Below are 68,457 nucleotides of genomic sequence, written 5' to 3'. Positions count from 1 at the left end.
ATTGATTCAAGGCCCATTTTAATTCCGAAAAATGTTTTAAAAATCATTTTAAATACCAGAAAGCCTATTTATGACCCGAAACGTCTTTACAAATGTTATGTCATTGATTATGTGACGTATTATGTGTTATATGTGACTTGTTGGTGATTGTCGGTCTATATATCGATGTTTACCGTTTATTGCGTAACTTTCAATCCGTTAATCGGATTTGGGTGAAACGAAGGGTAGATAGAAGTATGGTTAAATAGAATCATATGAGTTGAATATTGATAGATGGTTATGATATGTGAGAAGAAGAGGCAAGACGTAGTAAAGGAAATGGGTAGTTGAGGAGTAAGACGATTGAGATTGGAAGCGAGTGCAGTGTAGTAAGCTAATACCAGGCAAGTGTTCTGAACTTTCTCGAGATATTGTGTGATTGATATTCCTGTTTTATATTGCAAGTGTTGGGAAGCACTGAACTCTAAACCTTGGTTCCAGTTATGGATCTTGAGCTGTAAACCTGATTTTTTAGACCATCGATTGTTGTATACCCAAATATGAACCTCAACTATACGATACTATTCCACAAATACATACAAACTAAATATCAAACACTGAACCAGATTGTTTACACATTCAAACCATTGTATTTTATACTTTAAAAGACCATATCCTTGAAACCTGAAACATTGATTCATTCTTATCTAATTTTTCATTACTAGCATCCAAACTTTGAAAATGCTCTTTTGATCCTTATGTAGATTAAAACCATTTCATTATGGAACATCAAATGTGTTAATGATTCTGGTTATTGTTTATTATTGCTTATTTGTATTATGTTAGAATTGGACGTTTTTATAAAATTGTGGACCAGATTCGTGGTCAGACCATATAATGGTCAAGCTAGGCCAATGTGTGCCTTGAATCCAGTAGTTAGAGCAGTGTTGTGTGCTTTGCTCGGGGTTAGTGCGTGACTGATCAGTAGCCTAACCTTGGTTTTTAACATTAAAATATAATATCCAATTCTAATCATAAGCCTTGTTCACTTGATTCATAACCATTTTCACCCTGAATGATCATTATTCTCAGTTTTGTCATTGGTGACTTTCTAGTTCGTAGTTTAGCTCAGTTGTGCGATATTTTATTCTGTTCTTTTCAGTTTAAGAAGTAACCGGTTGGTACCGAGGATCCCCATTCCAGCGTGAGAGCTAGGGGTTCAGTGATTGAGCTGAGCTAGTAGGCTTCTTTTGGGATAATTTTAAGCTTGTTAAAAGTTCGTAATAATGTTTAATATTCATTTCTGAGTTTGGGATAGTTGGGATTTGAACGGTTTTTTATTATAATAGTATGTTGGCTTGTGTGCATACTTTAACCTGTTGCGGTCCATGGTGTTGATAAGTAGGGTCCTGCATATATTATTATGTTTATTATTGTTATAAGCAGGTTATAAATAGGTGTGTGTGTGTGAACCCCAAACTTCTGACCCGGTTTGGAGGTCGCCACATGCTCTAGATTGGACGAATCGATATTATTTTAGTTATACTTTATGATAATATTTCATGTGATCCCCCCTCCGAATGTTGATGGATTTATTTGTGTATATGAGTAGATTTTTATTGTGATTGGCAATTGGTGCAATAGTGTTTATCTACAATTGACGTAGAGGACTAGTGGCCATTTCTTGTTTTCCACCGTTAAGGACGATCTATGGAAGTTTTTTAGAAATTTTAGTAATTGCCTAAACTACTGCACGATATAGTTGTTTGTTTACATAAAATTTTACTTTATAATTGTTATTTGAATTTTTAGTATTCTTCAATTTTAATTTTCGACCATAGTAACTCTTTCCCTCTCTCAAAAAAATATTAATAAATTCACATCTCTCGACATACTAGGCGCTTCTTGGTTGTATTTCATATGTAAACTTTACCAAGATTATTTATTTTAGTTAATATTATTCGTTCACGCCATGATGACGCCGTAAAAACCAATGTAAACCAACATAATCATATATTTTAGAATTATGAAGACCATAAGTTAAAAGTTTTTTGCATAAATTAACACATAGATATACATATATATATTATAGATACATATTTATATATGTGTGTGTGTCTATATATATATGAAAGTCCTGAATTTAATTTTTTTTGTGTTAATATAAGAATATATATATATGTATATATATATTATATATACATATATATGTGTGTGTGTGTCTATATATATATGAAAAGTCTTGAATTTAATTTTTTTGTGTAAATATAAGAATATATCTATATATATAATATATTATATATATATGTGTATGTCTATATATATATATATGAAAGTCCTGAATTTATTGTTTTTGTGTAAATATAAGAATATAACACTTAAAGTATGACATGATTAAATATAAATATTTATTCAGTTAGAGGTATAAATGGTTGCGATGCACGTAATCATATTTAATATATAAGTTTCTTTTATTGATTTATTTTTAATATTTAATTCATAAATATTTATAGTAGACTATAATGTGATAAATATGGTATATGTCAGTACTGTGTGATTAAAGGTGGGTGTGAAGAGGGAGAGGATGAATGTCATAATTGGGGTGCGAAGTGAATGAGCGCTGTGCTGTTTTTTGGCCGGAGGGGGGCGAAGAGAGACGAAGTATTCTTTACTCATGTTTGACCAATTAATATAAATAAATAAATTTTATTTTAATAGTAAGATTTTATACGATTTTTGCATATCTTTTTATCTATATATATTTTTTTTGTCATTAAGATTAACGATGAATAATAATATTTTGTACAAATAAATTTTATATAATTTAAATGTACTACCACTTTTTTTTATAAATAACATGATTTTGTACTCAAGTTTCTCATGTATTAATATTGTTTATTTTTTTATAATAATATTATTAATTATTATTATTATTATTATTATTATTATTATTACTATAATAATAATAATTATTATTATTATTTTCTGAATTTTTAATATATATAATTTATAGACCTGCTACTCAAATTAATTTTTTTTATTTTTTAATGAAATTTAAAATTATTACTATTACTATTAATAATTATTTTACTTTATATTTAAAATTCACTTATTTATATTATTAATTTGATAATTAATAATTTATGTATTCTCGTCTTTAGAATTTAACTTACGTTAAAAATAAGTACAATTTTTATTTTTTGTAGACAAAAAAAATTGAATCATTAACTAAAAGAGAAATTTCATTTGAATATTAGGTTTTTAATTTTCGAAGCAAATAAAAAGGATAAGACATGACTGCCACATGCCAAATAGAAAAATAAATTCAGGGTAATATAATATTTTTATTATTTTGCTCTGATAATTTTGAACCTGCTCTGAAAATATAACATCTCTAACTAAATTGTTATATATATATACACATGTACGTACATACGTACATATGTTTGTATGGATATATGTATGTATGTATATATGGATACATGCATGCGTGCATGTATTATATAATAATTAGTTATAAATAAATATATATACATATATATATATATATATTAAGTATGCAATAATTAATCGATATTAGTAAGTCACTTATGGGATAGTTTATGTATTATATGATGCATGCATGTATCTCTATAATAATTAGTTATAAATAAATATATATACTAAGTATGCAACAACTAATCGATATTAGTAAGTCAATTATGTATTATATGAATTCTTATGCAAGGGTTATCATTTATATTTTTTATACTAATTTTTTTAATAGAGTATGTAATTTTATGAAGAAAATTATTTTTAATGACTTGCATATTAATGATGTTTTAATTGAGGTAATAAAATTACATGAATAAATCCGTATTAAATATATAATAATGAATGAGTTGCATATTAATGATGTTTTAATTGAGGTAAAAAAAATTACATGAATGAATCGGTATTAATTATATAATAATGAATGAACATTAATGGTTAAAAACAAATCATGTATGGATATTAATTACTGTATTTATGATTAAATTTACTCAGCGAACCCCCTGTTGCTGTATTAGATATATAATAGATGTTGTACAATATCTAACAGGGTGAAAAACTAAAATACCCACCATTTGGGGAGATTTGCCCAAAATACCCACCGGCGGGAAAATCGCCCAAAATACCCACTGAATACGCATTACCATCATGCGTATTCTATTTTAAAAAAAATACAAAGAATACGCATGTGAGACATGCGTATTCACTCAGAGAATACGCATGTCTCACATGCGTATTCTTTGTATTTTTTTAAAAAATAGAATACGCATCTGTAACATGCGTATTCAGTGGGTATTTTGGTCAGTTTTCAGGCCGGTGGGTATTTTAGGCACTTGAAGCTGGAAAATGGTGTATTTTGGGCATTCTTTCTATCTAACGTATATCAAATACAAGTTGATTGTTTATCCATGTGTATTATTTTCATATAAGACATTACTGAATTATACAACATTTCTATTATAGTTCTTTAAGCAATATATATATATATATACATATATATTCTTGTTTCCGTTGTATAATTTATATTTAATGAATCAATATAAACAGGGTAATCAGTGTACTTTTAATATATATATATATATATATATATTATTTTCATATAAGACATTACCGAATTACACAACATTTCTAATATAGTTCTTTAAGTAAAATATATATATATATATATTCTTGTTTCTGTTGTATAATTTGTATTTAATGAATCAATATAAACAGGGTAATCAGTGTACGTTTAAAATGAAACGATTAAACTTAATCTATAGAATGCCGTTAGTATGTTTACAAAAAAAAAACTAAAAATTAACATATATGTTGAATACAGAGTTGACCAAAAAATTTAAATTTTATTTAAATAAACTATATGTACTGGTCTATATTATTACTAAGCACTACTAACTTACAATTAATTTACTCAATTTAAAAAGATAAAAAAATGAATAACTGAAGTCAGAATGACTTGAAATTATAATATACAATAATGTAAAATTTACACCACTGTTAATATAAAAGTTGATTTTAATAAAAAAATGTTAGTTTTTGAAATTCAATGTAAGTATGTATGAAAATATGTTAGTTTTTTATTTACACTACTGTCAACAAATTAAGATTAAGTTGTATGTATGTGTGTGTTAGCATGTAAATTATCGTATGTTACATTTCTTAGTAAATTCTGATGGTTTCAATTATTTATATGCTAAATATCTGATTTATGTACATATTTAATTATTGTTAACATCTAGTGAGTTAATTGATTATTTAAATAACATGCATCTATAATTATTCAAAAATTAAAATTATGTAATAAACGAATTGTGATAATCTATATATGGGACTTACATTATCACTGACAAATAATTCATATCTATTTTTTACGCAATCGAGTATCAATCATGATTGTAACATAAAAATAAATTATATATTATAAAGACTTTTTATTGATATTCATGATTTTTTTTCAAGAATTCGAAGGAAAAATTGTAATTATATCATTATTTAAACCGCTTTTAAATTTCTTTCATTACGACTCTAATATTTCTTCATATAATAATTTAATAACATTGTATAATATTCTCCTAAAATCAAATATTTTTTCAATTCGATAAAGTTTTATAAATATCAGTTGAACTGGATAATTCCTTCAAATTATTGAACAATATATATATATATATATTATTTAAATAATATAAAATGCATTGAATCAAATTCTACAATATAGTATAGATATAACTTTTATTTGAATAATTCAAAATATTAAAATAATTCAAAATATTTGTACAATATTATCTTGATCAATGAATATTGCTTATCTAAAAGAATTCTTTTTAAAAGCTAGTTTTTTTTAAATGAAAAATGAAAAATAAATCGATTTAATATATCATCGTAGTTTTAACAAATCTCGTGAGATCTCATATCAAATTTCGAATTTTTTAAAATCAGGACAAGTCCCAAAAACAATAATGCACTACTAGTGAAGCTAATAATTTTAATACAAATAATCAATTGACTTGATCCTATAAAGATCTCAAACACATTAATTTATATTAACATAAGATATTAAAAAATTTCACATTATTGGTAAGATATTCTAGCCGAGTTTTTAATTTAAATTTACTAAATGTAGAATGTGACGATATTTTTTGAGTTTTTTTTAATAATGGATCAAGTTCTGATTTCAAATTCGAAATAAACTAAAATGAATTGACTCATTATAATTCGAACTTATCTAAATATGTAATACCAATATAGATTATTTACATATAAGCGATTCTATTTTCATATTTTCTTTAAAAATTATATATGTACATTTTAATTGTTTTTTATAATAAAAAATATGTTAAAAATATATGAGATATATTTTCAAACTAAAAAAATGATTAATAAATAAAATAATAACCCATTTATGTATTATGCCTAACTTTATATATAAAATTCAATTCTTTAAAATCAACTCTACAAATATTCAAGTAACTATATTTTTTTTGCGGAATTCAAGTAACTTTTTTTAAAGTTAAATAAATATTCATTTAGCACACTTACATATTATGTGTATGATAAAAAACACATATGACAATATGATGTGGTGGTATGAGGTTGTATAGGTGAATGAAATATCTGAAGTTCGATTCTCTCAAACCACAGGTTTTATACCAAGTACTCGGATTACTCGGGTAGTACTCGGAATAAGTACTAAGATTAAAAATCTGATGTGTTAAATATTTCTTTTTAAAAAAAAAATAATTATTAGTATATATATCATAAAGTAAATTACATAATATTTTAAAACCGAAATCAACAGGAAAAATACATATTACTCTCAATTTTATCAATATATATTTCCTAAATAATAAAAAGATAATTATTATTTAGTTCATATATCATGCTTGAAACCCGAGACTAGATAAACTTAAGACTCAAAATCGTCGTCAATTTTGTACACAATAAGTAACAAATAGACAATAGGTTGAGATAAACAAGTGAATTTTCAAAGGTTTTTAATTAAATAATTAGGATATTATGTTATTTCAATTTTTTATTTTGTTTTCATTTTTTTGGAATTTTAAATATCAAATCCGAGTTGGACCGCGTTTGAGGCAAGTTATGCCGAATTTGATCCGATTTAAACCCAAAACCGGGTAATTACTCGAGTAATAAAAAATCAGTACGTAAATGAGTCCGAGTACTCGCCCGAGTTATCGTCCGAGTCGGCTGATTTTTAGAATACTGCATATACATCATAGATCAGGACAATGATATATCGTCTTGACAATTTTTTTAGGAAATATAGCATTTAACTTAAATGCCTAACTGTTAAAATGATACTTTCCGGAATAGACAATCAAGAATTCAATGAAATAAGGGTGTTGTACAATTTTATTAGGTAACGTTTCAAACATCACATATTGAAACTAAAACACTTTTTAGAACACTAAAATGCAATTTAAAGGGGTATTTTTGAGAAATGCAAAATCGTTGTAGAATCTCTTCTCTCCACAAATTTTTTGATTCTAAAAGAAGACTACAAACACCTGTTTAATAGTGTTTACACAAAGTTATATTCGTATTATACAAGAAATGCGTCCCGAACATACATATTTATACAACATAAATTTAAATTGAGTTTATATTAATAACCACACATACAATTCATATATATTACGTGGGTCCATTCACGTGCTATGGTATCTATCCTTACACTCATAACACATTTCTATTAAATAATTATTATTTTAAAATTTAAAAGTTTTATGATTACATTTCAATCCGTTAATATCATTGCATTTATGTCTAGAACTAAAACCGAACACGCTCTGTGGTTTTAGAGTGCCATAAATGAAAATAATTTTGACCTTTTATATTTATTTGACTAGAGGTACCAAAATAACTCCCAAAATAGTTCCTAAAAAACACATGACATGTAATTCGTTGACTCATAATAATACACTTGGGGTCCTTTATATTTATGTGAAAACAACCAATCACAAACTCACACCACATGTTTTGGGAAATTTTTGGGGAAAAAAATTTGGGACATCTAGAATTACTCTATTTATTTTGTTTTATTATTTGAAAATTTTTCTTATGAAATAATGAGAAACCTTATATCAAGTACAAATTGAAATTTTTGATCCTAGGTGCTACAAGTTCTACAATACTCACATAATTTCGTTGCGAAATTTTGTAATATATGCTAACGAATGCGCATACAAGATATAGAATTATGACAAACATTACAAAGTTTTATCATTACTTGACTAGCGAGTGTATATATATCAATTTTTATTTTATTTCACACGTGAACGTACTAGACAATTAGTTATATATATATTAATTTATATTTTTTTATATAAACACGTATCAATTACATAATACATACAAGAACATGGTTTGTCATGTTTATATTAATCGACCTTGATTATTAATCAATTTATATTAGGTATTCTTATAATCAAAAAATATAATTACTTGTTGCACCAGAAAATAACATGTGTCTTTCACGGTTATTATTGTAGTATATAATAATCTACAAACATTATTATTTCAAAAGAATAAACAAAAAAATAACAATCCATGAACATTATTGATGCACAATTAGGGCAATAAAATTGAAATAATTAAAACCAAGATCACATAAGAAGCAAAATGACCCACCCTGTTAAGACCCGAATATAAACAGCACAAAACAGAACAAAACAACAAAACCCAAAGCAAAACGCGAACACACCTCTCTCCTTCTTCAATTCGTTGTTGTTATATGGAAGAACAACAACAATCCGAAGGCGAAGAAGAAGACGACGTCGCATCATCACTCCCTCCTCCCCCAATTCAATTTAACTATTAAATTGTGAATTGGGAGAGGGGAAAAAATAAACAAACACAATGAAAAAACCGAGTGTTTCTTCGTCTATTCGACGGATGATTATCCGTCGAAAGACGAAGAAACAACAACCTGATAGGACTCCCTTAATTGCGGAATTAACGGAGTCCAATCAGGTAACTATTACTAATAGTAATAGTAATAGTAATAGTATTAATAATAATACGCTGGCGGAGATGGTTGTTGCCGGTGCGAGTGGGGCTAAGAGTAAGAAGAAAGGGAGTGGATCGAGGCTGTGGATGCGGATGGATAAGATAGGGCGATCGGAGGTTATTGAGTGTGATAAGAGCACGATTATTAAGCGTGTAGGTGTTCCTACTAGAGATTTGCGAGTTTTGCTTGGTCCTGTGTTCTCTCATTCCTCGAATATTCTCGGTAATTGAACGAAAATCTCGGTTTATGTTTTGTGGTTTATATGCGTTGTTTATGCTTATATGTGTGTTTTGGTGTAGAGAATTGTATGGAAATGTATTTAATTATGGGGTCTGATTTTAGTGTGGTTGAGTTAGTTAAGTATGAATGTATGATTGTAGTAGTATAGCTGGAATTATGTTATTGAGGTTTGTGCGCCTTCAAGTGGATGTTAGTGTCGAGGTTTTATAAGAAACGTTTTCGTTTATATGTTTTTTAATTGGTTTTATAAGAAATGTTTTTGTTTATATGTTTATGTGGATGTTAGGTGTTTTCTAATATTAGTTTATGGTTTATTATATAAATTGCGGTATCAGATTACAAGTACATGTATATATGTATTTCGTTTACATTCTCGTGAATAGACTTATAGACAGGTACCATTTGCGGCATGAATAGTATATTCATTTAATTACTGAACGTTTTAACGGTCAAACACCTAGTTAAACTTGGCTAGCGTGTGTATGATAAGGAAAAGTGTTTTGGTAACTGAAAGCATTTGTTTATTTGTGCTTATAGTGTTTAGTGGCAGTTCGATAAAGAAAAATGGATAGTTGAGGACTGTCATTCGATGTGAAACAGTGATTAGGTAGTAATGTGGGAGTAACTATACAATCATGAGTTCGCTTGTTATGCTGCTTGGTCCTATGATTCATCTTAGTAAATAAATTTAGTGCAGGTGTAGCCACATATATCAAGTTTTACTGTAGATAAATGTGAGTAGAATTTGAAATTTTAGATTTGACCTACCAATTTTCATGTATCTTATAATTCTGGTATTCTGACGTTTATGCTCATAAGAGTCCTTAAGATGCGTTTAATTTAGCAAATGAGGGGAAGGATAACAAGTGCAATTAATGTAGAACGTTTAGTCCCACTACTTAAAGCCTGCAGAAGAATTATTATTTCTGTTCAGTGCGGACTGTAGGAGATGATAGACTTACTGGTTGTCACGATTCAGGTAAGAATGCAAAAGCTGTTAACATATTTAGCACAAACAAAAATGTAAGATCATGATTTACATGTGAACTGGACAGATTTTAAATTGTTCAGTGTATTAAATAGGAGGGGAAAAAATAAAAAGTTTTGCTGGTGTCACTTTTAAACACAAAACATTAAAATCCGATAAGCAATGAACGAGAACTACAAAAGATTAACTACTAAGATGGTAGAAAAACAGACTCCTTAGATATGATTATATCGCAAATATTACTGAGTACTCACTGCATAACTTTGAACTCAAAGGGTATCTTAGAGAGATTTAGAAAAAGGTACTCTAAAAACTGTGTTATGTTCACAAGATCAAAGCTTAATAATGTGCAACGACATTTTACAAACATTTCACAAACTGATTTGCAAATATCTACATTCTTTATGATCTTAGTGTCACAATCTAGCTAGTCTGTTTTTTTCCTAAAATGTAGCAAGCCCATTTGAGGCTGTTTCGATTTTGAAGTCTGCTTCAAAGAGACTTTCTGTTTTTGAAGGTTGTCCCCGGCGCAATGTGTGTGTGTGTCTATTTGCTACTCATTCAGTCACATGTTTGAACTCCTTTAAACAGCCTCTTTTATACTTTTTGAGGAAGATCGTTCTTGGTGCAATATATAAGCGTCTAGTTGTTATTCCTTTGGCCACATGGTTGAACACTACAAAAAAACTTATTTTTCTGAAATTAAGTGTAAAGCTGTCTATTTCTAAAGCAACTAGGCACTACTTTTTTTTTTGATAATCATGTTCACCAGCCTTCCTGTGAGTGTGAGGTTTAAATAAACTGTCGTTGTCAATAAACGCCCTAATACATCTGTAGCACCTTCATGCTTTCTATTGTGTTCCAGTTTATCAAGTTCAGAAATCAGATCTATAATAAATGATAATCTAGTTATAATTGCAATTGTATTATAATGTGGTTACGTTAGTAAAGTATGATCGTGGTTTAGCTGGAAAGATGTTACTTCTTGAGGTTTGTGCGCCTCAGAGTGAAACAACGAAAAGACAAAGCTAGTTATTGCTATCAATTTCAAGTATATAATGGAGTTCAGATGTTAGGTGTGCAAAATTCAATATATAAATTTATAAATAAAAATGACATCTAGTCTGGTCCAAACTTTCTGAAATGGATTTAAGGGGGAATAAGCCTCTGGGATCAGTGTAGTTTGGCAAATCTTAAAAATGCTAGTTGAATATCTACAACTATGTTTATATGTGTGGAATCCGTGAATAAAACATAAAAAAAATTAGGACGTTTATTTTGGGACGAAGGGAGTATCATTTTAGGACTAAATATGTGCTACCAGAACTTATCCGCCATTTTGTATCACAGAGTTTGCTCCAGTAGAGATGAAAATTTGACCTGTAACTTCTTTCCTACTGATGTGGATTGCTCAAAGTACTCCAATATAAGAAAGCTCAGATTGTTAAATTTTTGGGCATGGGATCATACTTTTTTTTTGTATGGTCAATTTCAGAATTCTAAATATTCACACACCCATGCCTCCACTGAGGCTCAAACCCGTGACCTCTTATTGCCAAGAATAGAGGAGTATCTGCTAGGCCAACCTTGCATCTTTGTGTGTGTTTGACCTTTATAATTATATTTTTTTTATTTGATTGTATTTGCAGTTTGGTTCTTGTGGTAAACAACAAATGTTCTTTTGTGTGTGTGATTGTGTTCTCACAGCTAATTAGACTTCCCTCTTGCCAGCTAGGGAGAAAGCAATAATTGTCAATTTGGAGTTCATAAAAGCAATTGTTACTGCTGAAGAAATTTTGTTGCTTGATCCTCTTCGCAAAGAGGTGGTTCCATTTGTGGATCAGCTAAGACTTCAATTTTCTCAGAGAAGTTCTCGTAGGTTGGATGGAGTAGGTCAGCTGGCTATACATGATACCGAACACCTGACACCGCCTGGACAGTGGTTACCTGTTTCTGAAGCTGTTGAAGGTTTTCAGGCCGAGCTTCCCTTTGAGTTCCAAATTTTGGAAATTGCACTAGAGTTAGTGTGTACATCCTTGGAATCTAGTGTGGTAGATCTTGAGAGAGTTGCTTATCCAGTGTTAGATGAATTGGCGAGGAACGTCAGTACTAAAAATCTTGAGCATGTGAGGAGTTTGAAAAGCAACCTTACTCGTCTTCTTGCACGTGTACAGAAGGTACTCTTCCTTCTCTTTTTTAGCTTTTTTTTGTTCATTCGTTTGATATTTGTCTGAACTTCAAGTAATCCTTTAATACATACAAATATAGAAACAAAACAGGAAATTGAGAGGACACAATATTCAACGAATTGATTAGCATCAGTTTGATACTGCAAGGAGTCAAAATAAAACCTTAAACAAAGTCAATTTTTTTGTATAAGCTTTTTGCATTTACTGATTCCTAAATTTTTGCTATCTGAAGATGCAATTTCACATGGGTTAAAATGCTGGAACAAGTTTTGTGTATAAAATGTGTCATACATATTTGACAATATAGTATAGATAGATATACTAATGTACAGACTTCTTAAATTTGATTGTAGGTGAGGGATGAAATTGAACATCTTTTAGATGACAACGAAGATATGGCTCAACTGTACTTAACAAGGAAACTGGTGCAACTTCAGCAATCTGAGGCTTTAATAGGATCCATGGCTTCAAATAACATTATAGCTAGTGCATCTAATCTTCGGAGACTTAGTTCTGTGAGGAGTGGGAGCTTAGTCACTAGCAACTATTCCAATGATAATGATGTTGAGGATCTCGAGATGTTGTTGGAGGCATATTTCATGCAATTAGATGGCACGCGTAACAAGATATTATCTGTAAGTTGATCATGCCTCTTCCCCTTCAGACTAATGAGACTGTGATGACGCATATCAAATATCATATATTCACAGTTTTTGTTTGGTGTTGGTGGTGGTTGCTAGTGATGATAGAATCATGTATACTTTAGTTTTATATAAAATATAAAATTTAAGCATACATCCTTTGTTGTTTATCGGCAAAACCTAAATATTATGATTGTAAATACCAATGCAGTGGTTAGGGAACAAAGGCAAGTTATACTAGTAATAGCATTAATTGCGATTGAAGACAACCACTGCACTCACCCCTCTCCTCTAGATGTATCCAAGTATCTTGATTTGCTAAGAGCTCAAGAGACAGTATTATATGTGATTAACACCATGACTCTGTCACAATATTTATTCGGGCTACCGTCCTTATCATTTACAGTATGAAAAATTGCAGGTTCGCGAGTACATTGACGACACAGAGGACTACGTAAACATCCAGCTTGACAATCAGCGAAACGAACTTATTCAACTACAGCTGACATTAACAATTGCATCGTTTGCCATAGCTGTGGAAACTCTAGTAGCTGGGATGTTTGGAATGAACATTAATTGTCAATTATATGACATGCATGGGATTTTCGGCACATTCGTTGGAGTTTTGACCGCTGTCTGTGTTTTGATTTTCTTCATCATTCTTGGATATGCTAGATGGAAGAAGTTACTCGGGTCTTAAATCTTAAGCTCCTTAATATATCCAATATACCTTTGTCATTACATCGAACTGCAAATATATACCATAGTCTGTAGCCCACTAAAGTTTCTTTGCTTCAGAAGTGCTATAGTTCATTAAATGTCCATCAATACATATTAGAATTGGTCCTTTTTCCATGATATATATTGGAGTGAGAGGTTATATTTTGTTGTGTGCTTTCGCTTTATGTGGCTTGGAATTAATTTGAACCATCAAGCTGGAGTTTGGGGCCTGTGTTGAGGTTACTTTATAATTTGGTACTTAATTGACAATGTTTGAAGAATAATCCCAAGTCAACAGGTCAGCAACTACTCAATGCAACGCGACTTGGGTCCTAAACAATCTAACTTTTTTGTGCACCGAACAGTTCAGCAAAAATAATTGCTTCAGGAAAAACAAAGAAACACAAAATATATGTTGTGTAAAGAAGTCAAGTACTTGGGAAAATAACTGCTACTTGCATACTACTACAAAGACATGCATAATATCACTGACATCAGTGTCTGTCAAGTATTATAATTAGTAGCATAATAATCCGTGCGAGGCATGGGTCATTTCGCACGGGTCATTTTCTAGAGTTTTTTTATATATTATACAATTATAATGTTTGTAGAGCAACTCCAACAATATCTTTATACAGGCTCTTGAATCAAATTTTGAAAAAATGGATATAAAATTTCTCTCCAACAAGCTCCATGTCCCCCTCTATAACATTAATAGCTTCGAATGCTTACTCATTTTTAGGAGTGAATATCCCCTCAACTATTATTATATTACTATTATTTTATATTTAATGAATGAATATAAACATGATAGTAATTGTACGTTTAAAATGAAAAGATTAAATTTAATATGTATAATGCCGTTAGTATGTTTACAAATAAAAAACTACAAATTAAATGTTGAATACAGAGTTTTCGTAAAGCAGAAACATAGACACACTCCTATGAACGTGAAAAATATACCGGATTAGTCAACTTGACTGACCAAAATCTTGAATTTTATTTAAATAAACTATATGTACTGCTCTATATTATTACTTATATTATTACTGAGTTCACCACTAATTTACAATTGACTTACTTAATTTAAAAAGATAAAAAATACATAACTGAAGTGAGAATAACTTTCAATCATAATATACAATAATGTAAAATTTACATTATTGTTAATATTGAAGTTGATTTTAATGAAAAATATTAGTTTTTGAAATTCAACGTATGTATGTATGGGAAAATGTTAGTTTTTTATTCACACCACTGTTAATAAAGTAAGATTAAGTTATCTGTACGTGTGTGTTAGCATTTAAATTATTGTATGTTACATCTCTTAGTAAATTATAATGGTTTCAAATATTTTATATGCTAAATATCTGATTTATGTTCATGTATAATCATTATTAAAATCTAGCGAGATAATTGATTAGTTAAATAACATGCATTTATAATTATTCAAAAATTAAAATTATGTAATAAATAAATTGCTATAATTTATATAAGGTATTCACATTATCACTCACAAACAATTCATATCTATTTTTTATGCAATCGGGTATCAATCATAGTTGTAACATGAAAATGAATTATATGTTTTAAAACTTATTATTCATATTCATGATTTTTTTCAAAAATTCGAAAGAAAAATTGTATTTATATCGTTATTTAAACCGGTTTTAAGTTTTTTTCATTACGACTCTAATATTTCTTCATATAATAATTTGATAACATTTTATACTGTTCTTCTAAAATTAAAAATTTCCAGTTCGATAAAGTTTTATAAATATCTGTTGAACTGGTTAATTCCTTCAAATTATTGAACAATATATGTTTTTTTCCTTAAATAATATAAAATGTATTGAATCAAATGCTACAATATAGTATAGATATAACTTTTATTTGGATAATTCAAAATTTTAAAATAATTTAAAATATTTGTACAATATTATCTTGATCAATGAATATTGTTGATCTAAAAGAATTCTTTTTAAAAAGTTAGTTTTTTAAAAGTGAAAAATGAAAAATAAATCGATTTAATATAGCATCATAGTTTTAACAAATCTAGTGAGATATCATTTCAAATTTCAAATATTCTTAAAGTTTGGACAAATCCCAAAAATAATAATACGTTATCAGTGAAGTTAGTAATTTTAATATAAATAATCAAGTGTCTTGATTCTATAAAGAGCTCAAACACATTAATTTATATTAACATAAGATATTAAAAAAATCACATTATTGGTAAGATATTCTCGCTGAGCTTGTAATTTAAATAAACTAAACGCAAAATGTGACGATGTTTTTCGGCCGGGTCATGTAGTCAAATTTCGAGTATTTTTGAATAATGGGCCAAGTTATAAAATGTACTGACTCATTATAATTCGAACTTATCTAAATATGTAATACCAATATAGATTATTTATATATAAGCGATTCTATTTTCAATATTTTTTAAAAATAATATATGTACATTTTAATTACTTTTTATAATAAAAAATATGTTAAAAATATATGAGATATATTTTCAAACTAAAAAATGATTAATAAATAAGATGATAATTCATTTTGTACTATGCCTAATTTTATATCTGGATTCAATTTTTTAAAATTAACTGTACAAATATTCAACAAATGATTCTTTTTTTTGCGGAATTCAAGTAAGTATCTTTAAAGTTAAATAAAATATTCATTTAACACACTTACATATTATGTGTATGATAAAAAGCAAATGTGACAATATGGTGTAGTGGTAAGAGCCTGTATAATTGAATGAAATAACTTGAGTTCGATTCCCACAAACCACATCTTTTATATAGATATTAAAAACATTGGTAATTTAGTCTTTGTGGGGGTGTAATTCAAAATGAGCCGACTTGAACTCAACTCGATTAAATGGTCTCGACTCAAACTTGAACACATTTTGGTCTCGATAAAAAATTTGAGTCGAGTTTTTTAAACTCGATTCGATAAACTAGAACTCGACTATTTTTTAAATTTTTTTTGAATTAGACTCGATAAACTCGAACTCGATTACTTTTTATCTGTTTTTAAAAAATTATTAGTTTATGCCTCCCAATTATCTAGTAAAATTAGTTTTATAAATTAGTTTTCTAATTTTTCTTATATTATATTTTTATTATATCTAGTAGAAGTTTAAAATAAAATTATTCAATATTTCTATTTATCTGAACTCTTACTATTAACTTTCATAAGTAAATTTTAATTTCTTCACGTAACAATTGAACTTCTCAAATGATTATTTTGTAGTTAACCATCAAATTACATTAACTCAATTACGTTAATTATATATAAGATGTAATATTTACATAATAATATTTATACGTAATGACCAATAACTTGAATGAAAGATACATACTTAAATTCAAATTTATATTATAAATTACAATGAAAATATATTTTTTAATAAATAAGACCTTCATACTGATATATATTAAATATTATTAGTATTATTGAAATGTGATATCTCAATTTTACTTTGATTAATCTTTTGACTAGTCGATACATCAATAACTCTGTTAAGTTAAGTTACTGTTGTAAATATAATTTATAAGTCCTAATCTTATCTGCACTTACCGACAAAATATCCTGTTATATATAATTGAGAAAAACGCCCCTGCGTACATACTTATTGGAGTTACACGAGTATCCAATGTATTTTTAGCGGTAGATTTCTAAATTTATCGTAAAAGCTCGAAAACTCGATAAAACTCGCTAACGGCCCGAACTTGATTTGTTTAATTTATCGTAAAAATAAAGCAGTAAATTGAATTTTAAAATCCCAATCTATATTGTAAAAATTAATAAAAAAGAGAAATTATAAAAATACTAACTTTTCTAATTTTTTTTTGCGATTTTAATATGTTCTGATTATTTTGCAAAAATACGGTATCAACCAAAATAAACAAAAATCAAGCACATACAACTAGTTGAATCAAATATTTTTGTTTGCATTTTAGGTTGTACGAGATTGGATGTAGTTGAAGAAATTAGTCGAAATTTGCATCTAGTTAAATATAGTTGCCGAAAACCGTATTTTTGCAAAAAAAATTAAAAAAATAGTATTTTTATAAATTAAAAAATATTTTTACAATTTTTTTAAAACTAATTTTTTTATACAATTTTTTTTTGCATTTGAGTATTTTTCATAAAACCCTAAAAAACAATAAATTCAAATTTTTTGTTAGAACATCATAATAAATGAAGGTATAGTTACCATAAGAGAGAATTGCATTTTGCACCCTTATATTTGGCCAAAAATCAATTTTGTATACCTATTTTCATAAATTGCAGTTTGCATTCTCTACTTTCAAATTCGCTTCAAGTTGCACCCTTTTTGCCAAATTTTGTTAATTTTTTTGTCCAAATTATTGTCTTCAACAACATATATAATTTATTATTCAAGAAAAAAGATGAGATATATTGTTGGAGATAGCAATTAAAGCTAAAAAAATAGGCAAAAAGGGTACATGTTGAAGCGGATTTCAAAGTAGGGGATGCAATCTATAATTTATGAAAACAGGTATACAAAATTGAGTTTTAAGCAAATATAAGGGGTGCAAAATGCAATTCTTTTTTCCGGTAATTATGTTCTACAATAACAATCAAAAGAGATATAAAAGGGCATGAAAACATCTCATTCTAAGCTGGAGACAGGGAGAGAGAGAGAGAGTTTTTGAGAGAGAGAGAGAGAGAGCGAAAGCAGGTAAAGAAACAGAACCCTAGAAGAAGATATCAAAGATCCAAACTCTAAATCATTATATTTACAAGGTCAGCTTATATCTATCTATTTATTTATTTAATTTTAATTTAATTAACTCTGCTTCTCTCTTTCTTGATTGCCTTATACTCTTACTTCAATATGTTTACTGTATCTCTATGTAATTTCTTAATTTTTTTGTTGTTTTTTCTATAAAATGTTGAAAGTAATGCAATGTCGAAAGTGTTTGCTTTAGATGATCATTATTTTGAATTAAGTAGAAGATTATTTATCGAAAGTGAAAACAATTGAATTGAAGAAAGAATACGAGTACGAAAGAGAATAGAATGTGGAGAGACGAGAGTGTTTTATTGTGGATGATGGTTAGTGATTCAGGGCAAAGGTAGAAGATTTCGTGAATACGAGTAAAATGTACGGTAGGAAATGATTAACCATCGTAATTATTGTAAGATTATTATAATGTTTGTTTTACACGGTTAAAACAAGTAAAATTAGTAGGCAAGTTTTTTAATTTTGTTGTTAGTGATTTATTTAGTTGTTGAAGGTTGAAGCTGTTTCTGTTTCCTCAAAATATGAATAACATTCCTTATTTACTGTACGGAATGATACTAGATTTAGATTATCATTATATAGGTTACCAATAATTATTTTGATAATTGTTGCATATTCGTTGTAGCCTTGTAGGTAACCTATTTAACTTTTCACTCTCTTTGGTGTTATAAATCTTATGAAAATTCTTAATTTGTTATAATATTTTACCCTCACATGCAGTTGTTGGTACAATTGAATTTGCTGCAATAGTTTTATCGTATCTTTTAGACCCAGCAATCATAACAACATGATCCGAAAACAATACGAAAATTTCATGTTGACCTTTTAGGTACACAAATTACTACCTAATACTTACTATGACGCGATCTACTTGTCTTGAGTAAATGGGTGTCCATATTTTAAGTCCAAATACGTTAAAAGTAGAATGGTATTTTATTTATTATTACCGTGTGTGTGGATAGTATGCTATCATAATGCTGCTACAGTTATATTATAAGAAATGTCCTATTCCAGTATTTAACCGAAACAAACTATGAATGTTGGTAGATACCTTCTCTAGTAAAACTATGAAAAAACTTAGCGCACTTACAATCTTTTTAATTGTTAAAAAAGACAAACTCTTCTTACCAAATAATATATGAAATATATCCTTTTGTACAATATGGAACAATCAAAAGGGATATAAAAGGGGTAAGAAAACATCAATCTTGGGTTGGGCGAATGAGAAAGTGTTTTAGAGAGACAAAGCAGGTGAAGAAACCAACCCCTTGAAGATAGAAAATAAGCCATTGAATTCAAAGATCCAAGCCTTAAATCATTATTTTGTAAGGCCAGCTTAGGTCTTTTTTTATTTTTTTTAATTGAATCTGCTTCACTTTTTTTTGATTGCTTTGTACTCTTACTTCAATTGCATACAATATTTCTCTCTCTATATATGTTTGTCTATAATTGTATGTTTGTACATTTAATTTTATTATTTAAGAAAATATGTGTATGGTGAGCGAATACGACGTCGAAAGTGTTTTGTTTTTGATGATCATTATTGATTTTGAACTAATTCGACAAATTAGGTATAAATAATTGAACTAAAGAAAAAATGTGAGTATGGAAGTGAATAGACTGTCGAAAGTGTTATCTTGTGTATGGTGATTAGTGATTTGGGACAAAGGTAGAAGATTTGGTAAATTAGGAGTAAAATGATTGATTGATTCATCTTCCCGATTACTCGAGGATTTAGGGCTTATCTAAACTTCTTAATATCTTTTCTGTTGCTGTTGGTAGTTCTTTAGTTCTTGGTTTTTATCCTCAGATGCAATTACGGCGGGTTATATCTGTTCTCCGGTATCACTTGCATTCACTGCAAAAGTTTTATTGCATGTTCTATCATATATATTCTACTGAAGATGTATATTTATATTTCTGTAATGTAATTAAAGCTATTCCATTGATGTATTTGGTCTGTACGGATCAAAAGAAAATGTGGAATCCTTTCTTAAATTGAATATGTATCTGAAATGACTGCAACTTTCTGATGAATTGTATAATAATTCTTTGCGAACACTGTATCCACAGGGAGTCGCATGGTCTACCTTTTTTAGAGGTTTATATTTATGTATTAAGTTTTCCCTTTGCTGGTTAATATTGTGATGAATTGTAAGATAAGACATTCCATATCTCAGGATCGCGTTTCGGAACTCTTTTTCTGTTCTTATATTTCTGATGTCCAGTATATATAAATTGGTTTTAACTTTTAAGTACAGTTCATAAATTTGGTTTCATATTGTAACACTACAATCTTTTTTGTATAGTTCACTAGGAACCCTCTCTGTGTGGGCAAATGGCAAATTCAGAAGGGCCATCGAGCTTCAGAAGTATGATGCACAATGGCAAGCATTCTTTACTGCCCCCTAAAAGTCCGTTCCCTAGTATTTCCCCGTCATATGTGGATTATGTCCCTCTTCCTGCTATTGGAGCTAAAGCTTTTCCAAAGCCGAGAGATGTCAGCTCACAACACCAGCGCACTTCTTCTGAAAGTGTTTTGATAGAGGACCAACCTTCTTGGTTGGATGATCTTCTTAGTGAGCCTGCAATGCCTGTTGGTAGAGGTCATCGGCGCTCATCTAGCGACTCTTTTGCATACGTGGATGCAGCTAATGCTGCTAACTTGGACTATGCAGCTCACGATGAGTATAGATCAAGAAGCATCTCGTCCCTTCATTCTTGGAAATCACAAGAGCTTGATTATTGCAAAGATGCACACAATGCTTATGCGAAGCCAAACTCTTTCGGAAAATATAAGAACCGGGCATGGGATTCTCCTTCAAACGTTATGTCACATCCAAGTGGGCTTTTTCATGCCAAGGACAATTTTGTTCCTCGTCATTCAGTATCATCATGTGCTTCTGATGAATCTAATCGGTTTCTAAATAATGCCACTGAAAAGTTGGTTCTAACTGAATCTGGCCTGCATGATACTAAAACTTCTTTAGAGAGAAAGGATTCATCTTATGCTAAAACTTCTTCACCAGAAACTGACACAAAGCGTGCAAAACAGTATGTTTACACCAGTTTTTTTAATTTCTAAATGGAGTTATAGATGATTATTCTATATCTTCGAGTAGGCTGAAGTATGTAGGTTTAAGCAAGATATAAAACATTGAAGTACTGATTTATTATCTTATCTCCTCGCTGAATTTTAAGTTATTTTAAAATTATTTTGTACATAATAACTATGGATATATATCAAGCAGGCCCTAAAGGATAACCAGTATTTGCTTATGTGTCTAAGTTGCTTTTTAGTTCAAAGCATGCTGCAGAGTGCAGGAAGCAGCAGTACTAGTTTAGTTAATTTGTTCAAAGCACTTGTCAAGTAAAGAGTTCAGATTATATGTTTTTCTCTAAACATGTGGGCTATGATGAGATACATTACAGTTGAAATGCAAAGTGTAAGCATCAACAATATGTATAATGCATGAAATTCTCAATAAAGTAGATATATATATATATATTGGTGGGAGAAACATGGGCTTTTCCATGTGTGTCTAGATAGTATGCAAATTTATTATGTAGTAACTTCTTATACGATTTTTCTTCTAAATTATAGTTTAATTTGTAGTGCAAGAAAGGCTCCAAGTTACACTCAGATAATAAAATCCCTTCCACGAGGATCTATTAGACATTGATACCAATCAAAACTTTAGATATTCTTCTCATAGGATGACACATCAAACATATTTTAGTTCCTCATTCAAATCTGAACTAGGTTTAAGTTTTATACAATGCAAGATGTTGCTTGAGAAATGTTTGATATGATATCTAATGCTTGCAGGCAATTTGCTCAACGCTCTCGGGTAAGAAAGCTGCAATACATAGCTGAACTGGAAAGGAATGTACAGGCATTGCAGGCAAGTGTAACAAAGACAATGTTATGGTTAGTTATGTTATCAGATAATAATGTTTTATGACCTCTTTGTTACAAAAACACAGGCAGAAGGCTCTGAAGTATCTGCTGAAATCGAATTTCTTAATCAACAAAATCTTATTCTGAGTATGGAAAACAAAGCTCTGAAGCAGCGCTTGGAAAATCTAACTCAAGAGCAGCTAATTAAGTACTGTGAGTAACTATATCTATCCACATTGTATCTACTTTTGTTGCATAGTACCATGCTCAATTCTTGATCCGGACAAACTTAATTTGGTTCTGAGATGAAATTTCATAGACTTGAAAAGGAGAGAGTTCCATATAGTCACAATTCACAAAGTGAAGACTGAAAGATTGACATGTCTGAAAATGTTGGATTTTTATTATATTGACTATAACTTTGCTGGAGGTATGATATGCAGAAGATTTGATGCACAGCATCACATTATCTTCTATTGTATGAGTATGCAACTATATTGTCAAGCTGAGTCGAATTATAATGATACTATAAAGATTGTCTGGATAATATTAATTTCTTCATCTCTGGTAACAAGAGGTCAAGGGTTCGAGTCTTAATGGAGACAAGTGCGTTTGTGAGTGATTAAATATGTTGTAATTGACCTTACCCATAAAGCAAAGGTTATTGACTTAACCATTAACACTGATAAAATAGTCGAAGATAAATACTGAGATGGTGTTAACTCATCATTTGGGGCGGGGTTAACTCATCATTGGTCCAGTCCTTAAATATCCAAATGTATATTATTCGTATTTTGTCCATATGCCATAATCTAATTAATCATCAGATTATACAATGCTTACACTAATATGTGCGTGTCTAGGTCACATATTGGATCAGGATGAAATTAGAACTTGGTTTTTCTTTTTGTGAATCATAGAATGTGTTTTTCTTTTGTAGTATACACTGTTTTTTCCTAGATTATATAATACAATTTTAAAGAATTAATTGTGGTTTTGCCTTGCACAATTGTAATTCACTCGTAAAATGCTAAAAAATAATAATGCAAATAAAGTTTCTGTATGTAATATATTATGTATTTGATGAAAAAATATTAGATTCTGTAGAATAATATAAATTAGTTATGAAGTCCTAATATTAAGGTCGTTCTAAATTGAACTTACTCTGTATGTGTGTGATAATGTCGTGGAGTTTTATTTATGTATGATATATGTGCTAGTTATATTATGTTTGGTTTTTTTTATTCTCCACAAAACATTTAATTAGATCAATCCAGGACTTTGATTGGGTTTCATAGGGTGTATTCCAAAATTTTCATGTAATCCCCACCCCCAATGTTCTCACCTGTTAACTTTGATAGCAAGAGAGTAGAAATTTTATCGTACATGTATTTCCTTCTGGTTCAACTGCATTAACAATATTAGCATCATTATTGTCCGAGTGATTTGTCATGGTTGCTACAAAGCTGTTAATAGTTCAAGAGGCATTAAGGCGTCTCCTGTTGCTCAAGCAAAATGACCTTAAGGTGATGCTGTTGGGTGACGAAGATAGAGGGTTAAAAGAGTAAGAAAACATTGAGGGGGATTAGCGATTAACAGGAAGGGTACACTAGTAGAAATATATTAAGAAAAAGAAAGACAGAGATGAGAGATCTGGAGGTATAAGAAAAAAGATCAATCCAAAGTAAAAAATGTGTATAAAAAAGCGGGGGCGATGTTTAATAAAAATTAAAGGGAAGAAACGAAAGATGAGAGGCCTAATATAGAGATAGTTTACAGCCGTTGGTTTTATTAACTGTCCTATCTATTCTTCTCCTCTTCATATTAAGTGCCCTATCTATTTTTTTTCTGTATAGTGGCGATGGCAGAACTTTTGGTGAGGGTTGTCCAAAAAATGAATTTTGGGATAGGTTTTTACATTCTCGCCCTTGCGAAGTAGCCTTATATACAAGTTTAAACCAACATCCGAACTATAATTTTAATAAAATGATACATATAGACTATTTATGTTAAGAAGTTAAGGTACCCTAATAAAATTAGAAGAGGAATCGACCACCACCATTCTGAAACTTATGTTGAGTCTCATGCCATCTGGTCTATGTCTATGTTTGTAACATATGATACATAAAATCTAGAGATCTGAGGTTATGTCAAAGCACACCTTAGCTCTCTATATTTACGTCCATGTATGCACTCCTAGTGTTATTTTCTTACATGTTTTGGAGATTGAAGGTTGTCTCCCTGTGATCTGTAAGTGCTGCCAACTCTTAAAATAGTTCCTTCAGAATAGAGAACTGACTTCACCTTGTCTAGGCACTGCCTTCGCCCAAGGCACACACATTCTAAGCTAGACACATTTAATGCGTATTGGTGTGATGTACTGATTATATTGGTGTCGGTTGAAGAAGGGCAGCTTGATGTAGGACAGGGGTAAACGGAAGGGTTAAAAGAGAGGATAAATATCATATCTCTGCAGAGAATTGGCAAGAAGTAGACTTACCCACTACTTTCTTCCACTACACTCACTTCTTACATTAAATATTGATTGGTCCCACCTCCTTACCCACTTTTTTTACTTTTTCCTACTAATTTTAAAAATGATAAAATTAGAGAGTACCTGAAATGAGTGGAGATTAAAAATTGAAGTATATAAAAATGAGGAAAATACATGAGAAATGTGGATAGAGAATGAGTGGAGTTATAATAAAGAGATCAAGGAAACACATTAATTTTGCAGGAAAAAATATCTTGAAAATTTATAAAAATCATATTTTAGATTTTTTGAAGCATGCGTATTATGATTTTATAATTTTTTGTATTATAAAATATACTAACTGATTATTTTTAAATAAATTGTTAATTTTGTAAGGTAGATAACCGAAGGAAATAAATAAAAAATGATGATCATCAAAATCGATGGAAAAAGATACAAGTGTAGATGATCACACTTCTCTACATTAATAAATTAGAAGTTAATGTAGTTGAATTAGGCCTTAAAATCGGAGACATAGGACATAGCAACAGGTTAGACAGGGAGATAAACAACACCAAAGAATGGAATACAGCTGGCTATATGAAAATGAGCGGAAGCAAAAGCACGAGAAGTGGACACGTGGATAACATTCATGCTGCCACTTGGATAACCTTGTACTCTGCTTTAGTATAATGTAGATTGGACGGAGGGAGTAAATTAATAACCCACTATAAATCAATATTTTTATTGTAGTTTTCTGAAACTATTATTTTGTTTTAAAAAGCAGAAAACAAATATTTTAGTTATGTAGCCAGACACCACCCTAGTTTTATTTACCCCGTGCTGTATGCAGTTGTTTTTTTGGTCAAAACTTTCCATTGTCACTTATTTCGACATATAGTCTATCTATTTCTCAATAAATGTATTTGTCTAGTTAATGACATATATATATGATAATGCCTTTCTCAGTGGAACATGAAGTACTGGAGAGGGAGATCGGAAGGCTGCGAACGTTGTATCAACAGCACCAGCAACCGTCTTTGGGCCATCGGCGTGCTAAAAGTCGGGACCTTGATTCTCAGTTTGCAAGCCTGTCCTTGAAACACAAGGATTCAAGTCCTGGCACTGACGCTATATCTGGTCCATTACACAGCTAATTGACTATATACATAGCTGGTGGATATTGTTTTGCCCCACAACCTTTTGTGCTTCTGATGCCAACCACTGAAATTCCAAGTGTTTTCCCTCGTGTTGGCTCAAGAAGATCTCTTCATTTGTGCTGTTATCACCACCTGTTTTTATCTTTTTTTCCCTGATCTATCCTTGTGCTCTGATCATTTTATTATATGGGGTCATTTTCGTAGTTGATTAATTAGTAGATCATATGCACCTGGCCGTCCTGTCCGAAATTGTGGTTCTGGCAGATAGTCGCCGGAGGTGAATCCATGATAGCATCATGTCACTTCAAAATTGTTTGATGGAGTAATTTGTTCCGTTCTTAACCTATTATTATTTTAACCCACAGCTTGCTTAAAAAGTAGCATGCCCTACTTACAAGTTTGCACAGCTGTACTCTTAAAAATTTGCAAGTTACAATTCATATCATCTCTTCAGATTTCCTCCAAAGTGATATTCTCTCTAAATTGATAAAAAATTTAGGTTCCTATTCGGGAATCAGTGTTAAATATGGTGGTTTGCTCCAGTTGGTCATCTTGAATGAATTATGTTGGTTGTGTAATCTGTACAAAAGTAGAAAATATGTGCCAGTTACATGCATTCAGTTCAAACACTAGTAAGTAGCATAATATCATGACTAAAATACCAAAAGATAGGATAATAACTGGGTTTGTCTAGTGTGTTAATGGGCTTGCATTAAGCACCAACTTTTATAAATCTGGAGTGTTTTTATTGGTGGAATTGATGTAAATGCAGGGTCTATCAACATTTATGATGGAAAAATCAATCAAAATTTAACACATCACTTCTTATTGTGTGTTCATGAACAGACCACAGAAAATCCAATAACTTCTTATTGTGTGTCCATGAACAGACCACAGAAAATCCGATAATAATTAGGTAACCGTATATACAGTTGTGCTTACCTAGTAGCCTCATCTCTAGCCTTGCTAGTGCTCGTTGAGTGAACACCAATTCCTATTATTTAGGAAAGCTTTAGAGCCAACTTCAACACCACCAACAACTTGCTTAAATTGCTCAAACGCCTCTTCCTTAGACCATAAACATTAGGTCCAAGAAAATTATTTGGAGAGTAATTTTGTGCTCGTGTAATACTCCATGGCTTAGATGATGAAAGAAAACATGAGAAGCTGAGATTTGAAAATGATGTATCGATCTATGATACTCCCTTCGTCCCACTGGATTTTTTACATATTTTTTCATCATGTTTGACACACATTTTAAGGCTATTATAAAGTATTTAAATTATTTAAGAAAACATGTCTTACGGGAGCCTTAAAATGCGTGTCGATCCTCCGTCCCCTAATGTAACAAAACCAGTGAGACGGAGGGAGTATTTTGACACTTGATACTCTTGCAAACTCTGATTCTCCAAATTCTTGTAATCTATGAGACTCTGATGAACTGTTAAATACTATGATAGTTCATATGTGCATGGAGATGCACAAGTTGAAGGGGAGCAACAAAGCACTAATTCATTCAACTCAATCATCAGAAAATGGATCAGAATCTACATCATTAGAATCTAGTCAAAACTCCAACACACTCAAAATCTGATGATTGGAATTATGATAATACTGAAGCCATGGATTCAAGGGGAGCATCAGAAAATAAATACTCTGAATACTCAAAAAAGCATTCATGAAGATGTCGAGCATCGAATTCTAGAAGTCAGTTGATGCTGAGTGAAGTATCTATCACTGTTTCTATCTCAAACATACCATGTTTATGCAATTAACATGTCAAACTCTGACCGGAAATTCCAAACAACAAACTCTGATATTTTCATCACGGTCTAGACAATGAACTCTGATCATTCAACCTCTAGCAACACAATCGCTTTCAAGTCAGTTTCTGACTAAACCTGCAATTTCAAATGCAGGCTGATACAGTGATTGAAGGTGGTACAGATGCTTAGAAACTTGTGCATCTTGTGAAGTTCAGAGGAAATATTGTTGAACTATCCAAAGCTCCTGTTGAATGATGAAACTGCTGCATGGAAGATGCTGGATTTGTTTATGAAAAGTTCCTGAGAGCTGAGTAAGAGTTTAGCAAGGCTAATGACTAATGAGTAAGGAAAATTAATATCTACTCAGCCTAAAGTTGTTGCGAGGACTAAAGGGCAGGCATAGTGGTGATATCATGACCTACACAAACATGAAAGTTGATTGACCTAAAACTAAAGCAGAAGGTGGAACCAAGTATAATAGAACTTGATGATCAACTTAAGCCGAAGTGTTTTTTTTCTTTGGAGAGCAAGTTGTATCAGATTTTGCAGGCTTTTGGAACATTTTACCATTTTTTGAAAAAGAATGAAACTACCCAATCTGAATTTGAGGGGTATTTATACTAAATAGAAAACCCATTTGAATTTGAGGGGTTTGTTTATAATCAATAGGATACCTAATGCCAAACGAAAAATTAGAGTATTAATTTGTATTTATTTTATACTATAAATTAGTAATAGATTTAAATATATTTGGTTAAAGATAATATTATATATATTAGATAAGATTATTAGGTAGTAGTTATCAATTGGAGTTTGTTTACTATTTTTTTTTAAGATTTTACCTGTTCACCAAAATTTAGGTTTTTTTTTATATAATCTTATGTAAATTTCATTATGGAAAAAATGATTATTATTAAAATTCTCTTGTTAAAGGTTGCGATCCTAATAAATCTTTATTCTGTGGTTGTGAAATTCTGGGACAGTGATTACTCTTCGGTTGATCACTTAGACGTTGATTTTTTGCGCTTAATTTACATTTATCTATCATTTTACTTGTTTTTAATTTTATCATGCATCAAATGGTATCAAGAGCACTGTTTCTTTACCCTAACCTTTTATCAAATACATTCCCTAGAAAAAAAGAAAGAAAAAACTCTCAGCATCCTACCGACAGCCCTAACAGCCACCTGTAGTAGTCTCTAATAGACATGAGAAGCCACCATCAGCCGTCATAGACTGTTCTAGCAGCCACCAGCACCCGTCGGAAAGCTACAAAACAGTCACAAGCTTCCTGAAAGTTTCAAACAGCCCTTGAATTTTTCAAACTTGCCAAACTGATCCTGAATCATATAGAATGGTTAATACAAGCGAAGTAAACAACCGTCTTGATACTTATATTGAGAAAAATAATCCGGGCTTATGAAATTTGAAAAATAAGTTGGAAGATTTGAGTTTACAAATGCAAGATGCGCAAACAACATTAAAAGTAATTATGGATCAACTTGGTGTGCGGTATAATCCTCCACCTAAACCTGTAAACCCACTGGCCTAGGTGTTGGAAAAAATCAGATTCTTGAAGTGCCTCATAAATATGGAAAAATAAGAGGTTGAGAAAGCGTCTATTCAGTGTTTTAATATTGAAGATAAAGAGGTAGACAAGATTATTAAAGGTGAAGAAGTTGCAAGTCGCGAGAACAATATCGCGGAATATGTTAATTTTTTAGGTATTGACTGTTGGGATTTAATTTGAACAAAAGAACTGTTGCTGTGTTTGTGCGAGTCTTTAGCTACTGGCAGTTGTGGCAATCCAGCATGGAGATAATGTAGGAGTGCTGCAGAATAAATATGTTAGTGATGTAGTTTGTTCAGGACTTTCTGTTTAGATCCTAATTTGTAGGAGTCAATTATTAATCTTTGTTGTTTAAGTCTATATAATGTAACCGTAGTAGTAATAAAAGAAGCAGTTCAGCATTATCTTTGTTTTCTCCAGTTTATATAAACACACAGCTATATATATATTGTATACGATTCATAACAGACCTTCAATCTGGTATCAGAGCCAGAAGAATCTGTTTATGCCCAAGTACATGCCTAAGGCACAGTCGATGGAGACGGGTAAGAACAAAGATGGAATGATCAGCTTGAACTATCCCATGTTGACAAGAGCTAATTATACAACATGGGCTATGAAAATGAAGGTGTATATGCAGGCTCATGGCGTTTGGGATGCAATATCACCTAAGAATCCTAAATCAATGACGGTTGACGATAAGATGGATAAAACGGCTCTGGCAGCAATATACCAGGGTATCCCAGAAGACGTTCTTCTTTATCTTGCGGACAAGGAGACAACTAAGGAAGCATGGGAGGCAATTAGGACATTATGCCAAGGAGCGGAGAGAGTCAAGACTGCAAGAGCTCAAACACTCAAGGCAGAATTCAAGTCCATGACAATGAAAGACTCAGAATCAGTGGATGACTTCTCCATGAAGTTGAACAACCTGGTCACAAACATACGTGCACTAGGAGAAGAAGTGACAGAAAGCTATGTGGTAAAGAAATTACTACGAGCGGTACCCTCTAAATTTTTACAAATCGCATCTACTATAGAGCAGTTCGGGGATCTCAGTGTAATGACAATGGAGGAAACCGTGGGGTCGCTGAAGGCTCATGAGGAGAGAATTAAAGGACAACCCGAGACAGGGGGAGGAAAATTATTGCTGACTAGGGAGGAATGGATTGAACGTGAAAGGGAAGACGAGAGCAAATTATTGCTAACAAGAGATGAATGGATGAGACGCTCAAATAAAGGAAATCCTGATACTTCACAAAAGAACAGAAGTAAGGAATACAATCGAGGTGCTCGAGATAAAAGTAAGGTTCGCTGTTTCAACTGCAGCGCCTATGGTCATTATGCAGTTGAATGTAAGAAACCCAGGCGAGAAAAAGAAATTAAGGAGGAAGCTAACATGATACAGATTCCAGACGACGAACCTGCACTATTGGTGGTGGAAAGCACGAAAGAAAAGAACGGAACACTAATGATCAATGAAGAGCAAGTAATGCCCAGGTTAAACCACAAAGGTACGAAAGAGATAGAGTCAAATCTGTGGTACTTGGACAATGGTGCCAGTAACCACATGACTGGACAATTCTCAAAGTTCAGAGAGATAGACACTAAGGTAACAGGACAGGTGAAATTTGGCGATGGATCGATGGTTCAAATAAAGGGTAAAGGATCTATAATTTTGAAATGCAAGAACGGAGAAAGCAGAGTTCTGAACGAGATATATTATATTCCTTCACTTCGAAGTAATATTATTAGCCTTGGACAGCTTTCGGAAAATGGGTACAGGATAATTATTAAAGGTGAAAATCTTTGGGTACACGAAGACAAGGGTGATCTATTGATGAAGGTAAAGCGATCGCCCAATCGCCTGTACAAAATCATCATAAACAGCAGTGAGTCAATGTGTCTTGCAGCAAGGAGTGACAACGAAAATTGGCTGTGGCACTCACGTTTGGGCCACATCAATTTTAAGGCCTTGAAACTTATGAGTGCTCAAAACATGGTGCTTGGAATGCCTAAAATTCAACCAACTAACGATGTGTGCACCGGATGTTTAATGTCGAAGCAAACGAGAAAGGTATTCCCTCAAAAATCAAGCTTCACTGCCAAAAAGACACTCGAGCTAGTCCATGGTGACCTGTGTGGACCTATCACGCCATGTACTCCAGCAGGTAACAAATATGTATTTGTTTTAATCGATGATTATAGCAGAGTAATGTGGACGTATCTTTTAAAAAATAAGAGTGAGGCATTCGATGCATTTAAACGTTTTCGTGTTTTAGTTGAAGATAGTCCAGAAAAAAGGATCATGACTTTTAGAACAGATAACGGAGAGGAATTTACTTCCAGGGAATTTACTCAGTATTGCGAAGAAGCAGGAATAGTCAGGCATTTTTCAGCTCCCTACTCTCCCCAGCAGAATGGTGTAGTGGAGAGACGTAACAGAACCTTGATTGAGATGGCGAGGTGCTTGTTGAAGGAAATGAATTTACCCAATTATTTCTGGGGGGAAGCCGTCCGTCATGCCACATATTTGATTAACAGACTCCCGACTCGTGCTGTAACCGGAATTACTCCCTATGAGGCTTGGTCGAAGGAAAAACCCCATGTTGAACATCTCAGAGTATTTGGTTGTGTGGCTCATGTAAAGGTTCCAACTGCAAATTTAAAAAAACTAGACTCCAGAAGTAAGACAATGGTCTATCTCGGAAAGGAAGCTGGCACAAAAGCATTCAGAATGTATGATCCAGAGAAGGAAACTATTTGTGTAAGTCGAGATGTTGTGTTCGAGGAGGGGAAAGCATGGAACTGGTCAGAAAGCTCGAAAGATATGATTAATGCACAACTGGGATCTTTTACTGTGGCGATGAATAATTTGGTGACATCCAATGAGCTCAATGAAAATGGAGAAGAAGCAGCAAGTTCCACTCAAAGAACATCCAACCAAGGTGATGGCTACAGTGATCATACCACAATCGATGATGTGTCTGACACAATTTCTGGAAGTGATACCGAAAGGTCACCGGAATCTGCTGGTTCTGTTGCAAGTTCAGAATCAAGTGTCGAGCCTCGAAAATACAGGCAATTAAGTGATATCTATAATGAAAGTGAACCCATTGAATTGGAGGACGAAGAGTTGTACTTGATGGGTTTAGATGAACCTGTAAATTATACTCAAGCTTCAAAGGGGACTGAATGGATGGAAGCTATGAAAGTTGAGATGAATGCTGTCGAAAGAAATGGGACTTGGAAGCTAACGGAACTGCCTCCAGGACGTAAACCCATTGACCTGAAATGGATTTACATGATTAAGAGAGATGCAAATGGGAAGATTGTCAAGCATAAGGCCAGAATTGTTGCCAAGGGATATGTACAGAAACAGGGCGTTGATTTTGATGAAGTTTTTGCACCAGTTACTCGTATCGAGACAATAAGGCTACTGCTTGCTCTTGCTGCAAAGGGTAATTGGGAGGTGCACCACCTTGATGTTAAAACGGCCTTTTTAAATGGTGAAATCAGGGAAGAGGTTTATGTCAGGCAACCTGAAGGATTCGTTAAGCCAGGCAAGGAACATCTGGTTTACAAACTTGTTAAAGCCCTGTATGGCCTTCGTCAGGCACCAAGAGCATGGTACGCAAAGTTAAATAAATGTCTAGAAGAACTGGGTTTTGTCAGATGTGCATACGAGCAAGCTGTTTACACCAAAAGTGTGGGAAATGAAGCTTTGGTAATTGGCGTTTACGTAGATGACATTCTAGTGACTGGAGCAAGTTTGGCAGCCATCACAGAATTTAAAAAGCAAATGGCTCAAGTCTTTGATATGAGCGACTTAGGCAAGCTAAGCTACTACCTTGGTATAGAAGTTGAGCAGGGAAAAGGCTACATCTGTTTAAAACAGACTGGTTATGCGAAGAAAATACTTAATAAAGCTGGTATGTTGCACTGCAATCCAACTAAGGTTCCTATGCATCCCAAGGAAGTCATAAGCAAGGACGAGGGAGGTACATAAGTAAATCCCACTGAGTTCAAAAGTGTAATTGGTGGCCTGAGATATCTCGTCAATACCAGACCAGACTTGGCGTATGCGGTGGGCATTGTGAGCAGGTTCATGGAAAGGCCAACTATACTACACCAAGCTGTAGCAAAACGCATACTTCGTTATGTGAAAGGGACTCTCGAGTTTGGCCTGATGTATTTGCACAATAAGGAGAATGAGGTGTTGATCGGATACTCAGATAGTGACCTGGCCGGCAACGTGGAAGATAGGAGAAGCACAGGAGGCATGGTGTTCTACCTAAATAATAGTTTGATAACGTGGGCGTCTCAAAAACAAAGATGCGTTGCACTTTCTTCGTGCGAAGCCGAGTTCATGGCTGCGACTGCTGCAGCATGCCAGGCAGTTTGGTTAAAAAGGTTGTTGTCTCAGATTGCAAAAATTAATGTTGGTCCAGTTACTTTGTTCATTGATAATCAGTCTGCGATTGATTTGGCTAAAAATCCGGTATTCCATGGTCGTAGCAAACATATAGATATCCGGTATCACTACATACGCGAGTGTGTGGAGAATGGAGAGATCGAGGTTAAGCACGTAAGAACGGAAGAACACGTGCAGATTCACTTACTAAACCACTGGCTGCTGTTAAGTTTGAGTTTATGAGGAATTTGCTTGGAGTCTACAATTGTGCTCAGACATGTTCAAATTAAGGGGGAATCTGTTGGGATTTAATTTGAACAAAAGAACTGTTGCTGTGTTTGTGCGAGTCTTTAGCTACTGGCAGTTGTGGCAATCCAGCATGGAGATAATGTAGGAGTGCTGCAGAATAAATATGTTAGTGATGTAGTTTGTTCAGGACTTTCTGTTTAGATCCTAATTTGTAGGAGTCAATTATTAATCTTTGTTGTTTAAGTCTATATAATGTAACCGTAGTAGTAATAAAAGAAGCAGTTCAGCATTATCTTTGTTTTCTCCAGTTTATATAAACACACAGCTATATATATATTGTATACGATTCATAACAGACCTTCATTGACAACATATTAAAAACGACTATCAAAACAACAAATCTTATTGTGCACATGTTACTTCCGAAAATCTTGCTTATGGAGTTGGAATTTGCTGTCTTCAAGTACCATGACACATCAACTCTTTGTTCATTGATTTTTAAATTTAATAAAACTCGTGGACGAGTTTCTTTCAAAGGTGAGGAGAATGACGCCAAATGAAGAATTAACATTAGTTTGTATTTATTTTATATTATTAATCATCGTAAAAATCCGTGCGAGGCACATGTCAGTTTATATACTAGAATAATTTCTCAAACAAACTTATACATGTATTAAAATAATTTTGCAATTAAAAACACGGTAAAGAACAATATTTCAAATTTACCTTAATTTTTTATAGTAAATTTTTAGATTTTGTTTTCATTTTGATAAGAGCATGTACATATGTAAACACGTGTGATTATTTTAACGAAGTAATAGTATATTTATTAGATATAAAATTGGATATATATACAAGAATATATGGTGAAAATATGATACAATCTATTAGGATTATGTTAAAAAATCAATATTGGGATTTCCTTATTATTTCTCTTTAAACATAAAGTCTATAATTACATATATGAGTTAATTATACAATATGTATATATTTACAAATAAGATCTTGATCAGCACCACGCACGACGAACATTGGGATTTCATTATTATTTCTCTTTAAACATAAAGTCTATAATTACATATATGAGTTAATTATACAAAATGCATATATTTACAAATAAGATCTTGATCAACACCACGCACGACGAACAAACATAACTTAAAACTAAATATTATTTTTAAATATGTTTTACCACATGATAATTATATATGTATAATTAAGTTAATAAAATTATTAAAGATATACTAATAATTGATTTCAGTTAATATTCAATTACTTATTCCAACTAATTTATAATTATCGGAATATATAATTGATTCCCGATTTCTACAAAATTACATATTCTAAATTATTTAAGTTAATATTTTAATTATTTTGTAAATGTAATTTGTGATTGATTAATTAATAATTGTGTGAGCATTTTTACAATTAGGTCTAATTTAATTAATTTGAAAATTTTCAAACCATCCAATGAAAAATAAATTAATAACCCAACTACACTAATCGTTTCGTTTTTCGATTTGTGTTGGGCTGAGTCAGCTTAAATTACTTCAATGAGTTTAGTAAATGTAAATATTAACGTACACATAATAATTAAAAGAGTTATAATTTTTAATTTATTTTTAATATTCAGTTTTGAGTAACAATATAATTTATTATATTGTAACTAATATTCACACGCATAATATGTAATTATAAATAGAAGTAAAATATATTATAGTCAGACATAATATATAAATACATATTAAACAATCAAACAAAAGTTGAAATATAAATCTAGTTGGGTTGGATAAAAAAAACATCAAATGCCTAACCAACCCCTTAAGTTTAATTTTTATTTTTTAATCCAACCCCTATCTAATTTTTAAGTTGTTTAATCTACCAAAAGAGGGTCGGTTTGATTCGCTCAACCGAGATTGTAGCTAAATACATAGTTATACATAAAATTGGAAAATCTAAACAAAATTGAGTCATATAAATAATATAAACTAATATTTTATTTACTTAAAAGTTCAAAGAAAAAAATTGCTTATGAGTGAAATCGTGAATTAACTAATAAGATTTTTTAAAACAAACTTAATATTCAATGTACCACAATAGTATTTACATGAAATTTTAAGAAATAGGTCGGTGATTCGATACTTTCCTAATACAAATTTATCTATTTTGCATAAATAAAAAAGAGATGAAAATTTTGCAAATTTTAAATATACAAGGAATATTAGTTAACTTCATAGCCATTTTATTCACTTTATTTGCCCTTAAATTTAAATTTATTTCTTGTTATGTTATTAATTGTGATAATTTTTTTTATGCCTATATCACCACTCAAAAACTCAACTCATTTTTAACTATACCAATTTTAAATTATATATATTAATAGTAAAATAATTTAATTTAATTATTCGAAATTCGATATGATCTTCAACACGTCTATATCTGTTTCATATATTTGAAATAATTTTGTAATTGAATATTTTTAAATTAGATTTAATATGTAACCCAATAATCTATCCCTAACCAAGATTTTCATTAACATAATACAAAACCTTCTTCTCCGGACGTGGTACTTTTTAATTAATTAGTAAAAAAATTAAATATAACGTGGGGTACTTGCAAATACACGTTTATCTTATTTTTAACTCTTATCCTGCATCAATAACCATGAAATTTGGGTATCTAATTTTTAACAAGGCACACATTTGTGAATGGTGTATCCCAGTTTTTTTGTGAAACCTATTTTTAGTGGAGTATTCAATACAAATGTAAATTTGTGATATCCATTTGTTATATTATACAAATGGGACATGTTGAACAAAACAAGAGAATTGCAGAAAGAAAAATGGAATATAATAAGAAAGCTGCAACTGCTATATTTTACTAAATAAATCAATGCCTACATATACAGGCTACAATACTAACTAGAATGAGAAAAACCAGGGACTAGTTATACACCAAGTCCACTAACTTATTTTTCGTAACAATACTGCTAACTAATTGACCAAGTAATACCTGAAATGTAGGAAACCAGATCAGTCCACCTGTTGGTGTTGTAATTTAACATTCCCCCTCAACACCAACAATCTTATTCTTCATTATACCTAGTTCACCACCTAAATATTCAAACTTCCCGCTGTTTAGACTTTTTGTGAATATTTCGGCTATTTGATCATCCGTTCTGTTAGATATATTTGTGATGTCATGGCTAATATGATTTGTGTTTAGTTTTTCAGATCTTATTTAAACAGGACAAATCAGTACTTAACTGGAAATCAGTACTTATACTGATGTCAGGACTTAAGATATCAGAACTTAAGTTATCAGAGCTTAAGTTATCAGAACTTAAGATTTTGAATGATATGTCAATGTATTATTATAGGAAATATGAGAGTTGCCTTTATTATTATTATTATTATTATTATTATTATTATTATTATGATCATCATCATCATCATCATCATCATCATCATCATCATCATCATCATCATCATCATCATCATCATCATCATCATCATCATCATCATCATCATAATCATCATCATCATCTAAATAGAGAAAGCTCCCTTATTAAATTAGTTTCGGTTATTGTTTATCAGGGATTGGCTTTGAAGCTTATACCTCCATTATTGAATGAGATGAGAATTTTGAGACTATCTTATCAGTTGGCATGTTAATGTAGGCCACTTCTATTGATAATTTATTGGTATAACATATCTTAGCTGCTTTTTGTAGATTATATTATAAACACCCTTTTGGGTGTAAATTTATATTGCATTTCTTCTTCAATCCACTAAATCAAAGTGTGTTTTTGGGAGAAGCTATGAAAACGGAGAGGAAATAAATAATTTAACATTGTTAGGATTTTATTTATTTATTTATTTATGTATCTATTGATATATGTGAATCTGGTTTGCAGTTACCGGAGTTTGGGATAATAACATGCCTAGTAAAATAATCATGTTTGTTATTGAAACAACTAGTACTGATTATTATAAATGACCAATATTATGCTTTCCTTTCTTATTTCCCTTTCACGATCACATTTTCCCTGACAAAACGATTAATACTCTAAAACACTTTGTACTCAGATAACATCTTGTCTAATGGTAAGTATAATAAAGAATGATATAATAAAGAGGAATGTACTAATATCTATCTCGAAAACTGGTTACTAGTATAACAAATAGTTAAACATCAGTTATAGTTGACAAGTGAGAGAGAAAAATAATAAAGATTAAAGTCTATAAGGCTTGAAAGTATTGACTTGATCAGCTGTATCAATTTGGTATAAAGTATATACTGATATCCGAAAATTATTTTTTGTGTTTATATGTTAGAAATGTGATAGAAATTATTTTGTTTGTTTTTATGTTAAAAATGTGATTGATTAGTTATACAACACTTCTTTTCACTACAAATTTGTATTATACTTATATACATGAAAATTATTTATTTTATTACTTCTGTGTGAATTTGAACTGAACCATAAAAATATAATAATTAAAGTATGACATGAGTATATACAATTTTTTTAATAAGAGGTACGAATGGTTTAACTACACATGCATGCTTAATACATACATTTTTTCAGTTGGATTTTTTTAATATTAATATTGTAAATCTATTTAGTGGATGTAAATATTAGTATTAATGTAATATATGGTATATGTCATCAAATTGTGTGATAAATTATCATTGATATAATGTGATGAAAATCAATAAAATTGATGACAAACAACAATCTTTTTGTAATAATAAACTCTATAACCATTAAAATGGATTGTCAATTATTTATAAATAAGAGAAAATAGCCAATATACTCATTTTGGTTATAACTTTATCAGATATACATGTTGTCGGTTTATTGTCTTAATAAATACCCACCTAAAGCGCTAACCATAATAGCGTATTTATTTTATTTTATTATATGCAAAAATATGTACTCATCTCTCCACTCAACCTCATCTCCTTACTTTTTTCGTCATAGCCGCCTCTAACGAACTCTCTCCGGGTGCTTCATCCTCTCTTCTCTTTCTTATCCATATTTATGCTTATACTTGATAACCTCTTCTTTACGAGTCATTGAATGAACTTAGAGTCATTGAATGAACTTAGTCAATTAACATCTCAATTAGCACCATTAATTCTCCACTGTCTTCAGTCGATGTTATTCTTTTTAATATTCTCTTATACTCATAGCTTTGTTGGATAATTTAAGGAATCAAATGATAATTTACACAAACTTATTGGAATAGATATAAACCTTGTGTCATATCTTGTATACATATTTACCCCATCCTAGAGTACCATTCGACATTTCACGTGTACACTGTTATCTCTAATATATCAAAATTATACGGGATCCTGTTTAGCGTGTTGTTGATTTTCGCATATTATAGTTGATTCGAAATCTAATTTTGCGTGACACGGAGATATGTTATTTGGTGTGACGTGTTTAGTTGATGCGACACTTGATTTTTCGTTATTTTCCCTGCATTTTAGTCGCCTCCATCTCGAATTCAGCAATTTGGACCGCCCTTTTTCTATTTTAATTATATAGGGCCATCACCCATAAAATAACATGATTTGTAATCAAGTTTCTCACATATAATTATTTTATATATTATTATTATATATAGACTTACTATTCAAATAAAAATCTAATTCAAATTAGAATTTTTTTCTCTCTTAGTAAAATAAAAAATTAAAAATATTAATATTTATTCTTACTTGCCGTTCATAATTCACTTGTTTATATTATTAATTTGATAATTAATAATGTTTGAACTAATATTCAGAATTTAAATTTAGATCAAAGATAAATACAATATTATTTTATACCATAAAATATAATCATTACCTAAAATATTACTCATATATATGTACATTAATGTATATGTGTGTGTATGTATGTATGCATTTATTTATGTATGTATATATGCATGTATGTATAAGTGTGTATATATTAATAAATGTATGCATGCACATATTTTTAATCACTATATATTAATGAGTTATAGATAGATATTTATATTAATTATGAAACATTAATAGATTTTATAAATGAATGATGGGATGAGAGAAATATTAATGTAATATTTTTAAATATATATATTTATGAATACATATATTTAGTGATGTATTAATAAGTATTAATGCAACATTAATAACGATGTATTAATGTTTGAAAAATATTTACAAAATATTAAAGAAAGTATTAATGATTAAAGTTTTCTATATAGTAATTAGTTAAAATAAATATAGGCATTGAAAACATAATAATGAATGAGTACCAAAAGAATATATTATGAATATTAACTAAAGTATTTATGATTAAATTTATTCAGGGAACCTGTATTGTTGTATTATATATAATAGATGTCTTGACAACTAGATTAACACACGTCTTTTATGGCATTATGTAAAATTATTTATGTTATACAACGTGAGACCAATTATGCGCTCAATGTAATATTGATATTAAAAAGTATTGTTGACATGTCTAAAAATAAAATATTTAATGTGTGAAATTAAATTTACACTTTCAATTTTGTGCCAAACACTTGAGTTATGAAATTTTAATAAAACAGGCAAAAAGAGAATTGAACCATATAAATTTGATTTAAAACCAAAACCAGGCAGATAAAAATCGAACATATTAAATGGTTAAATTATGGTTTCAGGTTGCCGCCGAACCAATAAAATCGAGCCCAATTGATTATTAATGTAATTTCAATTTCTATAGTAATATATATATATATATATATATATGTATAAGAATAAATTAGCCACCATAAATATAATTTGGGTACCTATCTTGTACTTTTAGTATAATCTACAATAAATAACAACATCTATGTATAATTGTTAATATTTTTTAAGTTTGTTTTAAATATTGTCTCTACTCAGTATCTACGCTAAATTACGACATCACTGACGGTCCTCTGGAAACATACCAGATAACGAAATTATTGTTATAATCTTTTAAGATTGCAGTAGTATATATCCATCAACCATTGACTTTTACATATCATTTTAATAATTATTTTTTCTTACATTAAAAAAGTACTATATTTGAGATTTAGAGGTACTAATATTTTTAACTAGGATTTTTTGTCCGCTTCACATGGTGCGAGTTAAAATTCTTTTATAAATCGTATTTTGATTAATTTTTGATAGTTTATGTGCATACTGCCATAAAAAATAAGCATATATTTTTTGAATAGTATAATGCATGTATATTTGTCTAATTGTAAATCTTATTCCGAGATATTTTTTAAAGAGTTAACTGGGAATGGAATATAGAAGAGAGCAATGTCAAATGAGGCATAAATGAGCACATTCACTTCAACTCATAAACCATTTTTTCAAAACAATTATTAGTCAAAAGCAACATTCCATGGTCTCTATCTCTCCAGAACAGATAAAACTGCTTTAGTTGTGACTAAAACTTAACTAAATTCATATTAATGTATTATTTAACTCGATAGTCAAAACTCAAAAGTAATAAATTACCAACACCTTAATGTCTTACATAGTTTAATCGGCACACACCCTTTATATTTCCCTTTGTATAATTCCAAACGCAATTTACAAAAATATAGTCTAATGATGACTATTATCTATCTCAAACACATCATTGCAAAATAGATATTAAATTCCTAGTTATTCCTAGTCTGAGGCCGTAGCCAACTAATATAATGAAAAAAATTACATTAATAACTTCACTACAAAATAGATATTAGATTCCAGATCAGCCAAAATGCAGACTTATTCCACAAACTTTCCTTCAGGTACAACATGTTAAAAATAAATAATATATTTTTAACTATTAAAATAATAGAATTGTGTGGGAGTCTCTAGAATAATCTTGGTACATGTATTAGTATTTTTCTATGTTCAATGTATTGGTGTAGGTACATGTAATCTCTAGATACATGTATCTTGGTCAAGTGATGTCTATTGGAGTCTAAGAGTTATCTAGATCTTTCTATGGAGTCCTATATAAAGCCTTGTACCAAGTCATTTGTAATCAAGTAATTTTTCAAGTAATACATTTCTTCTCCTAAATTGTCTTGTGTGAGTTTGAGTGAGATCCTTTCTTCCAACAAAGTGGTATCAGAGCCAAAGGTTCTACTTCTACTTGTCTTCAAAGAAGGCTTGTGTGGTGTAAAGAATAAGGAGATCATGGCAAATGGAATGTCTCAATGGCAAATGCCAAAGTTCACCAAAGATAATTATGAGAATTTGTGCATTCGTATGAAGGCGATCCTTGGAGCAAATGATGTGTGGGAAATTGTGGAGAAAGGATTGGAGGTGCCCGAAAATGAAGCAAATTTGAATCAAGTTCAACAAGATCAACTTCAAGCCCAAAGAAAGAAGGATCAAAAGGCGATCATGATCATTCATCAATGTTTGGATGATTCTATGTTACAAAAAGTGGCTTCCGCAACAACGTCAAAGAAAGTTTGGGATACTCTCAAATCTTCTTTTAGTGGCGATGCTAAAGTAAAGAGAGTTCGGCTACAAACACTTCGTGGCGAATTTGAGGCTTTGCGAATGAAGGAATCCGAATCAATCTCGGATTATTTTTCAAGGGTCTTGACTGTTGTCAATCAAATGAAAAGCAATGGAGAAGAGGTAAGTGATGTTCGTGTTATTGAAAAAGTTCTTCGTTCACTTAACTCTAAATTTGATTACAAAGTTGTGGCAATTGAGGAGTCTAAAGATATAGATGAAATGACTATTGGTGAGCTTATGAGATCATTACAAGCCCATGAAGAAAAAATGTTAAAGAAGGAGCCAATTGAACAAGCCTTACAATCAAAGTTATCTTTTAAAGATAATAATGGAAGGTATATGAGGAGCCAAAGAGGTCTTGGACAAGGACGTGGAAGAGGATTTCTATATGGACAAGGAAGAGGTCATGGCCAACAAAGGGAGGAAAGTCAAAAGTATGAAAGATTGTACGAGAAAAGAAATTCAAGAGGCCGTGGAAGAGGAAGAGTTACACCAAGGTATGGCAAGTCAAATGTTAAATGCTATAATTGTCAAAAATTTGGTCATTATGCTTCCGAGTGTCACGCTTCAAAAAATCAAGGGGAGGAGAAATCTAATTTTGTTGAAGATAAAGGCAATGCTGATGAGCCCACTTTGCTTCTAGCACATAAATGAGAAGTAAATTGTGAAGATAATTTGTGGTATCTTGATAGCGGCACAAGTTATCATATGTGTGGCAATAAAAATTTATTCGTGGATCTTGATGAGAAAGTGAATGGAAAAGTCACTTTTGGAGACTCTTCAGGAGTGCCCATCAAAGGCAAAGGTAACATCTTAATTCGCTTGAAAAATGGAGATCATAATTTTATTTCAAGTGTTTATTATGTGCCTAGCGTGAAAAATAATATCTTGAGTTTGGGGAAACTAATGGAGAAAGGCTATACCATCACCATGAAAGATGGATTTCTCAATTTGAGAGATTTTAATGATAATTTAATTGCAAAGGTGCCTATGACCAAGAATCGTATGTTTATTCTCAAAATTTAAAATGATGTTGCAAAATGTCTTAAGGCTTGTGTTGGAGATTCTTCTTGGCTTTGGCATCTTAGGTTTGGGCACTTGAACTTTGATGGACTAAATTCACTATCAAAGAAGCATATGGTGAATGGATTGCCTCACATCAACCATCCAAACCAAATTTGTGAAGGATGTCTTTTCGGAAAACAATCAAGAAAGAGCTTTCCAAAGGAATCTATGTCAAGAGCAAAGGAGCCACTTGAACTCATTCACTCCGATGTATGTGGGCCTTTTAATCCTCCATCTTTTAATAAGAATCGCTATTTCTTATTATTCATTGATGATTTTAGCCGCAAGACATGGGTGTACTTCTCAAAGAGAAGTCTCAAGTTTTTGAATGCTTCAAAAAGTTCAAAGCCCAAGTTGAAAAAGAGACCAAGTATCAAATAAAAGCCATTCGTTCGGATCGAGGAGGTGAATTCAATTCAAAGGAGTTCTTGAAATTTTGTGAAGCTCATGGTATTAGACGACCCGTAACGGTTCCAAGATCACCGTAACAAAATGGAGTCGCCGAAAGAAAAAATAGGAGCATTCTTAACATGGCTCGAAGTATGCTAAAGAGCAAGAATATGCCTAAGGAATTTTGGGCCGAAGCGGTAGATTGTGCCGTCTACTTGTCAAATAGATGTCCCACGAGAAGTGTTAAAGACATAACTCCGGAACAAGCATGGAAAGGAAAGAGACCATCTATTGCTCACTTAAGAGTTTTTAGAAGCATAGCATATGCACACGTCGATGATGAGCTAAGAACAAAGTTGGATTACAAGAGTGAAAAGAATGTGTTTATTGGATATGATGCAAGAGCAAGGGGGTACAAACTTTACAACCCCATCAATGGAAAGATTGTTATTAGTCGAGATGTTGTATTTGACGAAGAGAGCTCATGGGATTGGAGCAACACACAAGAAGATTATAATTTCTTCCCATTTGTTGATGAAGAAAGTGAAGAAAATATCACTCCTCCTACATCACCACGAGTAACAAGTGATGGACAAACTCCTTTATCTTCTTCAAGTGATGATGACGAGACACCACCAAGATATTATAGAAGTCTTGGAGAAATATACGATGAAACGGAAGAGGTTCCCGCTATTTCCGACTTAACACTTCTTTGTCTTCTAGCAGAAACCGAACCAACAAGCTTCAAAGAAGCCGTGCAAGATGAAAGGTGGAAGAAAGCAATGGACGACGAGATTGAGTCTATAAAGAAGAATGACACATGGGAGTTAGCAACATTTCCAAAAGGACAAAAAGCTATTGGTGTAAAGTGGATTTATAAGGTGAAGAAGAATGCCCAAGGTAAGGTAGAAAAATATAAGGCAAGATTGGTGGCCAAAGGCTACAATCAAAGACATGGAGTTGATTATGACAAAGTTTTTGCCCCGGTTGCAAGAATGGAGACTATAAGGCTAATCATCTCATTAGCGGCTCAAAATGGATGGAAAATTCATCAAATGGATGTGAAGTCCGCTTTCTTGAATGGTGTTCTTGAAGAAACCGTGTATGTGGAGCAACCATTGGGATACATCATAAAAGGACAAGAAGGAAAAGTGTTAAAGTTAAAGAAGGCCTTGTACGGATTGAAACAAGCGCCGAGGGCTTGGAATAGTAGACTTGATAAATACTTTCAAGCTCAAGGATTTTACAAGTGTCCTCATGAACATGCTCTATATGCCAAGGTTGCTAAAAATGGAGAATTTCTTCTTGCGTGCTTGTATGTGGATGACTTAATATTCACGGGAAATAGTCCAAGAATGTTTGAGAAATTTAAACAAGACATGATAAAAGAATTTGAGATGACCGATATTGGGCTTATGTCATATTATCTTGGCATTGAAGTAAAGCAAATGGATGATGGAATACTAATATCACAAGGAAGCTATACAAGGGAGATTTTGAAGAAATTCAAGATGGAAAATTGTCAAGCCATAAGCACCCCCATTGAATGTGGAACGAAGTTGTCGAAATTTGAAGAATGTGAGAAGGAGGATCCTACATATTTCAAAAGTCTTGTGGGAAGTTTGAGATATTTGACATGCACGAGGCCCGACATACTCTATAGTGTTGGACTTATTAGTCGCTATATGGAGGCTCCAATAACAACACACATGAAGGCGGCCAAGAGAATTCTTCGTTATCTCAAAGGCACAATGGATTATGGATTGTTGTATCATTACTCAAATGAGTTCAAACTTTTTGGTTATTATGATAGTGATTGGGCCGATGACATTGATGATCGAAAGAGTACCACCGGATATGTATTCTTTATTGGTGACACATCTTTTTCATGGAGTTCAAAGAAACAACCCATTGTTACCCTGTCCACTTGTGAGGCGGAGTATGTGGCGGCGTGTTCTTGTGTTTGTCAAGCTATATGGCTAAGGAGAGTTTTGGAAGAGCTCCACATGCCACAAAATGAGTCCACGGAAGTATTGGTTGATAACAAGTCGGCAATAGCTTTGGCCAAAAATCCGGTGTTTCATGAATGGAGCAAATACATTGATACAAAATATCACTTTATTCGGGAATGTATCGAAAGGCGTGAAGTGGAGTTGAATTATGTGAAGTCCCAAGATCAAATTAGTGACATATTTACAAAGCCTCTCAAAAGTGACGCCTTCAACAAATTTCGAAGTCTACTTGGGATAGTCAAAATTAAGGGGGGGTGTTAAAAATAAATAATATATTTTTGACTATTAAAATAATAGAATTGTGTGGGAGTCTCTAGAATAATCTTGGTACATGTATTAGTATTTTTCTATGTTCAATGTATTGGTGTAGGTACATGTAATCTTCAGATACATGTATCTTGGTCAAGTGATGTCTATTGGAGTCTAAGAGTTATCTAGATCTTTCTATGGAGTCCTATATAAAGCCTTGTACCAAGTCATTTGTAATCAAGTAATTTTTCAAGTAATACATTTCTTCTCCTAAATTGTCTTGTGTGAGTTTGAGTAAGATCCTTTCTTCCAACACAACATAAATCTGTTATGCAGAAATTAGTATAATACTTTGAGTATAAATTTGACTGACAATAATGAAGTTTTGACATGAATGCTATTAATTTATAAAGCCAAATTGTACTGCACCATATCCTGATCCTGATTCATATCCTGATGCTGTAAAATCCTGTATCATATTCAAATCCTGATGCTGAGCACATCATCAGGATTTGAATATGAATCAGGATTTCTCAGCATTAGGATATGAATCAGGATCAACATATGTATCAGGATATGTTTCTTGCAAAATGTGTTTCCAAGTGTAAAATAAATGGTATTACGGCATTGCTGCACTGGTATTCTCGACGTGTGCTGGCATTAAGAATCATGACGGGGGGGTGCATTTGTAATATAATTTGGAGGTAAGTTGTGGATAAACGAAATCCTTGAATATTGAGTTAACAATAGTTTATTGTTGATAAGACATATCCAAATTATGGTATGTGAATTTTAGGAAAATTTACTTATAAAATCCAGAAAGCCTCGATGAAGAAAATTGGAGACTTGTGGAGTTTTAAAAATAGTGAGTTTTGGAGATCCGAACAATCTTTAATTCAAAGAGACTAAACTCTTTAGGGAAAAATAATATGACACTAATGAATAATAGAACTTTTGTTTGTAAAATGGATTTTTGTATTAATAATTTCTAATTATGATCATAGTGCATTCTAAGCACTAATATTTTGTATCAGGAAAATGCTACAAAGTTTTAATTTCCGAACTTGTATTCTGCTACTTGATATATGGAACTTGAAGCGATCTTTGTTCTTTATTAATCAGTTCAAAGACAGAAATATCTCATATAAAAAGTGAACATTTATTTGCTAATTTCTACCAAGAGTTAGAAAATTCATAAATGTTTCAAAAAATTATACATGTAATTGGCCAAGTTCTTTCTCCTACTTGTGATCCTTACTTTCGAGCTCTGTATGCTCCTCAAATTCCAAACTTGTATTCTGCTACTTGATATATGGAACTTGAAGCGATTTTTGAGCTGGATTAGTCAGTTCAAAGACACAAATATCTCATATGAAAAGTGAATATTTGTTTGATAATTTCTACCAAGATTTGTAAAATTCATACCTGTTTCAAAAAACTATACATGTAATTGGCCAAGTTCTTTCCCCCACTTGTGATCCTTACTTTCGAGTTCTGTGTGCTTCTTAAATTCTTCCCACCAAAATCCTTCTTAATATCCTACCAAACAAAAGTACACAGACCACAATGTTATATTATACAACTAAGGGAATCATAAATGTATACAATTAGGGTAATTATGTATAAACTTTAAACAAATATCACACCTCCATATTAGGAACGAAAGATGTGTTACCGAGTGGCTTTTTTGCACAACAACAAATGTTAAAGAGCAGTGCTTATTACAGGAAAACACTTAACATTGTGCATATGATAATTAAACAAAGAGCATATTGTTAGGGATTCAAGCAATAAAACGCAACGAAAAACAAAATTTTTTGAATCCCTACCGCATGATCTATGTATAATGACTGGATAATTATGGAGAATAGGATCATGTACCTTAAATAAAACTTTCCTTCTGATTGTAATGGAAGTCCTGATCTTGATGAACCACAACAGTCCTCCTTGCGAAGATTTGATCTCTAAGGTATCCACACGAACATCCGATCGTCCAACGATCTCCGGAGCCGGTATTAGCCGATTTGGTTGCTTCTTCCTCTCTCTCTCTCTCTCTCTCTCTCTCTCTCTCTCTCTCTCTCTCTCTCTCTCTAGCCTCTCTAAGATGTAGAGCTGCTAGAAAAAACGTGATGTAACCAGTAATCCTAAAAATATACATCTTAATGTTTCTATAGGGGAGAGAGTATTAAGGCCTAACCTAAACCTATTGGGCTTCTAAAATTACCCATTCTGATTTCGAGTTTATATTATTATTAAACTCGAATTCTAATATACAATTAATCAAGTCTCACTTAATTAATTTAATAATTAAATTCAAATTAATACTAATAAAATATTTAAAATCATAATTTAAATAACACTCCGTTTTAAACGTTCTTTGTATGTGACCCTTTATATTATTATTACGTTGGCAATAATTTTATTTTCTAATAATAAAATTATAAACAATGAGTGACATCTAGTAATACATTATTACTCCCCAAGTAATAATAATAATTGGTGATTCAATTAAACCTTTCGTGAATAATATACAATGTAATATAATCTCTTTAGCCTTATATTATAGATCAAACTTGAGGCATGCATTGTGTCATCCTCAGTTAACATTTAATCCTTGTTTACTTGATCAATGAGTAAACTATTAAAAAAATCAGTGTTTGAGCACGACCATGCATATTATAGTCTTACTCGATCAAGAGGCCAATAATATCACTCCTTTAATATAGGAGGGCTAAATCCCATCTAGATCGTTCATATTTCTCATACGATTAATAATATACCCAATGCCCACTTTTATTATTACCTGGTCAAGGATAACTTTTAATAGTATCAAAGTATATTAATTCTCGTATAAAAATATTATGATTTCAGGTCTAAGGACCAATACATCATTATCACTGTGAGATTAACTTATGACACTTTAGACATGTAGTATCTCACAATGGGTCAATCCAACACTATGTATCTAATACATGTGCCTGTGTTTTGACTTTAGTATCACCATACCTATGATCAGTGAGATGTGATCATCAGTCAACAAACACACTAGTCTCAACGTATTTATTATCGTCCCTTAACAATAATACTTGACTAGGGATCTTTAGCAATATCAATACTATTCTCATAATCTCATTTCTAAGTCATGTACTTAAAGATATAAAGATATAGATTTACATATCATATTCCAAGGACATTTATTAATCTAACATTTTATCGCAAAAAATAAAGATATAATAAATTACTAAAGAATAATCCATAGAATCATAATTAATAATCCAAATGTCTCATAACATAAATATAATAGTGTTGTCTTTAGGGCACACACACTAACACATATATAGATGGATATAAGTGAAACTTGAAACATTGCATGACAATTACTTATCGCGGACGAATATAGTTCTGTAGAATGAATCAAAACATGAATTAATAAAAACTATATGGGTTAAATAAAGAGCGTATATATATGCTCTTTGTTTACCTATCACAGACCTTGTAATAAAATTCAAACCACCTAAAAATATGAAAGAGAAAAAGCAGTGGTATAGATAAAATTTTGAATTAAAGAGGATGTAGGTGTCTTGAGATGGAAAACCTACATTTTTTCGATTCAAATTTCAAATTGACCCCGATATGGAAGATGAATACATGTACCTGATTTTGAAATTCAGAAATTCAAATCTGAATGAAGTATGTGTGAAGTGTGTATGTATGCAACAGTATGTGTGAAGTGTGTATGTATACACTGATAATACGTATTTATGTAGGTATATAAGTATAATACCATAAATTAATGACAGAGTACTGTAATTATGTAAAAGTTATAACAACATTTTAGTAATTGAATGCCGAAAAAGGCTTTAAGCTTTATACTATTAAATAGATTATTACAGCTACCAATTGACAACATTAGATAGATTGAGATGAAATGATTGACAAGAAAATTTGATCGATTTTATCACTATTTATGAATACGATCTAGTTAAGGTGTTCGAATCTTACATAACACCAAAAATTTCAAGAATTTCATAAAGAGATATATGATGTAATGTTTAATGTGAATGTGCAGATTATATTGCACATAAATAATTTTTTTAAGATAAATGAGGGTAAAGTATGATTGATCAATACAATAAAATGTTAGTGTTGACCAAAGAATTATGGTGCTTAAACATGAGCTTTTTGAGTATACGCAATTGTGGGATATTAAACAGCATACCAAGTTCACTTAACATATATGTAACTTTAACGTTGAATAGCACAACCAAAATTGTATATCATCTTTATGCACATGATTGATAGTGAAACATGATTGATCATTACACTAAAATATTAGTGTTTTCCAGATAGTGGGTAAAGTGAGTTTTTTTAGAATATGCAATTTGTGGGGATATTGAACAACAACGATATAACAACTTTAAGATTGAATAACACAAATAAATTGAATATCAACTTTTCGCAATTTTGATTTTTAAGCATTATTTGATGAATAGTCAAAAGTAATTGAAATTAGGCTTACTTAGTTCAATAAATATACAATTTAAGTTATGTAAACAAGTGACAAAGAATAGGTACGTCCTTTAAAAGAAAAAATCTTTTATTTCGTATCAACAATTAAAGAAGAAATTTCTATTGGAAGTTGTTATAAATGTAAAAAGAATAAATATTCAAAATAAGGAATTCTGTAAGATGCATATAAAGTTGATATATGAGAGTTTCGTGTAATAATCGATCTTTATATAAAAATACTAAAAATAATATATCAAGTGTTAATCGTATCAACGATTAATTCGTAACAATAAATAAATAATTAAATGAATTATGATATGATTTGCACGGTACTCTTGCTGGTAGTATATAACAGCTCTGCATGTTACACTTCTTGAAAATGAGGAGCCATCCGCTTCATTTTATTTAATCTATTTTTCTTTGCTAAATAAATATAATTAACATACACTCGTTAGTATTATTCATCATACGTTTTATTTGTGTGTTTGTAAAGGAATATCAGGGATCATAAATGATTATTGTGTGCTAGTTATGCACCGCTCCATTAATGAAAGAAGGTTTCAAAATAAGGTTGTAATCAAGCCGGGCCGAATTGAACACTGTCAGGTTCGGCTCGAGCTCAATTAATATAGTTCGAGAGCTCAAATTCGAGATCGACCGAGCCTTTAATTTCAAGTTCGAAACTCGGCTCGTAAAAAATTCGGTTCGAGTTCTGCTCGAGAGCTCGACCGATCCTTTAATTTCAAGTTCAAAATTCGGCTCGTAAAAAGTTTGGTAGGCTCGAGTTCAGCTCGAAAAATCGAATTAATTTTACTAAATATTAACTCGAAATATAATCGGTTTGGCTCGAGTTCGATTCGATAATAAATACATAATATATAAAAAATATTAAATATATATAAAAATATATTTATATAATAAAAAATTAAAAATAATAGAGACTCGATAAGGCTTGTGAATCTTTCTATCCGAGTAATTTAAATCTCAAACTCGGCTCGGTTGAAAATTTGAAAAGCTCGAGCTAGGCTCGATAATTTTCAAGCCAAATTCGTATTTTTTACAAGACAAACTCAAATAGCTTATGGACAGTTTGACTCGTTACACGTCTTCTTCTAAACTACCATCTATCATTGATGACGGGAAGGTAGATAGATGCCTATGTTTATATAGGTTTTTAATGCCACTCTTTGTTTCCTTATTTATCAATCTTTCCTAGCTACTAGTTATATATATCTATATTAAGACTTAAATATTTGATCTAACAACTATATGCCATTTTTAGAGAAAATGAATCTAACAAACTGTCTACAACTTGACATATTTAAAAGAACTCATGCAAAACAATTGCTCAAGTTCTATCTGTCATTACTATACACACACTTGAGGAAATTTAAGCCTTTCTAACAAAAATGATAAGCGTTGAGAAATGAATAGTTAATCTAAGTGGACGTTTTTGTCTTTTGTCTTGCAGGGCAGGGGTTTCACACAGTGCAGTAGCGCATGCAGACGCAACAATGTGTATTCAAGTAGCGTTTTTCTATTCTGCAATACATGTCTCGATCTGAAGTTATAAGAAAAATGGCTCTTCCCAAATACAGTTTGTAGTACTCCCAAGGAACCTTCATACCTGATACATATAACATATCATATATTATACTTCTAGTGTTCATTTCAATTTCTAGTGGTCGAGTAGATTTATTAACCAGCAACTGGTATCCCCCATCCCCCAGAAAACCGCCCATTGTTTTTGAGTAGTTTTGTTCATTATATATATTGATGTATATATTAATCATTCTTTAGTGAGTATATATTGATGTAAACAAATTTATGGTCAATTTGTTGACAATGCATCAATCAACTACTAACTCAACATCCTGGCAAAAAAGAAAAAGAAACTACCAACTCAACATACTATGGTCAATACATTTTTCAAAATTTATTAATGACACATTTGTTAAAAATTTTAGTTGATTTTGTTTAAAGGTGATTTAGGAATGGGTTGATATAGATTTTTAGAATTTTATGATGATGGTGAGCATTCAGAAATTAATAATATTGAAAAAATTAGAATTTTGGGAGAATGATAAGCTGGAGTTTGAATAACTTCAACAACATTTGAAGCAAAAACAATATTGTTCTTACGAATTGAATTCTTGTAATTCAAATAGATAGTGATTGTCAAGGTTTTTCGGTGCCTTTTTCATTTTTCTAGAAAAATTGACAAATTTTGATTCTTTTAACTAGTAAATTATGATGTTAAGCTCTAAATAAGCCTAAATATGTTGGTGTAAATCAAAATTGGAATAAATTTATGAATTATGTGTAAATCTATCAATATTCCATTTATCCCATAATTGTTGACTTATTTAATTTTTTGCTGTCAATTTGATCAAATGACTAAAATAAAACATTTTATTTTGTTAAAATTATATTAGGTATACACTCTAACGATATAATTTTTATTCAATAAACACGCATTATAAAATTTATTTGTTTATTTTTCGTATTAGTGTGAACTTGATTATTTAACATTTTTAATTAATTCTTATATATAATATCATAGATTTAAACAAGACAATTACTTGGAAACATATTACAATATTTACTAAATATATGTTATGTCTTAATTTATTTATATTTTCGTATAATGGTTATCTTTATATGTTAAATATTTATCAAAATTATTATTTAAATTGTAACTTTAATTATATAGAAATATATAGCTAACTAAATTAATAAATATGAAAACATGACTAAAAAAATTATTTCATGAATTACAATAGGAAGCTCAAACTTTACTCTCTAGCAACACACATAATATATGTCTGATTAAAAACATAAAAGACATGGTGGCTAGTGGTATTGTATTGTTAAAACTAATGGATCGGGTGTTTTACTAATTTTATAGGCCTGTTCGGTTATATATCATTTTACTGAAAATAAAAAGTCTCAGCAATTTTATAGGCCTGGGCTATTATTATATATAGCCAGTTTATAGAAATCTAATTTTTATGTAGATCCAATTTTTTTTTTAATTTTAAATTTACTCCCTCCGTCCCTATATTTTATCACAAATTAGATCTACATCTTTTATTCAATCATGTTATATAAATTAAGTCATAAAAATATATTATTTTTAAAACAAATTGACTGGAAATAACTTTATAATTATCATATGAAATGACCGTGGACAATAGTATTCAGAAAGATAAAATCTATCGAGTGAAAAAGAAAGCAACCCCTCTCTCCCCTCCCAAGAAACCCTAGAAGTTCGAGTCTTGGTTGATCTGCAAGAGTTTATATATTGTTTTGGATTGTTTGAAATTGTAATCATGGTCATCAATTGTTCAAATACATTTTCACTTCAAAAAGATTATACATGTTAGCTATATTTTTCCCAGATGTATCACAATTAAATATATTCTCATCAATCCTAGTTTGTAAAAAAAAATTATGATTTATTTTTTAGGATGTATTTATTCAATTTATTTTTGTAGATGCAGCACTTTCGATAAATGAATTAATTATCTTTCAAACAAAATTGATTAGAATTAAAAAAATACGAAATGTGTAAAAAAATGGACAGGAGGAAGTATACTCTTTTAAATATTTGGTGATATTTAGTCAAAAGTTCATTATGTTTATAAAATATGATGTGTATTAAGATAATTTGTTTCAAAATATAATAGATTCTTGGTAGAACTTTTTTTCTTCCATTTCTTAATTGTCAAGAATCCAGCTAAAATATACATATATGCACGCGCCTGCACACACATACACATATATATAATCAAGTTCCATGAAAACAATCTTTTAGTCCAGTTATGTTATGCAAGTAAAATCTTGCATAAAAATATTGTAAAACATATTATTTTGTAAATCATGTTATGCAAATATCATTATTTTATTCAAAATCTTGAATATTATATATGTAGTGTATGTAAAACATTACAAATTGTTTAATTATACGAAACATGTTTAGTTTGCAAAACATTTGTTAAGTTTGCAAAACATAAACATTCCGACTCATTACTGATATTCGTAATAATATATTTTATAATATTTTGATGGCTGAACATAGACGGTCTCCGATAAAATAGAATTTTACTCATATATATATGCACATATGACAATAAGTCTCCGATCAAGATTAATATTTCAAAATCAAATAACATTTCTTTACACTTCACTTGTTTGAAGTTTTCTCAATCTTTTATATTTGAGTAATTTTTCAAAGTAATAAAATTTGCTTTTATTAACTATTTTACACTCACTTTATATATAAATATATATTTTTCTATATATATATAATACGTCTATTATTTTACTCAATTTTTTTATTTTCTTTATTAATTGACATTTTGTTAAGCTCTTTCAAAACCCAATGTAAATAATTGGGAGGACGGAGGGAATCCAATGTAAACAATTGGGAGAATGATTTTAGTGATTTAGTAAAGATAATTTTATAACTAAAACTGTTTGCAATTAAGAATACAAAGTGAGAGGTTACCCTGACCTAATCAAGAAGGTTTTGTATCAGTAGGCAAATATGTCTAATATAAAACGAAGGTTTATGAAAAAATTGTCTAACAATAAGTTGTTGGGTAGCCTAATTATTTTTTCCCTATCAGCTGTGACTAAAAAATATATATTACATAGAAGGGCAACTGGTCATGACAACACTCTATATTTTCATCTCCTCCCTCTCCAAGGATCTCTATATATATGACCATTATTTTCACCATTCTCCCTACAATCTCTTTCTCTCTGGCCCCCTCTTATCTCTCTGTATATAGAAAGAACCCTTGGCACCATTTGCATAACATGGAATCACCATTACAAATTATAGACCAAAATACCATTTCTTCAGTCCATAAACTTGTTACATGTGGTAACAAGGTCACTAACATTCCCTCTCACTATGCTTATTTCAAAAACCCTAGTGATTCTACTGCATTACCTGGTGATGGCATCCCCATTATCGATTACTCCCTTCTTATCTCGGGGGACCATAATCAGCAAACTAAAACTGTCAGTGAGCTGGGAAAAGCCTGTCGAGATTGGGGTTTTTTCATGGTATGCACCAGTAATTGTTTTTGCATCAGTTGCAGGGCTCATATATATTTTTGACAAAGTCATTTAACTATTATTATTAATTTTATGGGATTATCTTCAATTTCTATGATTTAGAATTATTGTTGATTAATTGACAGGTGAAAAACCATGGCATATCGGAAAAACTATATGAAGCCATGTTTGAGAAATGTGAAGAGTTTAATTCAATGTCAGATGATGAAAAACAAGAGTTTAAAATGAAAAAAGATGTCATGGACAGGATTAAGTTTGGTAGTAGCAATAATTTATCCTCAACTCGAGTAAGGTTCTGGAGGGATTATTTAAAACTCTTCATACACCCTGATTTCAACTCTCCTCATAAACCTGCAGGTTTTAGGTATTAATGTTCATTCTTCGATATCCTAAATTATTTTTAATTAAGTACCACTCCAAGGAGCTCTAAAATATTGGATAGTAACATCACTTATATGATGTAAATGACAGTGAGACATTGCTGGAAGTTAGTAGGAAACAAAGAGAAGTAATGAAGAACTTGCTAAGAGGAGTTTCAAAGAGCTTAAACGTTGAAGAATCGTATTTATACAACATGGCAGAAATGGATAGGGGGATGGACTTCTTTGCGGCAAACATATACCCACCATGTCCACAGCCTGAACTTGCTGTAGGTTTATCTCCACATACTGATTTCGGACTCTTGATTATGCTTGCTTCAAATGGAGTTGGTGGCCTGCAGATACAACGAAATGGGACGTGGTATAGTGTTGATGTTCGTCCAAACCACTTGATGGTTAACCTTGGAGATCATATGGAGGTACGTTTCAGTATATATTATATTGTTTCGATAGTACCCTGTGTTAGATAAGATTTTCTTGTGTGTATAGCCTTAATTATGTAATGTTTCCATCAGCATTATTTTAGCCCGGGGACATTACAAATCCTGGCTCTGCAACTGGTGCAACCTTGATTCTAACATATTGTCTGCATTTCATATTGTTGTTAATAGATATTGACAAACGGAAAGTACAAGAGCGCTGTACACAGGGCAATGGTGAATAGTAAGACTACAAGAATATCAGCAGTCACTGTATATGGACCAGAGGTGAATAAATTTGTGGTTCCTGCACCAGAGTTTGTCGACGATGATAGTCCACCTGCTTATCGGGGAATGACATACAGAGATTATTTCATTGCTGATCAAACAAGCACCACAAAGGGAGTAACAAGTTTGGATTTGGTTAGGATCTGAAGCTTTGGTAATTTGTTTCTTTGTTATTGAAAACAGTCAGGTCTCAATATCATGTATTAAATATATAATAAGAATCAGGCAATAGTGTTTTGTCCTGAAAATAGCGACGGGCATGTCTTAGTGTTTATTTGGTATCATTATATATGAAATCAAGTTGTCATGTGCTCTATATATAGTTTGTCTGCATGGTATATGAAGAATCAGAACTATATATTTAAAATCTTTAACACACAAAATAGATATAACTGAAGAACTCAATGTGATACACCGCTTCTTATTCACAACTAAAGATTACAAGGAGTACTTGAACAGAAACAAGAGTTACTGGTTCCTACAAAATAGCAACTACATTCCTACTCCTGATCTACTACTCCACGACCCTATAAAACAGGAAACAAACACCTGACTAGGCCTTAGCGGTAGACGCGGCTTAACAGCTGATTTATTTAAATACAAACTTCAAAATATAAAAACCAAATTTAAATTAAAATCAACAAAATACCCCCTTAATCTAAATTTGGTTTCTGCAAGTTCTTCATTCCAAGCAGTGCCCGTAGTCTCTCGAGCTTGACAGTGGCCATAGCTTTAGTCAAGACATCTGCACGTTGATCTCCGGTTCCAATATGCTCAACCTTTATCTCGCGCCGCTCAACACATTCACGGATAAAATAGTATCGTATATCAATGTGTTTACTTCTCCCGTGGAACACAGGATTCTTAGCTAAATCGATCGCTTGCTTGTTGTCTATATATAAGACTACAGGAGCTACCTTCTCCTCTGTAATATTTCCCAACAAATTTCGTAGCCATATACCTTGACAAGCAGCAGCCGTAGCTGCCATAAATTCTGCTTCACATGATGATAGAGCTACGCAGCGCTGTTTCTGAGACACCCATATAATCAAACTTGTTAGTGTAGGTGCCCTAAAGGTAATACATTATTCTTTTAAATCTTTATGTCAGTTGATCATTCAATAAATGTATCTTAATTACTGCGATATTTTGTTAGTATAATAAATATCCTTAGAATCATGATACACATTGTATAATTTAAGTACATGACTTGAACTTGAGATTATATAATATATCATATTCTTAAAGGTCCCTAGTCGAGTATTATTATAGGACAATAATATTACATAGATAGACTAGTATGTTGTTTGACAAGATAACCACATCTCATTGGTTATAAGTATGGGGATACTAAAGTCAATACATAGGTACATGTGAGAGTACATGGTACTGGACAGACCTACAGTGAGATTCTTCATGTTTAATAATGTCATAAGAAAGACTCACAGTGATAATGGTGTAACGATCCTTTGACTTGAAATCATTATATTTCTATACAAGGATTTATATACTTTGACTACATTAAAAGTTACTGTTGATCGGGTGATGATAAAAGTGGATATCGGGTATATCATGAGTCGTATGAGAAATATGAATGATAGATAAATGATTTAACCCTCCTATAATTAGGAGAGATATTATTGGCCTCTTGATTGAGTGAGATCATAAAAAACATGGTCATGCTCAAATAATGATTTGTCTTGATAGTCTACTCATGGATCAAGTAAACCCGGATTAAATGTTGAAGAGGATGACTAAATACATGCCTCGAGTTTAATCTATAATATGTATGGTTTTATCTAATGATAAAGGGATTATATTACACGAAAAATATTAATCACGAAAGGTTTTATCTAATCACGATTTAATTATTAATTGGGTAACAATGATGTATTACTAGATACCGCTCATTATTTATAATTTTATTAGAGAATAAAATTATTGCCAATTAAATAATAGCCTATAGGGTCGCACAAATAGAGCACTTAATGGAATAGTTAATTTAAATTATGGATTTAAATTAATTGATGATTATTTGAATTTTATTATAATTAAGTAAGACTTAATTGAAATAATATAAATTCGAATTAAAGGGAATATTTTTGCCCATAATAATTAAGTATGACTTAGTTATTAATTAAATAATAGAAATTCGTTTTTATTATTTAATCATATACCTACTAGGGTTGGGTTTTGCTGTTATGGGCCTTTTAATCAGCCATTATAAATAGATAATGACAGGTTAATGGGGCTAGTACGTTTTGGAGAAAACCCTAGCAGCAAAGAGAGGCAGATGCAATTTGGATCGTCAAGAAGGAGGCTAGTACATCCATTCCGTAGTCAAGTTCGTGAGACGTTCTTGGAGGTGCTCGTGTGGATACCATAGGGGTGTTTCTCCGAGAGGTAGACACAAAGCGTGATAGTTAGGATCTCAGTTGAGTTCGTGAAAGTCAAGCTCTTGAAAGGTATGATTGGTTAACTCCATAATCTGCCCACAATTATACATGGATCCTGTTTTGGGTTTCGAAATTTTTGTTTTATTTACGTTTATCCGCTACGTTTTATGCATCGGAACCCAACAATGATATCAGAGCTACGTGTATAAGGGGCTGATTTGGTTACGTGTTTACTGTATTTTTACAAGTATGCATGTGTGATGAGTCTGCCATGATAACAGTTATGTTATATGAGTCTGCCATGATAACAGTTATGTTATATGAATGATATGATGAATCTGTTAATGATCTATATGATGATACTAGTATGTTTGAGATCTGCCATAACTCATATGTATGCGATCTCTTATAAAATGTATACTGATACATGTTTTTGGTAACTGGGATATAAGTCGTGTGTATACTGATACATGCTTCTGGAATAGTATTCGTGAAAGGTCGATCCGCGGTTTAGGGTTTTGTTTTAATTTGTGCTTATGACATATGCTTTACTTATTTATTATTCTTGATTGGATCATGAAAAGTAATAAATTGTATATCATCTTTATATGATATATCATGTTCTTTAATGGTTACTTGAGCATGGTGCATAGTTATGGCCTTAAGACCTTAGTTGTAATGGTTTATTCTTTTGGTTTGTAATAAATACGACTTGCATGTCATTTTCTATTTGTAGTTGTTTTATCTCGAATGTAACTCGAGTTCTTTTGTAAGTTCATTAGTATAATTCTTAATGTAACATCCAAGAAGGACAAGGAACAAGGAGGCACCCTATGGAGGCCAAGGAGATAATGGAAGCAATAGAGAAGACATATGTAATAGTTATTTTTTACACCATAGATTGACCTTGATCTTTTCATTAGCCTGAAAAGATCACATAGGATTGGGCCATAACTATTGCACGTTTACTTTACCATATGATGTATAAATAGTATGTGTAGAGTAGAAAATGCATGTTTTAATTACATTAATGATGCATATATTTATTAGATACATAACCCATGCCATGCCTTTAAACAAGATAAAATCTGTAACGACTCAAGATTTAAAATTAACAAACGATCATGAGATTCTCGTGTTTATGAAACACGAAATGAAATATGAATCTTCTTTATTTCTGACATGGGTGATTTTGTCAACAACGGGTTCATAGAACTTGTAAGGTTGTGGGTTTTAACGAGACTGATGTGACTCCTCCACTACCTGGAAATCAAACCATTGACGAGTATTGATTTGAAGTATTTTATTCATGGAAAAATTGAGAATCTCTTTATGATGGGATCATGATCGTTCTAAATTAAAAATCCCTAAGTAAAATTAAGTTTTAATCAGATGCTTTCCAATGAATGAACACTCATTGAATCCTAGATCGATAAGGGGAAGGGCTGTTAGTGGCAGGGGACTCCTATCTATCATGGTGAAATGCGACGGATATAAACAGTTATATTCGGACGTTGTATCATTGCGTCTAACTTAACTGAGGCATCATAATAAGGTGAATATAAATGGTTATATTCAACTATTATGAACTTAGAAGCATAGAGTTTGGTTAAAAATCTATTAGATAGATAAGATCAATTGTTGTTCACCAAACTATCCAATAATTATATATGATATAATTGACAACTGTTGTGTACCTAAATAATCATATTTTAAGGTCTACTGGTGGTTGACTTAGGACATGACGAAATATGGATCATGGCTCACTAGAAAGATTTATGGGATATACTTTCCGAATTAATAGTTAGGGCTATTAATTTGATGAAAAATATAGTGGGAGATATATTATGAATATATCATAATCAAATGAACATAAAATTTTAACTCAGACAATCTAATGTTTATTTTGCGCTTTTATTATTGTAGATACTGAGTAATGGCAAATAACACAAACACACTATCCGTACGTTCAGTCCTTGAGAATGACAAGCTGATAGGAGGAAACAACTTCCTAGACTGGCAGAGGAATTTAAGGATTGTCCTCAGGTAGGAGCGCAAGCTTCATGTCATTGATATTCCTTCTCCAGGCCCCCTTCCTAAGGGTGCTACTACTGATGAATGAGCAGCACGCATAAGGGATGAGAATGATGCAAATGATGTTGCATGTCTTATGTTGGCAACTATGAGTGCTGAGCTTCAAAGACAGCATGTACATATGGATGCATATACTATCAATGAGCACTTGCAAAGCATGTCTGCAAGCCAAACTCGTCAAAAAAGGTTCAACACGAGTAAGTCACTTTTTAATTGCAAATAAGGGGCAAGTGAACCAGTTGGCCCACATGTTCTAAAGATGATTGGTTACATTGAGTACCTTGAAACTTTGGATTTCCCGATTGGTCCGGAAACCGGTATTGTCCTAATCATGAATTTTTTGAACAACAAATTCACTCAGTTTGTTGTGAACTACAATATGAATGAATTTGACAAAACACCTACTGAATTATTGCATATATTGAGAACATATGAGACCAACATGAAGACAACTGAACCTGTTCCCATAATGATGGTGGGAAATAAAGGTAAGGCCAAAGTGAAGGTCAAGTGGAAGGGTAAGAAGAAGATTGGATCTGATTCTACACCCAAGCCAAAGTCAGGTCCCAAACAGGCTTTAAAGCCTAAAGGTGGTGTGGCCAAGGGCGAATGTCACTACTATAAGAAAGCTTGTCACTGGAAGAGAAACTGTCCAATTTACTTGGAGGATCTGAAGAAAATGAAGGCAGTCCAGATTTCTGGATCAGGTATTTATGTTATAGAAGTCAATTTGTCTATTTCTACATCTTGGGTATTGGATACTGGATGTGCTTCTCACATTTGTATAAATGTGCAGGGCTTGCAGAGAAGTAGGACTTTGGCTAAGGGAGAAGTGGACCTAAGAGTAGGCAATGGAGCAAAAGTTGCTGCTTTAGCTATAGGGACTTATTATTTATCTATGCCCTCTGGGCTAGTTTTAGAACTAGAAGATTATTTTACGTGCCTGCGATTCGCATAAACATTATTTATGTTTCTTGTTTGGATAAGAAAGTTTTTTCGTTTACAATAAAGAATAACATTTGCTCTTTTGCTTTGAATGATTTAACCTATGGTGTTGCGCGTTTATTTAATGGTTTATATGTTCTTGATTTAGATAATCCTATCTGTAATATAGAAAACAAATGACTTAAAATGAATGACTCAAATCAAACACACCTCTGACATTGTCGTCTAGGCCACATGAATGAGAAACGCATATCCAAATTACATAAGGATGGATACTTGGATAAGTTTGATTTTGAATCATACCAAAAATGCGAATCTTGTTTGCTTGGTAAGATGACTAAAGCCCCTTTCACTGGTAAGGGTCAAAGGGCCACTAAACGTCTGGAGCTAATACATAGTGATGTATGTGGCCCAATGCGTGTGATGGCTAGAGGAGGCTACTACTACTTCATAACATTTACTGATGATTTCAGTAGATATGGATATGTATATCATATGAAGAACAAATCCGATTCTTTTGAAAAATTTAAAGATACAAGGTTGAAGTAGAGAAGCAAATTGGCGGAGATGCAAGTATTAAGATCTTACGATCCGATCGTGGGGGTGAATACTTAAGCACTGAATTTAGAGAGTATTTGAAAGAGTGTGGTATTGTATCACAACTCACTCCGCCAGGAACACCTCAATGGAATGGAGTTTCAGAGAGGAGAAATCGCACCTTGTTGGACATGGTGCGATCGATGATGAGTCATGCAGATCTTCCAATAAGTTTCTGGGGTTACGCTCTAGAAATAGCGGCTTTCACACTTAATCGTGTTCCTACTAAGAAGGTTCAAAAGACTCCATATGAGATATGGAAGGAGAAACGGCCAGGCATGAACTTTATGAAAGTCTGGGGATGTAAGGCGTTTGTGAAACGTCAAGTATCTGACAAGTTTGGGCCTAAATCCGAAGATTGCATTTTTGTGGGATACCCTAATGAAACAAAGGCGTATTATTTTTATAGTCCTTCTGAGCAGAAAGTGTTTATTGCTCGAGATGCTGTCTTCATGGAAAGAGATTTTATTTCCAAAAGAAACAGTGGGAGAACTATAGATCTCGATGAAGATCGAAAACCACAAAATAGTATTGAACCTGAAGTGGAACAAGAGCAGAATAATGATAATGCTCAACAAACACAGGTTGTTCGTAGATCTGGTAGAATTCGCCATGAGCCAGAGAGATATGATTTCTCTTGACTCATTGTGGTGATTTGATGCTCATAAATGAAGATGAGCCTCTGACATACCTAGATGCTATGAACAGTCCAGAATCTAAGAGATGGCTTGAAGCTATGAAATCCGAGATAGATTCCATGTACGAAAACCAAGTATGCACTTTGGTTGATCCACCTGAAGGGGTAAAACCCATAGGGTGCAAATGGGTTTTTAAGAAGAAAAAAGACATGGATGGAAATGTACAAACCTATAAAGCTAGGCTGGTTGCAAAAGGTTTCAAACAAATTCATGGTATTGACTATGATGAAACAAGTCTATAAGGATTTTACTTGCCATTGCAGCATTCCATGATTATGAAATCTGGCAAATGGATGTCAAAACAGCCTTCCTTAATGGAAGTCTTGAAGAGGATGTGTACATGACACAACCTGAGGGTTTTGTCGATCCAAGGAATGCTGGCAAGGTTTGTAAATTGCATCGATCCATTTATGGATTGAAGCAATCCTCTAGGAGATGATATATCCGTTTTGATGAAATAGTCACAGAGTATAATTTTATTCAAAACGAAGATGAACCGTGTATTTACAAGAAGGTTAGTGGGAGATATGTGGCATTCATAGTACTGTATGTTGATGATATACTACTAATGGGGAATGTCATACCTTCTCTAAAGGTTGTTAAGACTTGATTAGGGAGCAATTTCTCTATGAAAGACTTAGGAGAGGCATCCTACATTCTAGGAATGAGGATCTATAGAGAAAGATCTAGAAGGATGATCAGTCTAAGTTAGAGCACATACATTGATAAGGTTTTGCATCATTTTGGAATGTAAAATGCAAAAAGGGGATATGTCCCCATGTCTCAAGGGATAACAATCTCTAAGGACCAGTGTCCGAAATCATTGGATGAGAAGGACTACATGAATAAAGTTCCATATGCTTCAGCAATTGGATCTATCATGTATGCAATGGTATGTACTCGCCCAGATGTCTCGTATGCTTTGAGCATGAAGAGCAGATACTAGTCTAATCCGGGTGAAGGTCACTGGACGGCAGTCAAGAATATTCTTAAGTACCTGAAAAGAACTAAAGATTCATTCTTGGTGTATGGAGGAGAAGAGAAACTCGTTGTAAAAGGTTACACGGATACAAGTTTCCAAATAGACAGAGATGATACTGTATCATAGTCTGGTTTTGTGTTTTGTCTAAACGGAGGTGCTGTAAGCTGGAAGAGTTCAAAGCAAGAAACAGTAGCTGATTTTACAATGGAGGCTGAGTACATTGCAGCTTGTGAAGCAGCTAAGGAGGCTGTTTGAATTCGAAAGTTCATTTCTGATTTGGGAGTGGTTCCATCGATCGCAGATCCCATTGATATATACTGCGATAATAATGGAGCCATTGCACAGGCTAAAGAACCTAGATCACACTCCCGGGCCAAACATATACTCAGGAGATTTCACCTTATTCGAGAGATTAATGAAAGGGGTGATATACACATATGTAAAGTGCAAATAAATGATAACATTGCTGACCCACTGACCAAAGGCTTGTCACAGCAGAAGCACGATTATCACACTAGTTCCATGGGTATTAGATATATAGGTGATTGACTCTAGTGCAAGTGGAAGATTGTTAGTGTAGGTGCCCTAGATGCAATACATTATTCTTTTAAATCTTTATGTCAGTTGATCATTCAATAAATGTATTTATTATGACCTTAATTACTGCGATATTTTGTTAGCATAATAAATGTCCTTAGAATCATGATACACATTGTATGGTTTAAGTACATGACATGAACTTGATATTATATAATATATCATATTCTTAAAGGTCCCTAGTCGAGTATTATTATTATAGGATAATAATAATATATAGATATACTAGTATGTTGTTTGACAAGATAACCATATCTCATTGGTTATAAGTATGGGGATACTAAAGTCAATACATAGGTACATGTGAGAGTACATGGTACTGGATAGACCCACAGTGAGATTCTTCATGTTTAATAAAGTCATAAGAAAGACTCACAGTGATAATGGTGTAACGATCCTTTGAATTGAAAATATTATATTTCTATACGAGGATTAATATACTTTGACTACATTAAAAGTTACTTTTGATCGGGCGATGATAAAAGTGGACATCGGGTATATCATGAGTCGTATGAGAAATATGAATGATAGATAAAGGATTAAACCTCCTATAATTAGGAGATATATTATTGGCCTTTTGATTGAGTGAGATTATAAAAAGCATGGCCATGCTCAAATAATAATTTGTCTTGATAGTCTACTTATGGATCAAGTAAACCCGGATTAAATGTTGAAGAGGATGACTAAATCCATGCCTCGAGTTTAATCTATAATATGTATGGTTAAAGGGATTATATTACACGAAAAACATTAATCACGAAAGGTTTTATCTAATCATGATTTAATTATTGTTTAATTGGGTAACGATGATGTATTACTAGATACCGCTCATTGTTTATAATTTTATTAGAAAATAAAATTATTGCCAATTAAATAATAGCCCATAGGGTCGCACAAATAGAGCACTTAATGTAATAGTTAATTTAAATTATGGGTTTAAATTAATTGATGATTATTTGAATTTTATTATAATTAAGTAAGACTTAATTGAGATAATATAAATTCGAATTAAAGAGAATGTTTTTGCCCATAATAATTAAGTATGACTTAGTTATTATTAAATAATAGAAATTCGTTTTTATTATTTAATCATATACCTACTAGGGTTGGGCTTTGCTGTTATGGTCCTTTTAATCAGCCATTATAAATAGATAATGATAGGTTAAAGAGGCTAGTATGTTTTGGAAAAAACCCTAGCAGCAAAGAGAGGCAGAGGTAATTCGTATCGTCAAGAAGGAGGCTAGTACATCCATTCCATAGTCAAGTTCGTGAGACGTTCTTGGAGGTGCTCGTGCGGATACCATAGAGGTGTTTCTCCGAGAGGTAGACACAAAGCGTGATAGCTAGGATCTCCGTTGAGTTCGTGAAAGTCAAGCTCTTGAAAGGTATGATTCGTTATCTCCATAATCTGCCCACAATTATACATAGATCCTGTTTTGGGTTTTGAAATTTTTGTTTTATTTACGTTTATCCGCTGCGTTTTATGCATCGGAACCCAACAAAACTCTCATTTAAATAGAAATCCATTCCCCCAGTAGATTTCCTGTCATCTATTTTCCCCGCTAGATCACAATCAGAGTACCCCGATAATATGTTATTTCCACTTCCCTTTGAATAGTTCAGACCAAAACCAAGCGTACCTTTCAAATAACGGAGAATTCGCTTCACAGGCATTCCAGTGCATGACTGTGGGTCGCTCCATGTAGCGGCTTACAATTCCAACAACATAGGAGATATCTGGTCGCGTATGAACCAGCTATCTCAGACCTCCCACAACACTTTTAAACTTAGTTGAGTCTACTGGCTTTCTGTTTACATCCTCGTGTAGTTGTAACATTGGCTCCATTGGATATTTTGTAGGCTTACATTCACCCATACCACACCTCTCTAGCAGTTTCTTTGCATATGAAGTTTGCTTCAGCTCAAGGAACTCCTTTCTTTGGCTCACTTCTATTCCGAAATAATGAGACAATCTGCCAAAATCGCTCATATTAAATATCTGACTCATCTGTTCCTTGAACGAGTTTATGAGTGATATTCTGGTTCCTGTAACCAACAAGTCATCTACATATACTCCAATTATCAGTGTTTCATTGCCTACCCACTTCGTATATATTGCATGCTCATATGGGCATTTAGTGAAGCCCAGACTTTCCAAGCACTTGTTTAACTTAGCATACCAGGCCCATGGAGCCTGTCGAAGTCAATACAACGCTTTCAGTAACTTGTACACCATCTGTTCCTTGCCTTTTTGCACAAAACCTTCTGGATGCATAACATATACGTCTTCTTGCCAATCACCATTTAAAAAGGCTGACTTAACATCAAGATGGTGGACTTCCCAGCAGTTTTTTGCTGCTAACGCCAATAATAAATGCACAGTTTCAAGATGGGTTACTGGCGCAAACACCTCCTCAAAATCGACTCCTTGTTTCTGCACATATCCTTTTGCGACAAGCCTCGCTTTATGCTTCACCACGTCTCCTTCAACATTTTTTTTTTAATTTATAGATCCATTTTAAACCTATTGGTTTCTGGCCAGTGGGAAGCTCGACTAACCGCTATGTATTATTTCTTTCAATAGCTTCTATTTCGGTTTGCATAACATCATTCAAATCCTGTTCTTTGGTGGCCTGAGTATATGTAACTGGCTCCTCGACCCCCAAGAATAAGAAGTGCTCATCCTCCGTCTCTATTTCTTCTACAGTGCTATAGATTGAAGACAACGTTCTGAAACATTTTGGTGTGCTGCTTGCCTGATGTTTGAGAACTGCTGCTATCTGTCGATATTGATCCACTGGATGTGAGTGTCTCACTCGACTGGACTGACATAGTCTGGGTAACTGGTGTTGTAGGTTCTTCAACCTCCTCTGTATCAGCTTCACTAGAACTCTGTTCATGGGCCGCGTCGATAGTAAAGAACTGAGTATGGGCTTCATTTGTAAATGTGGAATTTGATCAATTATAATTATAATTATATAATTAGAATACGTTTTAATTTTATACTTTGGTAAGTAACCTAAATAAGTATTGAGGGACTTTTTTCACATTATTAATTATGCTATTATACTTATTTTTGTAATACTTATTTTCATTT

General features: G+C 31.8%; 5 protein-coding genes across 5 annotated transcripts; all 5 read left to right on the top strand.

Annotated features, from left to right (window-relative positions):
- The first annotated feature begins 8,740 nt into the window (after positions 1-8,740).
- On the top strand, positions 8,741-13,980 carry LOC141700849 (magnesium transporter MRS2-4-like). Its single transcript, XM_074504530.1, has 4 exons — positions 8,741-9,259; positions 11,997-12,442; positions 12,808-13,089; positions 13,517-13,980. Exons 1-4 carry the CDS (start codon positions 8,887-8,889, stop codon positions 13,793-13,795), a joined length of 1,380 nt encoding a protein of 459 aa, XP_074360631.1. The 5' UTR covers positions 8,741-8,886; the 3' UTR covers positions 13,796-13,980.
- Positions 13,981-18,449: 4,469 nt separating this feature from the next.
- Positions 18,450-26,492, top strand: LOC141700848 (uncharacterized protein At4g06598-like). Its single transcript, XM_074504529.1, has 5 exons — positions 18,450-18,597; positions 20,908-21,652; positions 22,428-22,507; positions 22,590-22,712; positions 25,942-26,492. The coding sequence occupies exons 2-5, from the start codon at positions 20,937-20,939 to the stop codon at positions 26,127-26,129; spliced, it is 1,107 nt and encodes a 368-aa protein (XP_074360630.1). The 5' UTR covers positions 18,450-18,597; positions 20,908-20,936; the 3' UTR covers positions 26,130-26,492.
- A 7,084-nt stretch (positions 26,493-33,576) lies between these two features.
- LOC141700847 (secreted RxLR effector protein 161-like) lies at positions 33,577-34,332 on the top strand. Its single transcript, XM_074504528.1, has 2 exons — positions 33,577-34,056; positions 34,237-34,332. Exons 1-2 carry the CDS (start codon positions 33,577-33,579, stop codon positions 34,330-34,332), a joined length of 576 nt encoding a protein of 191 aa, XP_074360629.1.
- A 7,986-nt stretch (positions 34,333-42,318) lies between these two features.
- On the top strand, positions 42,319-43,305 carry LOC141700846 (uncharacterized). Its single transcript, XM_074504527.1, has one exon. It carries the CDS (start codon positions 42,319-42,321, stop codon positions 43,303-43,305), a length of 987 nt encoding a protein of 328 aa, XP_074360628.1.
- A 12,362-nt stretch (positions 43,306-55,667) lies between these two features.
- Positions 55,668-57,198, top strand: LOC141700845 (2-oxoglutarate-dependent dioxygenase 19-like). Its single transcript, XM_074504525.1, has 4 exons — positions 55,668-55,952; positions 56,090-56,328; positions 56,436-56,763; positions 56,956-57,198. Exons 1-4 carry the CDS (start codon positions 55,701-55,703, stop codon positions 57,196-57,198), a joined length of 1,062 nt encoding a protein of 353 aa, XP_074360626.1. The 5' UTR covers positions 55,668-55,700.
- Positions 57,199-68,457: the final 11,259 nt, after the last annotated feature.

The sequence above is a fragment of the Apium graveolens genome, unplaced genomic scaffold (genome assembly GCF_009905375.1).
Source record: "Apium graveolens cultivar Ventura unplaced genomic scaffold, ASM990537v1 ctg2964, whole genome shotgun sequence".
NCBI classification, from domain to species: domain Eukaryota; kingdom Viridiplantae; phylum Streptophyta; class Magnoliopsida; order Apiales; family Apiaceae; genus Apium; species Apium graveolens.
This window is presented reverse-complemented; position numbering and strand designations above follow the sequence as displayed.

Bases quoted from the DNA above. Each gene is read 5' to 3' on its own strand.
- LOC141700849 (XM_074504530.1), top strand. From the start codon at position 8,887: ATGAAAAAACCGAGTGTTTCTTCGTCTATTCGACGGATGATTATCCGT. The intron at 9,260-11,996 runs GTAATTGAACGA...CCCTCTTGCCAG, and splicing joins TCATTCCTCGAATATTCTCG to CTAGGGAGAAAGCAATAATT. The intron at 12,443-12,807 runs GTACTCTTCCTT...ATTTGATTGTAG, and splicing joins TTCTTGCACGTGTACAGAAG to GTGAGGGATGAAATTGAACA.
- LOC141700848 (XM_074504529.1), top strand. From the start codon at position 20,937: ATGGCAAATTCAGAAGGGCCATCGAGCTTCAGAAGTATGATGCACAAT. The intron at 22,508-22,589 runs GTGTAACAAAGA...AAACACAGGCAG, and splicing joins TGTACAGGCATTGCAGGCAA to AAGGCTCTGAAGTATCTGCT. The intron at 22,713-25,941 runs GTGAGTAACTAT...TGCCTTTCTCAG, and splicing joins AGAGCAGCTAATTAAGTACT to TGGAACATGAAGTACTGGAG.
- LOC141700847 (XM_074504528.1), top strand. From the start codon at position 33,577: ATGGAAAGGCCAACTATACTACACCAAGCTGTAGCAAAACGCATACTT. The intron at 34,057-34,236 runs GTAAGAACGGAA...GCGAGTCTTTAG, and splicing joins GAGAGATCGAGGTTAAGCAC to CTACTGGCAGTTGTGGCAAT.
- LOC141700846 (XM_074504527.1), top strand. From the start codon at position 42,319: ATGGCAAATGGAATGTCTCAATGGCAAATGCCAAAGTTCACCAAAGAT.
- LOC141700845 (XM_074504525.1), top strand. From the start codon at position 55,701: ATGGAATCACCATTACAAATTATAGACCAAAATACCATTTCTTCAGTC. The intron at 55,953-56,089 runs GTATGCACCAGT...ATTAATTGACAG, and splicing joins GAGATTGGGGTTTTTTCATG to GTGAAAAACCATGGCATATC. The intron at 56,329-56,435 runs GTATTAATGTTC...TGTAAATGACAG, and splicing joins CATAAACCTGCAGGTTTTAG to TGAGACATTGCTGGAAGTTA.